We start from the raw sequence: 71,943 nt of genomic DNA on the forward strand, positions 1-71,943 counted from the left end.
ACATTTTTAGGGGTCATCTCCGGTAGGTAAACCGAATCAATGAGGGACTACTACCTATGTTATCCTGCAATTCTCACAAACACATTAGTCTCTCAACCAGGTTTGTTGTCAATACTCCAAAACCAACTAGGGGTGGCACTAGATGCACTTACACTAACTCTCCCCTTGTCTCTCCCATCTCCTTTCCCCTCATTATTCTTATCCGGTACCATAGGCATGACCTCCTTTCCGCCTACGGACAGCTCCCCCTGTGCATCATTTTGCATGTTGGTGTTCTGGAAGGCCTCGTGAGTCTTGGCAACTTTTTTAGCGGCAACCACATCGCCGCTACTCTGTCCATCCAAACTTTTCCGACACGAGAGAGCGTCGCTACCTGAAAATTTTCTTCCCTTCCCAACAACCCAACCCCTATGCTCCAAGCTGCGGCCTCCCGAGTTTGACCTAATATCACCCTAGTTTCCTCTAGTCCCTACACCTCCTCACCGTGGCATGGACGCCCACAGCCATGGGCCAAACTGAGGCCGTTCTCCTCTCTTCAGCTTCACCCCACACACCCTATCAACAGGGCCAATTATTCAAAATCTATAACAGAACTCCGGTAGGTATTCATACTGAAAAGGGCACCAATTCTTCTCCTCCTCTTCCTTTTGTTTCCTCAGATCTGTCTGCGATCAGCTGCAACACCCCACTCTTCATTGTCTCCATCCAGAATAAAACCACTCATAAGCGAAACCTTGATGTTCATCCTGACCTTGACCCTCAGAAATTTTCCAACTGCTCTACCATCCGATCCTGCCTCCACATCTAGTATTTCATCGATCTTAGCACCAATTCTCTCCCCCACCTCCTTACACATCATACCAAGCGGCAGCCGCAAAATCCTCACCTAGATCGGGATTGATTCGAAGGCATAGTCCTCTACTCGCTTCCTTGCATCAAAGTCTTCGTAAACCAGAAGATCATTGCCAAATTCCCACGGTCCTCCCTCCAACGCCATCCTCCTACCAGATTCTTGACCAAAACTGAACAGAAAAATGTTATCACCAACCTCATTGTAGTCCACACCCCTGATGGGGCACCAAATCCTCCCAAGTGTCTCCTCCATTGCCTCCACAAAAACTGGTTTCTCAGACAACAACTTTGCCAGGGCTTTCGGTTCTACAACTCCCATCTTGCCCGAACCTGCCCACCGGGTGCTCCTTCTCAGACAACTTCAAATTTTGCAGCAAACCCTCATTGTAAGGAATTAACCTGCCTCGTTTCTACGTGTAAAATGAGCTTTGAGGGGATGCATAGTTTTCTCAAAAAGCATAGAAATGAATAATATTCCTATGAAATTCATGTATGCATTTCCTACGAACCGAATGCATCTATAGGAAATTTTCCTCTGAAATATTTGTTCCTATGCTTTTCCTAATTTTGAGGAATTTGATCATGGCAAATCAAAAAAAATTGTGGCAATTTATATTTTTTGACCATGGCAAATTTAGTCGGTAAGCATTGCAAATCTGCCCTCAATTAATTATTTTTAGGAAATTATCATGTTTGACAACTATAGGCAGTGGCCGGAGTGTCAAGATACACGGCAGTGGCAGTGCGGCTGTGGATGATCTCCGGGTCAGGGCGGCTAGCTCCGAGGCTTTGATGGTGGTCTTGCAGATGCACAAGTTGTCGGTTGGATGTTCTTGGGATAGATCTGGGTGAAAATCTGGTCTTCGGCCAATGGCTGGAGCCGGTGATGGTGACGCCCTTGGTGTCACTTCCTTCATGAAGGCGTCATCAAGGTGAAGCTCCCAACTCCTCTCGCTTCCTCTGGGGGAAACTCTTGATCAGTCGATCGGATGATGGCAGTGCTCTTGTGTCGTTCCCTCCTTTGGGGGCATCATTCTTGGAGGTGTGCATTGATTCGAGGGATCAGTCTCGGCAGCATGGCGCAGCAGGGTCTCGATAGCGAACATATGATGATGGACACGCAAAGGGAGGAGGAGTTGCCTGGTGCATGGTGGCATTGACAACAGACCTGCCAAGGACGATGTGTTAGTACCTACTTTGAAGATGTATCGATGGAAGACGGCGGCAGCGGCCTCTTAGAGTGCGTCGGGCCGGTGTGTGCCCCAAACCCACCAAGAGGCTTAGCTGGGCCTTCGGCTTTAGATGTTAGGTTTTTGTTGAGGATATAGACCTTAGAGTCACCCGCCAGGAGGGGTCGGGTTACTTTAATGGTCATAACCAGAAGCCCGGAGCCAAGCTTGAAGACGATGGGCCAGAGATGGGCTTAAGACCCGGATATGGCTTAAGGCCCGTAGTTACAAACGTTATTATGGTAGAACTTGTAGTGCAAGGCAAGTATGATTGAGAGTCCGAGCCGGACACTCTTATGAGCCGGCCGGGACTCTAAGGGCTGCTGGGCGTCAGCCTCCTTATATAAAGGGACGACCCGGCAGCGGTTTAGGGACAAGAACAATCTCATCGAGAGCCGGGCATAGCAGTTTAGCTCCCTGGTGATCGTAACCCTAATCAATACCACCTCAAACTAGACGTAGGCTTTTACCTTCACCGTAAGGGGCCGAACCAGTATAAACCCTCGCGTTCCTTGTCCCGCATTAACCCCTTCAAGCTTCCTAGTTGCGATGGCTCCACGACTAAGTCCTAGCTCGAGGACATCTGTCGTGACAATTCCACGACAGTTGGCACCCACCGTGGGGCCAGCGCACGGTGGATTTGAGTTCTTGAAGGGCAGCTTCGAAGGGCTCAAGGGATACGCTGTGGGCCGGATGACCAAGAGTCGTCGCGGCAAGCTCTACATCGACGATGCAAACTGGGGCCCCCACGCCGGCTCAATTGAGTACAGGTACCGGGTCCCCTTCGGCGGAATTCATGTCTTCATTGGCAAGATTGGTGAACCGGGACCTGAGCCGGATCTCTGCGCCAATCTCATCGAAACGGCTCAGCGCGCACGACCCGCCCGGGCCCGGCCTGCCTTAAGGCGCGCTTTTGTGGGATGCATCCATGGAGGGCCCTCTGATCCAGCTGGGTCTGGTGATGAGATGGCCGCCGGCTCTGACGGCGAGTCGGCCACCGATGAGTCAAACTCGTTGTACCAACTTCAGGATGGCAGGCTCATGGGTTGTTCCGATGGCGACAGTATTCCGGACCTATTTGAGCCGCCAAGTCAGGTTGGAGTTTTTATGGCTGGTGCGCAGCCTGTTCAGAACCCCGCTGCTGGAGCGGGAACCCAGGTGCCTTCGCCGGCTCAGGTGCTAATGGATCTCACGGACAAGATGACGGCCCTGTTAACCGCCACGGTTGACCCGGCGGATCAAGCTCGGCATGACGCGGAGGTGGCACAGTTAAAATTGGATCTAGTGAAGGCTAGAGAGGATCTTGCAGCGGAAAGGATCAGGCTGGCTGCGGAGAGGGCGGCTCTCGATGCCCAAACTCAGCTGATCCAGGCGCAGTCCTTCCAACTCACGATGGATCAAAACGCGGCCAATGAGGTCCTGAGAAGGAGGCATCAAAAGGCCCAATCTCGACTCCATTCGGTGTACGATCCACGCAACCTCTTCAACACGCGAGGTGCAGGGTCTAGTAACCCGCCAGGGATCATAGCGCCCGGGTCTGGACCCCTTATTCAGCCACGAGTGATGGGGCCTCCCCAGGTGCCCCCTGCCCCACCTCAGTATGTGCCAATACCCCCGGGTCATTATAATAACCCGCTGGAGAACATGGTTGCTGCGGCAGCACGGCTGGTGGCTCTGCCAGTTGACGGCGACTCTCCGACGGCTATTGAAACCCGCCGGGTCAGGGAACTCCTTCAGATAGCACTGGCGCAGCAAGAGGCGTATTCCTACAGCCGGGACAGGATCCACTCGACCCCTGGTCCAGGCCAGAGCCCGAGTTACAGCCGGCACATGGTCTCAGCAACCGGCTCAAGTAACGTCCGACGCCATGACCCGCCCCCTGGCCATGGCCCGGCTCATAATGGAGCCTTTTACGCAGCAGACCAAGCGCGGCAAGAGGCGGAGCAAGTGCCGCAATTGACGGCTTACCAGACCCCCCCGGCTTATCCGACGACTTCCATTGATGTGGGTATCCCTACCAGGACCGGGGGTGTCCCTTGCTTAGTGCCAGCTATCCGTAATGAACGTCTACCTAAGGACTTCAAGGGCCCTAGGAAGGTGCCTAACTACACAGCTGACTTACAACCCGCAGCTTGGATCGAGAGTTATGAGATGGCTATGGAGCTACTAGAGGTCAGTGAGGCGGCCATGGCCAAGTATTTCACCATGATGTTAGATGGGACTGCCCGCACTTGGTTGAAAGGGCTACCACCGAATTCCATTGGGTCTTGGGCTGAGCTGAAAGCCCGGTTCATCCAAAACTTCAAAGATACCTGTAGGCAGTCTATGTCAATTGTGGATTTGACTAACTGTAAGCAGCAGGAGGGTGAGTCCACGACACATTGGGTTCGCCGGGTCAAGGAGATCATACACTCGTCAGATAAGATGGACGCCGGCTCAGCGGTTTTAATGCTGGAGCAGAATTGTCGTTTTGTCCCCCTGAAGATGAAACTCGGGCGGCTTAAGCGCGACTGCAGTGATATGGGTACACTAATGGCGGCTCTTGTCAAGTACGCCGATTCTGATGGTACCAAGGATCCCCCTTCAGATGATGAAAGGACAGGGAAGGGAAAGAAGAACGGCAATGGCAAGGGTCCTCAGTTTAACCCGGGGAACCAAGGAGGAGGCAAACGCAAGGCAGATGGCAGCCTAGAGTTTGTGGCCAACGCCAGCGCACAAGGCAATAACCAGCAACGCAAGGGGAGCCCCCCCCCCCGAGGCGGCGGGTCAGGACCTTCACTGGAGCAGCTGTTGAATGAGCCTTGTCCGAGGCACGGCTCTAGAGAGAAGCCAGCGACTCATCTATGGAAGGATTGTGCAATCATGAAGGCCTTTAAAAACTACAATGGCCCGGGCGGCGGCTCAGGTGCCAGCGGCTCAGGCGCCGGCGGCTTTCATGGCCCGGGGGACGGCTCAAATTCTGGTCCTCAGAGCGGTCAAGGGGGCTTTAATCAACAGTCTGGCCAGGGTCACCAACAGCAGCAGGGGGGTTATCAGACCAATCCAAAGCAGCTTAGCGGTGGACAGTATCATGTGTTTACCACTAGTTTGTGCAAGCGAGATCAGAAGCTTCACAAGAGGGCGGTGAATGTTGTTGAGCCGGCGGTGCCACGCTACTTGCGGTGGTCTGAGCAGCCTATAGTGTGGAGTAGGGAGGATCACCCTCCCCGGGTGGATAACCCGGGCCACTTGGCCTTAGTGGTGGCTCCTCAAGTGGGAGGATATAAGTTTACAAAGGTGCTCATGGATGGAGGCAGCAGCATCAACATCCTCTATTATGAGACTTTCCGTCGTATGGGGTTGGTTGATAAGAACCTCAGCCAGTCGAACACTATCTTCCATGGCGTGGTACCTGGTAAGTCGGCTTATCCAGTCGGCAAGATCGAATTGGAAGTGGCTTTCGGTGATGAAAACAACTACAGGGTGGAGAAATTGACCTTTGAGGTGGTCAAAATAAGAAGTCCCTACCATGCTATATTTGGACGGCCGGCTTACGCCAAGTTCATGGCACGGCCGTGTTATGTGTATTTACAGCTCAAGATGCCGGGTCACAATGGGACCATCATGGTTCACGACAGCCGGAAGGTGGCTCTGGAGTGTGAGGAAGGCGATGCGGCTTATGCAGAATCTGTGTGTGCTACAGAGGAGTTGAAGTTTTAAAAAGACAATGTTAACCCAACAGATATGACCTCTCTGAAAAAGCCAACTACAGAGCAAGAGCCGGCAATGAAATTTAAATCAGCTGATGAGACTAAACTTGTTGATTTTGTTCCAGGTGACTCATCTCAGCAGTTTAGCATCAGTGCAAATCTGGATCCAAAATAGGAAAGCGCGCTCATCGAGTTCATCCGTGAGAATAGGGACATCTTCGCATGGAAACCTTCTCACATGCCAGGTGTACCTAGAGAACTCGCTGAGCATACTCTCAATGTTGATCCTAAATTTAAGCCGGTCAGACAGTTCCTTCGGCGGTTTAATGAAGAGAGGCGAAAAGCTATTGGTGAAGAGGTGGCCCGGCTCTTGGCGGCCGGGTTTATCGTTGAAGTCTTTCACCCAGAGTGGTTGGCTAACCCGGTGCTCGTACTCAAGAAGAACGGCACCTGGCGGATGTGTGTGGACTACACGGACTTGAACAAGGCGTGTCCGGCTGATCCTTTTGCCCTCCCCCGTATTGATCAAATCATTGATGCTACGGCAGGTTGTGCACGTTTAAGTTTCTTGGATGCTTATTCCGGTTATCATCAGATTAAGATGGCAGTTAAGGACCAGGAGAAGACGGCGTTCATCACTCCCTTTGGAGCCTTCTGCTATGTATCCATGCCCTTTGGACTCAAGTGTGCACAGGCGACTTACCAGCGTTGTGTACAGAACTGTCTTCATAAACAGATTGGGCGGAATGTTCACGCTTATGTGGACGATATTGTGGTTAAGTCCATAAAAGAGGAAACCCTGATAGATGATCTAAGGGAAACCTTTGATAATCTCCGGGTCTATAAGATGATGCTTAACCCGGCCAAGTGTGTCTTTGGTGTTCCTGCAGGCAAACTCTTGGGCTTCTTGGTTTCTGACAGAGGCATTGAGGCTAACCCGGAGAAGATCAAGGCCATCACCTCCCTGGCTAAGCCGGCGTGTATAAATGACGTTCAGCGCTTGGCGGGTCGCATTGCTGCTTTAAGCCGGTTTATAAGCCGCTTGGGTGAGAAGGCCATGCCCTTATATCAGTTGATGAAGAAAACTGATAACTTTGTCTGGAATGATGCAGCTAATACCGCCTTTGAGGATTTGAAGAAGCAGCTGGCAGAGCCCCCAGTCCTTGCTGCTCCGGTTGATAAGGAGCCCTTGCTACTGTATGTGGCGGCAAACGCAGGAGCCGTCAGTGTGGCTATTGTGGTAGAGCGCAAGGAGGCGGGTAAGGAACATCCGGTTCAGCGGCCGGTTTATTATGTCAGCGAAGTGCTCATTGAGTCCAAGCAACGGTACCCGCATTGGCAGAAGCTTGTGTATGGTGTGTTCATGGCGAGCCGGAAACTTAAGCATTATTTTCAGGGTCATCCCATCACTGTGGTCAGCTCTGCCCCCCTTGGTGACATCATCCAAAATAGAGAGGCCACAGGGAGAATTGCTAAGTGGGCTATAGAACTTGGGCCTCATGGTCTCAAATATGTGCCACGCACTGCTGTTAAATCTCAGGCCTTGGTAGATTTCATCAATGATTGGACAGAGTCACAAGTGCCTGAGCAAAAGCCGGATAACACATATTGGACTGTTCACTTCGATGGGTCCAGGCAGTTGGAGGGCTCGGGGGCTGGCGTTGTATTGGCTTCCTCTAAAGGAGACAAGTTCCATTATGTGCTACAATTGATGTTTCCTTGCACTAACAATGTGGCTGAGTACGAGGCCTTGCTCCACGGTCTTCGGATGGCTAAGGAGATGAGCTTGAGCCGGGTAAGGTGCTTCGGTGACTCAGACTTGGTGGCTCAACAAGTATCAGGCAAGTGGGACTCTAAGGACCCTCTAATGGCGGCTTATCGCCGCGAAGTTGATGCCATTGCTGGGCATTTTCAGGGCTACCAAGTAGAGCACATTGATCGCAGGAAGAACGAGGCGGCTGATGCTCTAAGCCGGCTAGGTTCTCAGCGAAAGCCGGTGCCGCCTAACACTTTCCTGGACGTCCTGTATAGCCCTTCGGTTAAATTGCCTACGGAGGAAGACTTGGCTGTCCCTGACCCGGAGGCGCGACTGGTGGCGGCTCTCCATGTCATACCAGACTGGACAATGCCATATCTGGCTTACATGACCCGGGGCGAGTTGCCTGAGGATGAAACTTCGGCCAGGCAAATAACCCGGCGGGCTAAGTCAATGATTGTTATCGATGGTGAGTTGCATCATCGCAGTGTTACAGGAGCATTTCAGTGTTGTGTCTCCCCCGAGGAAGGTCAAGAGATCTTGCGTGAGATCCATGAGGGTGATTGTGGCCATCATGCCGGCTCAAAGTCCCTTGTGGCCAAGGCTTTCCGTCATGGTTTTTATTGGTTGACGGCTCATGCTGATGCAGAGGACTTGGTCAGTAAATGTGATGGTTGCCAGAGGTTCTCACGACGGGCTCACGTGCCGGCTCAGGAGCTGAGGATGATCCCAATCACTTGGCCCTTTGCGGTCTGGGGGCTTGATATGGTTGGGCCTTTCAAAAAGTCCAAGGATAAGAAGACCCACCTCTTGGTGGCAGTTGATAAGTTCACAAAGTGGGTGGAAGCTGAGCCAGTTAGCAAGTGCGATGCAGCCACGGCGGTTCAATTTATGAAAAAGGTGATTTTCCGCTTTGGTTTTCCGCACAGCATTATAACTGACAATGGCACCAATCTCTCCAAAGGCGCCATGGAAGAGTTTTGTCAACGAGAGCATATCCGACTTGATGTTTCCTTAGTGGCTCATCCTCAGTCCAATGGTCAAGCTGAGAGAGCTAATCAGGAGATTCTGAAGGGCATCAAGCCCCGGTTTTTGGTCCCTTTGCAACGGATGCCGGGTTGTTGGGTAGAGGAGTTGCCCTCCGTCTTATGGAGCATCAACACTACTCCTAACAGGTCTACAGGCTTCACGCCTTTCTTCATGGTTTATGGAGCAGAAGCAGTCCTCCCCAGTGACATCCGTCACGACTCACCTCGCGTGGCGGCTTATGTTGAGACGGATAATGAACAGGCGCGCCAAGATGCTCTCGACTTGTTGGACGAACAGCGTCATGTGGCAGCAGCCCGGTCAGCCATTTACCAACAAGACCTGCGCCGTTATCATAGCCGCCGGGTCAAATCCCGGGTCTTCCAGGAAGGCGACCTTGTGCTCCGGCTGATCCAGGATCAAACAGATGCACACAAGCTATCCCCACCTTGGGAAGGGCCCTTTGTGGTCAGCAAGAACTTGCACAACGGGTCATATTATCTCATTGACATTCGGGAGCACAAAGATTCACGTAAGTCGGAGGAGGAGACCCGTCGGCCGTGGAACATAGCTCAGCTTCGGCCTTACTACACCTGAGCCACCGGCTCTCGTGGTGTACATATTTCTCTTAGCCATGTATATATTATGATAAGCAATAAAGCAGGACCTCTGTCCTTTTTTCTCCTCCAAATATGCACGTGTTGTTTTTATTACAAGATTACATGATGACTTAAAGGAGGATCCGGCTTATGATCGTATTCGAATCTAGCCATTAACAGTAACGTCACTTGGGGGCTTCCTGTTCAAACATGGGTCGTATTCGAACCAAAGAGAACATAGCTGTCGATACCCATTTGATTGGCAAAAGTGCCGAGCTCATTGGGAGGTTGCTTTTGGTCATATTTGAATCATAGTTTAATCCCTCTGAGAACCGACGTGGATCGTATTTGAATCAGCGTCGTTAAACAATTCTTGAAATCACTTGGGGGCTTCCTGTTCAAACATGGGTCGTATTCGAATCAAAGAGAACATAGCTGTCGGTACCCTCTTGATTGGCATCGCCACACCTACTGGGGGCTATGTGATCGTATCCGAATCTTAGCTTAACCCCTTTGGGCCGGGTCGTATTCGAACCGGAAGCCCCTAAGTTCCTATGCTCTATCACAAGTTTACTCTGATTATGTCAAGGTGTGTACGGCCGGGTCTTGCTTGCCGGCTTAACTTTGGTTTACAGTGCTAGTTGAACACCATGGGTGTCATTAAGACAGGTAACTCGGAGTTAAGATACCAACCTTGTTACCCGGGTTATCTAAACCGGAAGTATGCTTACAGGCCGCTAAGGGTGTTATTATGACTGTGTTAAGGATATAATTGAGGACCAGTCTTTTTTGATTCATATTCCGGGTTATCATAGCCGCCTCGAGACTTGTGATTTGCCTTTCTATGCAGGATACTTAAAGGCACCTCTTTGAGGTTGAGAAAAGCAAAGGGATGATTATGACCCGGAGAAACATCAAAGAGTCAACTTCAAAAGAACTTGGCATTCAATACGTGCGCGATGGCACGGCAGAGATAGACTGTTGCACCTACTTTATTACAAAACTCGTCAAATCTAACAAGGGTGGAGCATTGTTTGGTAAACCGACAGCCGAGTTACGATGCCCGCTGAGTGGAAGTCTCCGGCTCGTTCCTGTCCTCTCCTCCGGCTGATCCCAAGACCTGGAAGGTTGATGACTTCCAGTCGATTCCGCTGAGAGCCTCGAACTGGGCTTCCTCGTCAATTAACCCGACCGGGTCAATCTCCGGGGCGAAGGTGTGCTGACGAGCCGGCGGGATCAGGTTGAGGGCTTCATAGCGAGGGGTTGGAATCCTCTGATTCTCTGCGTCATAACCCGGCTGGTACTTGGTTAGATCTGTGTCATTCCCGATGAGGGTGGCCACAGGGCGTACAACCTTCACGCACGCCGCGAAGTCCTTCTGATTGAAAGCTGAGCCGTCTTCCTTCAGGCTTGGATAGCCAAGGGCGATGTCCGCCGGGTCTAACTCCGGCAGGAATGCCTTGGCCCGGCTCTCGCAGAAGCCCGTCGCAGCTCTTGGATCCGCTGAGGCAGAACGGCGAGCCGGCGCAGGACTTCTGCCAGGTGAGTCGGCACCTCGTTGGATAGGGCCACCACAGCTAAGGCACGCTGTGACCCGGTGTAGAGCTTCTCCACCAGGGTATACACGGCCTTTAGCTTGGTGACCACGCTCTGGTTGAGGTTGGCACTTCTGGGACCTGTTTAACAGCATCAAGTAAGTCGGCGACAAGGATGAATCATGAGATATAAACATTCTAACATTGATGAAAGCCGGTGAGGCGACTTACCGCAGATGGCGGCCACCATTTGAGAAACCTGGCGCTTTAGGCCGGAGAGCTCGGCGGTCTTCTCAGAGAGAGCCTTCTCCGCCTGTTCCGCCCGGGTCACCAGTGCGGCCTTCTCTTCAGCCCAGGCTTTCCGCTCAGCATCAAATTCTGTTTTCAGCTTCTCTTGAGCGGCGATGCTAGATACAAACTTGGCGTTTGCCTTCCGGGTCTCCATCTCCTGCGTCTTCAGCCGGCTCTTGAGATCCGCAAGGTCCGCCTCTAGTTTCTTGCCAACAGCCTGTATAAATTTTCGGGTTATGACATGAGCAGTTGCTATATAAGTCCCAAGCACTTTCCAAGCAAAGACACTTGGCACTTGGGGGCTAATGCATATTGAACGTATCTATCTACATACTGCCGGCTCAATTGAGTAAGCCGGAACCTAAGTCTACAACATATTCAAATCATAAGTCGTCGACTTGGGGGCTAGCATGGCAAAGGTAACTATGCAGTAAGTAATAAGATGGCAGAAGGATACCTCAGATTTTTGCTGGATCTGGTTTACCATAGCGACCTCGGCGTCCTGGATCTTGTGTACTTGGCTGATGTAGCCAGAGACGAGCTCTCCAATGCTCAGGTTGCTGTAGTTGGAGAGGCCCAGATTTGCCTGGTGGGGCTGCAACAACTCCCCCTTAGCGGAGCACTTGGCCAACACGGTCGGTCTCCCCAGCTCAACATACTCCGTCCGGGTGATTACCACGTCCGGTTCGTCTGCTGGTGGAGCTGAGCCGGAGGCCTCTGGGTTAACCGAAGCTTCGGTCGTTGCCTTGGTAGTTGGGGCGGTGGCTTCAGGTGCTGTGTCCATTGGAGTGGTGGCTTCGGGGGCGGAGGCAGCTGGCGGTTCTTGGACTGTCATCGCCGGCTCAGGCAAATCCGGCACTCCGGCCGACTTGGTTTTCTTCACCCTCTTGGTGAGCTTTGCCTGGGCACTGAAAGAACAACAAAGGTTAGTACAAAGAATATGAGTAAAGATCAGAACAACATGAGATGATTGTTGTTACCCGGGCGCGGTCTTGAAAGCCGGCAGATTTGACTGCATGGAGTCACCCGAAGAGGGGGAGGTCTCCTGGTAATTGGAGTCAGAAGAGTTGAGTGGCTGACGGATAACACCCGCCAACGGGTGAAAAGGGTACAAGTGGGAAATAACCTCAGTTCGGCGCTTCCTTGTTGCGTCGGGTAACCCGGCGGAGAGGTCGGTGTCCTTGTTGGTCCGAGTGTGACGCCGGCTTTCGTGAACCTGTCGCTTCAAAAGAAATTGAGGGTCTTGATGAGCTAAAGGATGTGAAAAGCTTACTTTCCGGGTTACCCTTCGGACTTTCAGCTGTGGCAAGGGCTCCGAGTCGGAGGAAAGTGACATTACCTCTTCAACCACCGGGTTACTTGCGCCGGTGTCATCATGTCAATGAGAAAGTATTGATAAGGCGGACAACAACAAACAGTGAATATAGTAAGGACTTAAATGCTCAGGAGTTACCTCTGACTCGGAGCTGTCGCTTAATTGCATCAGGTCCGAAGCAGTAGGCCTGCTTCCCTTTTTGCGAGGGGCGGCTTTCTTCGCCTTCCTGGCTTTCTTGGCTGCCTCATGGTCATATTTGACCTGCCAGAACTTATCATCAGCCTGAAAAATACAATGATGAATTCTTAAAACGGTTCAAATGAAGGTTATATGCAGACGAAGATAACAAGTTAAAGTCAGCGGCTTACCGCTGGGGCTGGATTGGTCTTGCAGAAGGGGGCTAACCCGGTCCTTCCGCAGTCTGCCAGGCTCTCGTTTAAAAGAGCCTTGGTCTCCTCCTCTGCAACGTCTTCTGGAAGATCATTGCGGCTGTGCCTCTGAGGGTCATCCTTTCGCCCTGTGTACTCACACATTAAGCCGGGGCGGCGGCTCAATGGGATCACCCGCCATGAGATCCAGACCCGGACTAGGTCGATTCCGTTCAGACCGTTGCCCAGGAGGGCTTTGATTTTGTTGATAGTAGGAAGCAGAGGCTGGCGCTCCGCTTGAGTTAGCTTGTCCGACAGTGGGTGAGTCGGCTCCAGACGTGTTGGGCGAAAACCGGGCAGCGGGCTTTCATCAGCCGGGGACGTATCTTGGCAGTAGAACCAAGTCATGTTCCAGTCCTTGGGGTGGCTCGGCGGCTCTGCGTAAGGGAAAAGACAGTCCCTACGCCGCTAGATGGAAATGCCACCTAACTCCAGACTTGGTCCGTTGGCGCACTCATTCTGGCGGTTTAAGTAAAAAAGCTCTCTGAAGAGCAGCAGACTAGGCTCTTCTCCAAGGTAAACCTCGCAGAAGACTTGGAAATTGCAGATGTTGGACACTGAGTTGGGGCCTATATCTTGAGGCCGCAAGTCGAAGAAGTTGAGCACGTCCCTAAAAAACTTTGAGCCGGGCGGTGCGAAGCCCCGGCTCATGTGATCCGCGAAAATCACTACCTCCCCGTCCTTTGGCTGTGGTCTCTCTTCTGACGGGTCAGGGGCACAGTAGGACATGATTTCCTTCTTAGGCAGATATCCGGACTTAACAAAATTGGCTAGGGTCTCGTTGGTGACATTGGACCTCATCCAGTTGCAAGTGATGGGAGCCTTGGGAGGCATGGTGAAAGTTGGCGGTCTATGACAAAAAGGAAAAATGTCCGGGTTAATTATAAGCCGGAGATCTACAGTTCAAAACTAAGGTGGCGGCTTATGAAGGGGACTAATGATATACATTCAGGTACAGTGGGTTATTTAAGCCGCAGGGGCATTCAGAATAAGTTGGTTATCTACGGCCTTAGCACAGTTAAGCCGGAGGATTTTACGGAGCATGGTTCTCTTTAAGCCGGAAGGTTCTACGGCGCGTGTTTTCTTTAAACCGGAATTGTAAGCCGCCAAGATTCAATGGTTGCAGTTTTTACTAAGTGTGGTAAAACAGGTTTCACATGTTGCAGTAACTTTTTTGGATCAAAATGGTCGGGTGAAATGAAAATTTTCTAGACCTAGAAACAGACGAGCGGATGTTCTTGAGCTCGAATGAAGCCTTTATGCAGTAGAAAGAGATTTATGAGCATTTGAAATGAGTCCTAAACAACCGCCGCACCAGTTTTATACAAGGCTAAAGATCAAACAAGGGTAGAACTATGAGAACTGCCGAAGCTTGCGGGCAATGGCGAAGAACACGGACGAACTATTTGAACCCTACCGCAGATCTGTTCTAGCAGGGCAGAAGAGACTCACCGGAGCTGGAGAAGAACGGAGGTTGCCGCCGTTTATCTGGTCCAAGTCAGGGTGATGCAGCGGCCAAGGTTGACGAAGATCAGGGGCGCGACGGCGGCGGCAGTAGCAGAGCTCGGGCAGAGGAGCGATGGCACGAGGAAGAAGATGGAGAGGAAGTGGCTGAGAGCCCGTCGGGCCGGCCTATTTATAAGGCAAGCTCTTAAGTGGGCGCGAGATCCAAGGAGACCACGGCGTGGTTATCTCCCCCCACGACGCCTCGATTTTCGGAATGACAGTAAAAGCAAAGATCCGTTGCGGATCTGGTGGAGTAAAAAACGGGCTTAATGGAAGATGACGTCACGGCGGATTATCCGGAGTCCAGAGGATGACGTCACGCCGGGTTATGGCCTTCACATGAATGGTAAGCCGGAGATTTTTTCTGTCGGCAGGGTTGAAGATTGACATGAGCCGGCTCAAATCAATCTGGGGCCTAATGCTGAGGATATAGACCTTAGAGTCACCCGCCAGGAGGGGCCGGGTTACTTTAATGGTCATTACCAGAAGCCTGGAGCCAAGCTTGAAGACGATGGGCCAGAGATGGGCTTAAGACCCGGATATGGCTTAAGGCCCGTAGTTACAAACGTTATTATGGTAGAACTTGTAGTGCAAGGCAAGTATGATTGAGAGTCCGAGCCGGACACTCTTATGAGCCGGCCGGGACTCTAAGGGTGCTGGGCGTCAGCCTCCTTATATAAAGGGACGACCCGGCAGCGGTTTAGGGACAAGAACAATCTCATTGAGAGCCGGGCATAGCAGTTTAGCTCCCTGGTGATCGTAACCCTAATCAATACCACCTCAAACTGGACGTAGGCTTTTACCTTCACCGTAAGGGGCCGAACCAGTATAAACCCTCGCGTTCCTTGTCCCGCATTAACCCCTTCAAGCTTCCTAGTTGCGATGGCTCCACGACTAAGTCCTAACTCGAGGACATCTGCCGTGACAATTCCACGACAGTTTTGGTGTGAGGTCTGTTTGGTATTCGACTCAGACTTTCGGCACCCCTTTATCAAGTGGTTAGGAGTTGCGACGGATGTTGCCATTATGGTTGGCTTCAGACTTACTGATGTATTTTTATAAGGTCTTTATGAATAATTAATAAAATGGATGCATGCATCGTCCAGATGCAGAGGCCGGGGGTCATCCTCCTTTTCTAAAAAATAATTTGTTCTTGCCTTCTTGTACATGGAAAGGAATCCAGAAGTTTAAGGTTCCTTAAGAGTTTTCCTTCATGCATCATATATATTTACCTATTTTTCTTTCTTTTTTTGGCAATAAACGACTGCCTTATGTATGCGACTCCCTATGGAAATGAAGAGAGAGAGCAGGGTTGCATGTGTGTGAACCAATTAACCCGTGTACAGGCTTCAAGATAAAATGAGAGAGCAACCTTTACATTCTCTCACCACCTCTGCTAGATAAACCAAATACACTCTATTGGTTAGTGATATATGGTAAATTTACCAACAAACTGCCTACTGGAGATGCTCTGATCTTATTTTCCATTTTATCTTGTGTTAATTTAAAGCTGGCATGAGTGTAATTTTATCTTATTTCTCATTCTATTGGTTAGCTAGGCTATTGACACAAAACCTCAGCCGGCTCGATTTGTTCACTGCACGCTCTTCACTGTTGGTACATTTAATGTTTCTTTTCACCAGCGGTGTCATAAAGAAAATAGGGATTAACAAACACATATACACACATGTTCGCATACGAACACCCGTAGCGCACACAATACCGCAGAAGAGGCGCCCATCAACCTTGTTTGATAGTAAAATATAGTCGCCATACTATGTGTCTTACGTGTGTTGCTCCGCGTGTATCATCACATGCCAAACACCCACCAATTGAATCTCCAATCTCTCGATTTTCTGGGGCTGGTGTAGGAGCGAGTCCGCCGCGCCGTGGCTCGAAGTTCCCCGTCCTTGTCGTACCGGAGACTAAACGCCGTCGCGTAAAACAGGCGCGAGTCTCCAGGCCCGCCGTCCTTCCCTGCCCGATACTCGATGAGGCAGTACGTGCCGCGTCCGATACGCGTAAGCGTGGTACCCAGTGTCCTATCCCTGTCCTCGCACACAATCTTCTCCTTGACGATCTTCCACGACGGCGGCGGTTGTCCCTCGCCGCCGGCCGCGGGCACCACGTCGCAGCAGCACACGGTCCCCGGCTCGAGCTCGTCAGAGCCTAGGCGGAGCCCCACCCACGCGTCCAGCTCGCCGTCGTAGCAGGCGTGCCATTGGAAAGGCAGCGTCCAGTCGCCTTGGTGCTTCCACTCGCGGGTCTCGGTGTCGAACGAGTAAGTTATGCCATAGTACGTGGAGAAGAAGATGGTGCGGCCGTCTGGGTGCGCGGCGGTGCAGACAACCTGCCACAAATTGCACGGCCCGCCCAGCCCGGTGTTCCAGGCCCAGCCTCCCTTGTCGACGTCGGCGGCGAGCACCCCTAACCGGAAGTACTCCGGGTCCTCTGACGTCAGAGTGCCCACGACGTACAGACTGTTGCACGACGCCTCCTGTCGCTGTGTCGAACATAAGGACGCGGGTGGTCACCTTGTTCTCGCGGTAGTCCATGGCGATGATTCGGCTGCCCAGGGCGGCGAAACGTGGGTTACGGCAGCGTTTGTGGGAACACTCCATGCGGAACACCGGCGGGCCGGGAAGACGGCGAGCCTGCGAGTCCAAGTCGGCGCTAGGGTAACCGTCCAAGTCGGCCACGTCCACTGTAACGTCTCGGATGTGACTTTCCATATTTGTAACTCCAACTTTTACCATTTTCGGCTATGTGTTATGATATTCCTTCCGTGGTTGGATTTTTGTCTTTCGTTTTGCATTTTGTTCATGTCATGCATTGCATATAATGTCATCATGTGCATCTCATTTGCATACGTGTTCGTCTCTTGCATCCGACCATTTTCCCCGTTGTCCGTTTTATAATCCAACACTCCCACATGCACCAGCGCACCCCTCTTGTCTCTTTTCGTCAGCGCGTGTTAAACGTTCTCGGAATAGACCGAGGTTTGCTATGTGGCCTTAGTACACCACCGGTAGACCACCTGTCAAGTTTCGTTCCATTTGGAGGCCGTTTGATACTCCAACGGTTAACCGGGTAACCGCAAAGGCCTCTTGGGTGTTGCAGCCCAACGCCCCTCCAAAACAGCCCTATAACCCATCTAAACCCCCTCCATGCTCTCCGCCGTCGGATCACGATCGCGTGGTCGAAAACTACACTCCATTTGGAGTCTCCTAGCTCCCTCTACCTATAAATATGTGCTCCCCTCCGAAAATCCCGCAGTCCAAAAACCCTAGCCCCGCTCCCTCTCCGCCGCCGGACACGTCCAGATCGGACCGGACGCGTCCGCGCCGCCGCCCCCAGCCAATCAGAGGCCGCCACGTGGCTCATCGCCGCCCACCACCGCCGAGGCCCGCCGAGCCCATCGCCGGCCCACGCGGGCCCGTACGCCGCCGCCCGCGCCCGCGCGTGCGCCGCCGTCCCGTCCGCCTCCGCCGCCGCCCGTCTCGCGCCTCCTCCGCCGGGCCGCCGCCACGCTCGCCGGCACCGCCGCCCGCCCGCGCGTGGACCAACGCCGAACGCCTCCGCCGACGTCGCCGAGATCCGCTCCGCCTCCTCCCCCACCGGATCCGGCCACCCGCAGCCCCCTCCTCCGGCCTCCTCCTCGTCTCCGACCTCCTCCATCAACTCCGGCGAGCTCCAACTCCGTTCGATCCAGATCTGAAATCCTCAGAGGTTGACCCCGAAATAATCTCAAGTCTTTTAATTTTTGCATTCTGGTGCCCTGTTCATCATGCCATAACTCCATGCTCTTTACTCCGATTGATGCATATGATATACCAAAGTATTCATCATGAGATGCTCTTCATTTTGTTCCATTGTGACCTGCTTGTTTGAGTCCATCTTGACGCCAAAATATCTGATACAAGTGCTATATGATGTTTACTGCTGTTACTTACCAGTTTATGAGCATTTGTCATTTTTGCTACATTTGATGTGTGCATCTTATGAGCATGAGCTCTACATGTATTTTCAACTATGCCATGTCTTCTTTACAGACGTGCTTGCCATGTATTTTTGTGATCTATGTGGTGACTAGCACAAGTATGCAAACTAGGCTTCGTGATGTTTCTGTTTTCAGGGACTTAGGATTTTGCTGTCATTTTCCTGCTGTTATTGTGATGCCATGTATCCATATTGCTACAGTGAGATCCATAATTCTTTTGAGTATGTTCAGTAGGGATGTTTTGGACATATAGATGTGCTCTATCCATCCATGCCCCTGTTTGCAATTATGGAGTGCCCTAGCATATCTCAATCTTGCTCTACTTTTGCTATAAAATGTTCCTGGCAGAATGTTAACATGTTAATCAAATTTGCCATGGTTGTTGCTAGTGATCCATGCATGCTATGGACTTGTTCTTGCCATAGTTAGCTTCATGAACATGTCATCTTGCTGTTGGTATGCTTGTTTTGTCATGAAATGCTTTGTGATGAGTGAATCGAGCTCGCAAAGATCCCTTCATAATTCTGTTTATGCCATGCTCTGTTTTTCTGCTGTCTGAAACTGTTAATAAAACTTGCTATGTTTACATGGGTGCCACCATAGCTTCTGTGCCTTTTTGGCTCATGGTCAGTAAGGGACTTTTGATCTATGCATTTAGTAGGTTCATGCAATGCCTTGATTTGCTATGATATGTTCCTGTAGAACGCTATTTGCTGGCTCTAAACATGGCTTCCTGGTGTTATTTCTAGCATGTTAGTATTTTCACCAAGTCTGTGAAGCTGATATCTTTTGCACTTTTGCTATGCTTGTTTGAACCTTCTCTGGTGTGATTTAGCCGTAACTCAGTGTTCATGTTTTGTCAAGCATCTTGAGTACATCTCTGCCATATGCTTTGTTGCTATGTTGGGGTGCTGTAGCATAGTTTCTTGATGTATTCTAAGTGCTATCATGCTGTTAATTGCAGAATTGTGTCATTCTTGTTTTGCTTGCCATTTGCAAACCGTGCATCCGTTTCCGGTGATCTTTATATCGATTTCGACCGAAATCATCTCATCTTTCCAGCGGCATACTTGGTTTGCCAAGTTGATGCCTTGTTCATCTTTTCCCTTCCGGAGCACGCATATGCATTGCATATCACATCTCGCATATCATGCCATGTATTGCATCATGTTGCTTGTGCATTTCCCGTGATTGATTGTTGGTCCTTTGCTTGTGTTCTTGCTTTGGGTAGAGCCGGGAGACGAGAACGCTTACGAGGAACCTGTTGAGAACGCTTACGAGGATCAAGCTTTCGACAACTCTGAGAACCTTGCAGGCAAGATGACCATACCCTCGAAATCACTTCTATCTTTGCTTGCTAGTTGTTCGCTCTATTGCTATGCTGCGCTACCTACCACTTGCTATTTCATGCCTCCCATGTTGCCATGTCAAGCCTCTAACCATCCTTTCCTAGCAAACCGTTGTTTGGCTAAGTTACCGCTTTTGCTCAGCCCTTCTTATAGCGTTGCTAGTTGCAGGTGAAGTTGAAGTTGGTTCCATATTGGAACATGGATATTTTGGCATATCACAATATCTCTTATTTAATTAATGCATCTATATATTTGGTAAAGGGTGAAAGGCTCGGCCTTATGCCTGGTGTTTTGTTCCACTCTTGCCGCCCTAGTTTCCGTCATACCGGTGTTATGTTCCTTGATTTTGCGTTCCTTACGCGGTTGGGTGATTTATGGGACCCCCTTGACAGTTCGCCTTGAATAAAACTCCTCCAGCAAGGCCCAACCTTGGTTTTACATTTGCCTACCTAAGCCTTTTTCCCTTGGGTTTTCGTGAGCCCGAGGGTCATCTTTATTTAACCCCCCCGGGCCAGTGCTCCTTCGAGTGTTGGTCCGAACCGAGCAGCCTGCGGGGCCACCTCGGGGAAACTCGAGGCCTAGTTTTACTCGTAGCTTGACTTATCTGGTGTGCCCTGAGAACGAGATATGTGCAGCTCCTATCGGGATTTGTCGGCACATTCGGGCGGCTTTGCTGGTCTTTTTTTACCATTGTCGAAATGTCTTGTAAACCGGGATTCCGAGACTGATCGGGTCTTCCCGGGAGAAGGAATATCCTTCGTTGACCGTGAGAGCTTATAATGGGCTAAGTTGGGACACCCCTGCAGGGTATTATCTTTCGAAAGCCGTGCCCGCGGTTATGTGGCAGATGGGAATTTGTTAATGTCCGGTTGTAGAGAACTTGACACTTGACTTAATTAAAATACATCAACCGTGTGTGTAGCCGTGATGGTCTCTTTTCGGCGGAGTCCGGGAAGTGAACACGGTTTGGGTTATGTATGAACGTAAGCAGTTTCAGGATCACTTCTTGATCATTCCTAGTTTCGCGACCGTTGCGTTGCTCCTCTTCTCGCTCTTATTTGCGTATGTTAGCCACCATATATGCTTAGTGCTTGCTGCAGCTCCACCTCATTACCCCATCCTTCCTATAAGCTTAAATAGTCTTGATCTCGCGGGTGTGAGATTGCTGAGTCCTCGTGACTCACAGATTCTACCAAAACAGTTGCAGGTGCCGACGATACCAGTGCAGGTGACGCAACCGAGCTCAAGTGGGAGTTCAACGAGGAACTTGGTCGTTACTATGTTTCGTTTCCTGATGATCAGTAGTGGAGCCCAGTTGGGGCGATCGGGGAACTAGCATTTGGGGTTATCTTCTTTTCTTTTGGATTTGACCGTAGTCGGTCTATGTGTGGATTTTGGATGATGTATGAATTAATTTATGTATTGTGTGAAGTGGCGATTGTAAGCCAACTCTCTTTATCCCATTCTTGTTCATTACATGGGATTGTGTGAAGATGACCCTTCTTGCGACAATACCTACAATGCGGTTATGCCTCTAAGTCGTGCCTCGGCACGTGGGAGATATAGCCGCATCGTGGGTGTTACATCCACCTTGTATATACTGTACCCATCGGTCCAGTCATCCACGACAAAATATAGATAGTGCCGCGGGCGGTGAGATCGCCTGGATCTTGAGCCGCGCTCGTCGTCGGACCTTCGCCGCTTCGACATAGCTTGGCCGCTCGTAGCTGTGTTTGGAATAGAAGCGGTAGACCGTGTTGGATGACAGCGAGATGTGACAACGACGAATGATGAAGCAACGCTGGTCGAACTTGTTCCTGCCCCGAGCTGACTCGATCTCTCCTGGTCGATTATTCGGTACAAGTTACAGGGCAGGGGGTACAGGCATATTTGAAGATAACCTAGTAGGTAACCGACTTGGAGAAGTACTCGTAATCCTACAAGACCACGTACACGTTCCGTTTACTTGTTCGTGTTTAAGTCTAATAACATGTATGGCAGTACTTGCGGGACTACCGGGCCGTGCTCACATTAGACCGAGTTTGAATTGCCGTTTTGCGGCGATTTACAAGCGTAATAAAGACACGTCTCCGCGGGACAGGAGCACCGCACGCCAGGAGGAAAGTTTCTTGGCCAGCTTCTCAACAATCGGCCGGAGCGATGAGGCGGACGGCTTCCGGAGCGAGAGAGGAATGCCCAAGTAGGTGATAGGGAAGTCCATGATAGTGCAAGCCAGCTCGCACGCGATGGAAGCTCGCGTGGGGTCGTCGCAGCGGATCGGGGTTGCCAAACACTTGGCAAAGTTCGTGCAGAGCCTGGAAGCCTCGCCAAAGACACGAAGCAGCTCCCGAATGACCCGGAGATCGCGGGTTGAGGGGTGGCAGAAGATGATCACGTCGTTGGCATAGACAGAAATGCTCGAAGAGGTGTGCCGAGTGGTGAGCCGCTGAAGGAGGCCGCTGCAGTGGGCATGGAGGAGGAGGGAGTTGAGAGCATCAATGGCAATTGTGAACAGCATCGGGGACACGGGATCGCCTTGCCGCATCCCGCAAGCGTGGGCGATGGGAGGGCCGGGGGATCCATTGATGAGGACGCGCGTGCTGGACGTGGAGAGCAAGATGGCAATCCACTCGATCCACCGCCGTCCGAAGCCCAGGTGGCGGAGCACGTCGAGGAGGAAAGCCCAGGATACCGTATCAAACGCGCGTGCAATGTCGAGCTTGAGGAGGACACGAGGCACGCGGAGGTTATGAAGCTGGCGGGCGGTCTGCTAGACCAGCATAAAATTGTCGTGCACGCACCGTCCTGTGATGAATGCACTTTGGTTGGAGGAGACGAGCTGGCCCAAGCGAGGAGCAAGGCGTAGTGAGAGGACTTTGGCGATGAGCTTCGCGATCAGGTGGATTAGGCTGATGGGGCGGTAGTCCGAGAGAGAGGAGGCGTCCGGCTTCTTCGGGATCAGCGTGATTAGGGCTTCATTGAGGCGCTGGAGGCTGCGCCCGTTCATGGTGTAGAACTTGTCGAACACCTAGTAGATGTCGGCTTTGATTGTGTCCCAGCACACCACAAGGAATTCGGCCGTGAATCCATCGAGGCCCGGGGCTTTTTCACGGGGGAGCGCCTTGACCGTAGACCAGATTTCTTCCTCAGAGAAAGGCAGCTCGAGCTCCTTGAGATCAAAGGAGCGGTCGTCAATCTGTTGCAGGTCGAGGGAGAAATCACGGGGTCTTGGAGTGCCAAGAAGCGAGGAGAAGTGGTGGTATGCCGCCTTGGCCATATCCTGCTCATCGGTGATCGTAGCGCCCTCGTGCTGAAGGGAGAGGATGCAGTTCTTCTGGTGCTTGTGGGCCGTGTGGATTTTGAAGAAGGTGGTGTTAGTCTCGCCCTCCTTCAGCCAGCCAAACCGCGCTCGCTCATGAGCGATGGATCTCTCGAGCGAAGCTAATCCAAGGTAGGCGCGCTTGAGGCTGCATCGAAGCCAGACCTCAGAGGGGGAAAGAGCCCGGATGTCTTGGGTAGCGTCGAGGCGGGCAATAAGCTCCCGCGCAATCATAAGCTGCAGGGAGACATGGCCATGAGTGCGCGCGCCCCAACTCTGGAGGCAGTGAGCCGTGATCTTGAGGCGGAGGTAAATGCGCCGGAAAGGGTCCGGGTCGTGGACGGAGCCCCAAGCAGCCGCCACCATGTCCTGAAAACCTTCAAGTTTGATCCAAAACCGCTCAAAGTGGAAACGCCTCGGGCCAGTAGAGCGCGGAGTGCAGTCGAGAAGCAGCGGGCAGTGGTCGGACACCGTCGTGGCAAGCAGCGGAGAATGGCATGTGGCTGTGCGAGATCCCACTCAGAGGTGCATAGAAAGCAGTTGTTACGCACAAGCGTGGGCGAGTCCCTCTCATTAGACCAGGTGTAGCGGCGGCCGTGCATGTAGACGTCGCGCAGCTCCATATCAGCAATGAAGCGACGTAATCGGTTGGAGGTGCGCCTGTTTATCCACCCGTTACTCTTGTCACTGGAGGAGGAGACGAGGTTGAAGTCACCGCCGAGGAGCCAGGGGCCAGCGCAAGAGTCGCGGGTATCTTGCAGGTCCTCGAGGAACAAGATCTTCTCATCGTCGTCCTGCGGGCCATGGACCCCGGTGATCCACCAAGGATGCGTGCTCGAGGTGGTAGAAACGAGGGCCGTGATGTGGTGCTGACCGATGTAGGGGCTGGAGATAGCGATCTCGTTATGGTTCCAAGCAAGAAGGATGCCGCCCCGGGTGCCGGAGGCCGGGAGGAAGAAGTAATCCAAGAAGCATGAGCCGAGCGTCTCCACAACAAGGGGCAACAAGAACGAATTGAGCTTCGTTTCTTGAAGACACACAATGTTCGGTGAAACCGAGGAAATTACATAGCAGACCGCGGTGCGCTTAGCCCTAGAGTGAAGGCCACGGACGTTCCAAAACACAGTCTTGAGGATGCACTCCATGGGGGAAGGATGGAGGCCGAGAGGAGAAGGCATGACGATGCTAGTTGGCGGCAACGCCGCGGGCCGCCGTGATTGAACTGCACTGGACCGGGAGAGAGCCTGAAGGAATGTGCCATCCGTAGTAGTCAGCGAATGCCTGCACGACATCCTCGGCCAGCGGCTGCTCGAAAAGTTTGCTGTAGCGCTCGATAGCCATAGAGGAGATGGGCTCGTTCTCGTGGATGATGCCGAGCCGAAGAAGAAGCACACGTTTGGCTTTAGCTTCCGAGTCGAGGCCCCGATCGGCCTTGTCCATGCAGTGGCTGCGTCTAGGAGTGAAGTTTGGAGGCAATTCCTTCCTTCTTCGCTTGGTCTCGCCCTCGTCCGCCACGTGCTGTGCGCGATCCCCTCCCACATCATGGTTGTCATCGCCCTCTGCCCGACGATTCTCAAGCAAGTGAACCAAACGATCCGTGAATTCCTCTGGCATGGCAATAAGGAGACCCGCGCTGGCCACGGGCCAGTCAACTGGCAGCGCGTCTGCCGGCCCCTCCATCTCGGCGGCCTCGGCATTCCGGACCTCCATCGGCAAGGGATCTCACTCCGTGTGCGCTGGCTGTGGCTGCAGCACACCGACCCGGCCAGGCCGTGGGCACACCTGCACCTGCCCTCCGATGCTGACTCCTCCTCCATCTTCCGCGCGTCCACTACTTGGGTTCTCGGTGTTGGAAGGTCTTGCCATTTCTGGACTGATGCATGGATCGACGGCATGGCCATTGCGAACATCGCCCCTGCCCTCCTCCCCTTGGTTCCCCGTCGGCGACGCAAGCGCACCGTGGCGGATGGGCTCCAGGACCGCTGCTGGATCACGGACTTGCGTGGCGCGCTCACGCCCACTGCGCTGGTGGAGTACGTCCAGCTCTGGACTAGACTCCGTCACCTTCACCTTTCCGCCTCCCCAGACCGCCTTGTCTGGCGCTGGACTGCGGATGGGATGTACTCCGCCAGATCATGCTACGGAGCCCTCTTTGCCGGCTCCACATCCGCCCCATTTTGGCGCCTCACCTGGAAGTGCCGCCCCCCTGCGCGTTAAGATGTTCACCTGGCTGGCCGACCTTGACCGCTGCTGGACTGCCGATAGACTGGCTCGCCACGGTCTCCCCCACAACGACAGATGTGCTCTTTGCGACCAGGACGTCGAGACCATGCAACATATTATCATCGCCTGCCCCTTCTCCAGGCAGATTTGGCATGATGTCCTGTCTTGGGTGCGCGCCACCGTCCCCCCTCCGGCTGGTCCCGAAGAGTTCCTCCCATGGTGCTCCTCGATGATCATGAGCTCCCCCATAGGGCACCGCAAGGGGCTTGCCACCCTCGCAACCCTGACAGCTTGGTCTATATGGAAGCAGCGCAACCGCTATGTCTTCGACGGCGAGTCCCCCTCCACCTCCCGGCTTCTTGAGCTTATCCAGAACGACGCACGTTCTTGGGCTAGGGCTGGAGCTCACGGTTTAAATGCGCTTCTGGCATAGGTTCTTAGCCATGTATCTGGGCTGAGCAGCTCGTCGTCACTGCTCCCTGCTCCTTGTCTTGCCTGTGTGCTGGACACCGAGCACCCCCCCCTGTGTACTCTCTCTTTCTTCCTATCAATGAAATGATACGCTCTCAAGCGTATTCGTGAAAAAATGTAATAAAGACACGTCTAAAAGTTAGTAGGTGCGGCTTGGAGGACACCTTGGTTGGTCGTTCAGATCCGAGAAAACAGGGCAGTTATGTGCCTTCCTTTGCAAAAAATAAACACACCTTCCAACCTCCATTTCTTTTCCACCTGGATTATACGCGTGCCCAGTATGATACACGCGAAAACAGTTACATGCGCGCCGGCGTGCCGGCCAAAGTTTTGGCCGGTCGCGCCCCAGCCGTCTGATTGGCCCCTTCTGAGCCGTTCGATTCTTATCCCCTCAGTTCGTCTTCTTCCCCTCCCCTCACTTCACTCCTTTTCTCATATACCTACGCGCTTGCTCCTCCCACTCGCCGTTGCCACCTCTGTCCCCTGTGCGGCACGCCAAACCCACCTCCCGTCGCTCGCCGCATCCATCTCGCGTGCTCCCTACACCTCGCTGCTGTTGCACCCCTTGTTGACATCTCGTCCATGCCTAGTTGTGTAGTTTCTAGCAAAAACATGATTCCAGCAGCAAAAAAAAACATGGTTCCAGCAAAACATTGGAACGTTTCCAGCAAAACAAGATGTTCATAGTGAAAACATTGGTACGCTTCCAGCAAAAAAATACATGGTTCCAGCAAAAAATGATATGGTTCTGGCTAAAAAAACAGTCAAAACTGTGCCATGACATCTTGCTGCAACACCTCCCCCTCACCACCGACATACCAGCACAAAAAAACACTCACCATTCTATGGTCGCATCGCCGCCGTAGCCTGAAGCGTGACGTTGTTCACCGTTTGCAGCTCCCCCGGACGTCGGTTGCAGCTCCTCCGGATGTTGGTTGCAGCTTCCCGCCATCCATGATGGGAGCTCGCGTTTCGGTCGCAGCTCCCATGGACGCCAGTTGCAACTCCCATGGACGCCGGTTGCAGCTCCTGCTGTCTACGGTTGCAGCTTGCCGTTCCAGGCATCGGGGAAGAAGAGGATGCAGCACCACATCCATCGACAAAGCCCCCGCTCGCATCAGCTCCGGCGTCCCTCGGCTGCAGTCACCGGCGCTGGGATTTGGGGGACTTAGAGAGAGAGAGAGAGAGAGAGAGAGAGAGAGAGACGGCGGGGATGAACCAGAGAGATACTCACAGGAGGTGGGGATAAGGTTTGTGCGGCGAGCGATGGGCAAGCGGTCACGTGGGTCCATGTGCGTGCGTGTTGCGTGACGAGGCGGACAGCTCGCCGATTACAAACATTTTCCCAAAATAAATACATCTGCGAAACGACAATCCAAGACGAAAATATGGCAAAACCGTAACTGACTATATTTCCTTGACGGTTTTGAATTCGGTCATAGCGGGAAATAAGGAAAAGGTTGTGATGCCTTCGATTCAATTGTACGCTAATCATACACGCAAATGTGTACGATTAAGATCAGGGACTCACGGGAAGATATCACAACACAACTCTAGACACAAATTAAAATAATACAAGCTTTATATTACAAGCTATGGGCCTCGAGGGCTCGAGTACATAAGCTCAAATACAAACGAGTCAGCGGAAGCAACAATATCTGAGTATAGACATATGTTAAACAAGTCTGCGTTAAGAAGGCTAACACAAAAGCAACAATGACCAAAAAGGCAAGGCCTCCTGCCTGGGAGCCTCCTAACTACTCCTGGTCGTCGACGGTCTCCACGTAGTAGTAGGCACCGTCGGGGTAGTAGTAGTCGTCGGCAGTGGCATCTGGCTCCTGGGATCCGTCATCTGATCACATCAATTGGACATAGGGGAAAAGAGGTAGCAAAGCAACCCTGAGTACTCATCCAAAGTACTCGCAAAACTTACATCAGATCTAAACTAAGTATGCATCAGTATCAAAGGAATGGGCTGCATCTGTGGACTGAATTGCAGAATGCTATAAGAGAAGGGAAAAAGCCTAGCCTATCAAAGACTAGCATGTTCAAGCATCTTGCAGCATCAGAAGAGATAAAAGTAACATATTATAATACTAAGTATGTTGTAACATCGCCCAGAGATCACTTCCTCGACTCCCTGCGAGAAAGCAACCTTGAGCCATCATATCCATTTCATGCCTCAGTATCCAGTTCTAGTCGTATCGATCGTGATACAACTCCGAGCGTCCATTACCGTGGACATGGCTATTCGAATAGAGATTGAACTTCCCTACAGGGGTGCACAAACTTACGCAACACGCCCGATCAACTCTGGCCGGACACACCATCAGGTCATGACCGGCCTCGGCCGATCAACACATCACAGTCCTACCTAGGCTCAACAGAGAGGCCAGCACTCCGGTCTACATCCTAAGTGCGCAGGGGTCTTGGGCCCACCGCCCTTTGCACTCCTGCATGTTGCGAACGCAGCCGGTGTCAGTCCCGGCAACCTCCTTATACAAGGCAGGTGCTTACGCGGGCCACCCGGGCGCGCGCCGCTCAGTCGCTGACGTCTAAAGAGCTTTCGGCTGATACATACGACACAGAGTGCCCATAGTTATTCTCGCGTGGTGGTCAGTGCGAAAAGGCCAGAGGCCTACTCGGATCACATATCCAAATTGTTAGTGTCTTTGGAGCGCGCGGTTACGATCAATGATCCATGATATGTGGTCTCGTCGCCCTGTCTCACGGACTTACGAGGGCTAAGAATGCCTGGCCATGCCGCGTAGAAAACTCGCGGGTACCCTCCAGGTCAACCCGACTTCACATTACTCATCACATTTCTCTCGCGGGTACCCCTCGGGGCTGACCCGACTTCATCATGGTTCTGTGGTAAAGTCAAAGTAACCGTGTGTCCGAAACATCAAGGGGGTAACCCGAGGAATCACCCTCGATGTATTCCCACTTGATGTAACCATCAAGGTGAACTTGGAGGAATCACCCTCGATGGTCCACACTTGAGGGGTTGTACGACAGAGTCGTTATCGATAGTGGTGAAGGAGGAATCTGATGGAAATATGCCCTAGAGGCAATAATAAAATGGTCATTATTATATTTCCTTAATCATGATAAAGGTTTATTATTCATGCTAGAATTGTATTGACCGAAAACTTAAATACATGTGTGGATACATAAACAAATATCGTGTCCCTGGTGAGCCTCTACTAGACTAGCTCGTTGATCAGAGATGGTTAAGGTTTCCTAACCATAGACATGAGTTGTCATTTGATAACGGGATCACATCATTAGGAGAATGATGTGATGGACAATACCTAACCGTTAGCATAGCATATGATCATTCAGTTTATTGCTACTGCTTTCTTAATGTCAAGTACATGTTCCTTCGACCATGAGATCATGAAACTCCCGGATACGAGAGGAATATCTTGTGTGCTATCAAATGTCACAACGTAACTGGGTGATCATAAAGATGCTCTACATGTATCTCCAAAGGTGTCTGTTGAGTTGGTGTGAATTGAGATTGGGATTTGTCACTCCGTGTAACGGAGAGGTATCTCTGGGCCCTCTTGGTAATACACATCACAAGAAGCTTGCAAGCAAAGTGACTAAGGAGTTAGTTGCAAGATGATGTATTACAGAATGAGTAAAGAGATTTGCCAGTAACGAGATTGAACTAGGTATAGAGATATCGACGATCGAATCTCGAACAAGTAACAAATCGACAGACAAAGGGAATTACGTATTTTGTCATAAAGGTTCAACCGATAAAAGATCTTCGTGGAATATGTAGGAATCAATATGGGCATCCAGGTCCCGCTATTGGTTATTGACCGGAGAGGTGTCTCGGTCATGACTACATAATTCCTGAACCCGTAGGATCGCATGCTTAACGTTCGTTGACGCTAGAGTAGTATTGGGATATTTGATGAGTGGTAACCAAATATTGTTCGGAGTCCCAGATGAGATCCCGAACATCACGAGGAGTCTCGGAATGGACGAGAGGTAAAGATTTATATATGGGAAGTCATAGTTTGGGTTCCGGAAAAAGTTGCAGTTTTTTTTGGTAATGTACCGGGAAGCTTCCAGAAGGTTCCGGAGGTCCACAAGTGGGTTCACCATGACCCAAGTGCTAGCATGGGCTGTGGGGAGGCGCCCTGGCCTTATTGGGCTAGGCGCACCAAGTCCTCAAAAGCCCATGTGGCTGGAGAAGGCAAGAAAGGAAGGAGTACTAGTAGGAATAGGATTGGACTTGGAGTCCAAGTCCTCTCCCCCTTAGCTGCGCCCTAGGGCTTGGAGGGGCGGTTTCCCATGCCCCTCCACCTATATATAGAGGGGAGGGGGCGCCCCAAGAGGATACACCAAGCCCTTGGCACCCCTCTCTCTCCCGTTACTCCGTAGTTCCACAGCCTCGTCCCGATGACGCTTAGCAAAGCACTGTCTGTGCTCCACCACCACCATCACCACCATGTCGTCGTGTTGGTTGTGATCCTATCTACTTCTCCTCTCCCGCTTGCTGCACTGATCCGCCACCCATAAGTCGCCATGAAGACTTTACTTGCTACTGCCTCTACCATTCTTACACCGTGTTTCATTTGCCTTTATTTTTTGGGGGTTTTTCTACAAAACATTTCAGTCATGGATTTTAATGATCATATTAAGCAGGATACAAGAATCAGTCACCTTGCTATTATAAAAAATAATGCCATTTCTCAATTCCCATATAGTTCAGAATGGCAGAAATGCCTACCACAACTAGATTTCTCTCACTTTAATAAATCTCGAGAGACTGATATTGGACAAGTCACCAAAAGTATCGAGAATATCAAGAAGATTAAAAGCACATTTCATAATATTCCATAATAACCTAGTAATGGAGCCATGAAACGAAAGATGATTAGCGGATTCCTCCCTTCCACAAAAAGGACACTTGTTATCTCCAAGCCATCCTCTTCTGAGAAAGTTATCTTTAGTTAATAGTATGTTGTTTCTAAGCACTAACCAAATGAGTACCTTCACTTTAGGTGGCATCTTGACTTTACAAAGGAAAACATGAGAGTATTTAATATCATTTTGAACCAATAATCTATAATAAGACTTAACTAGGTAAATCCCTTTTTAACATGTCCACCTAATAGAATCTTTTTTATTAGTCAGAGTAACTGAAGCACAAACTTCTTTGATATGATCCCACAATTCAAGAGAATTTCCCTACAAAGTCCTTCTAAATTGGACCTTGTCAATTTCTTTACAAAAGATCTCTTTAACAGATTTATTTTTGTCAAAGCATATGTTGTAAAGTCTAGGGGCACTAGCTTCGAGAGATTTGTCCCCAATCCACCAATCTTCCCAGAAGCTTACATTTTCCCCATTCCCAACTATAAACTTGCACAGAGAGAAAAAATGATCTTTATGACTCGGAATTTCATAGCAGAACTGAGAATCTCCCTGTTTTGGTTTTATCCCATGCAAACAAGTATTTTATATATATATTTATTTCAAATAATACCTTGCCACAACCCTTCAATATTATAAAGCTTCCACCACATTTACATCAAGGATAAGTTTTGTATGCCCAAACCACCCATATCTTTTGGTTTGCAGACCTCGGGCCATTTAACTAGATGATTTTTATCTTATTCACATCCTCCTGCCATAGCAACCTGGCTCTAAAAAATCTATCCTCTTATTAACACCAACAGATAGGCCATAAAAGGACATTATAAAGTATAGAATTCCAAACATAGTGATAGAGGAATGCATCAAGGTGATCCTACCGACACTGGAGTAATCTTTGTTGTCAGTTACCACACTTCTTTTCCATCTTGTCCTTAGGTGGCTTCCTATTACTATTCCTAATTTTTTTTCTCATCCACAAGTAAAACTAAATATCTTATAGGGAGAGATGCTATAGGACAAGTGAACATTCTTGTATATTCATCATCTTTATTAATGGCATCACCAAACAGGAAAAGCTCATTTTTATGAAAAATAATTTTTAAACTAGACATTTGTTCAAATAAACATAATACAAATTTCAGATTGTGAGCACTATTGTAATCATCTTGTAAAAGGAAAATAGTGTCGTAAGCATACTGAAGCATATTGATTCCACCAACAACATTCTCCGTCAACACCCTTTTATGAGACCAGTCCCTCTAGCTTTGTCCAAGAGCATTGCCAAGGCATAAACAACTAGACTAAATTATAGAGGGTCACGTGCCCCTCCATGCACCCCCCACCCCCTCTCCGCCTGGAGGTTGTGGCCCCCCATTGGTTGGTCCCGAGCCCTTCGGAAGCTTCCCGATGAATAAGATTTGCTGAAATTTTTCAGTACTTTTGGAGGTCCGTAAATTGGTTTTTCTATAATCCAAAACATGTAGAAACAAGAATTGGCACTGGGTTAATAGGTTAGTCAAAAAAAGATAAAAATTGATGCTAAAACTATGCCCACATGATATAACCAGGCATGACAACAACGACGACAACAACAACAACAACAACAACAACAACAACAACAACAACAACAACAACAACAACAACAACAACAACAACAACAACAACAACAACAACAACAACAACAACAACAACAACAACATCAACAACAACAACAACAACAACAACAACAACAACAACAACAACAACAACAACAACAACAACAACAACATCAACAACAACAACGACAACGACGACGACGACACCACCACCACCAACAACAACAACAACAACAACAACAAAGCCTTTAGTCCCAAACAAGTTGGGGTAGGCTAGAGGTGAAACCCATAAGATCTCGCGACCAACTCATGGTTCTTGCACATGGATAGCATGAAGGAAATATGCCCTAGAGGCAATAATAAAGTTATTATTTATTTCCTTATATCATGATAAATGTTTATTATTCATGCTAGAATTGTATTAACCGGAAACATAATACTTGTGTGAATACATAGACAAACAGAATGTCACTAGTATGCCTCTACTTGACTAGCTCGTTGATCAAAGATGGTTATGTTTCCTAGCCATTGACATGAGTTGTCATTTGATTAACGGGATCACATCATTAGAAGAATGATGTGATTGACTTGACCCATTCCGTTAGCTTAGCACTTGATCGTTTAGTATGTTGCTATTGCTTTCTTCATGACGTATACATGTTCCTATGACTATGAGATTATGCAACTCCCGTTTACCGGAGGAACACTTTGTGTGCTACCAAACGTCACAACGTAACTGGGTGATTATAAAGGTGCTCTACAGGTGTCTCCGAAGGTACTTGTTGGGTTGGCGTATTTCGAGATTAGGATTTCTCACTCCGATTGTCGGAGAGGTATCTCTGGGCCCACTCGGTAATTCACATCACTTAAGCCTTGCAAGCATTGCAACTAATGAGTTAGTTGCGGTATGATGTATTACGGAACGAGTAAAGAGACTTGCCGGTAACGAGATTGAACTAGGTATTGAGATACCGACGATCGAATCTCGGGCAAGTAACATACTGATGACAAAGGGAACAACATATGTTGTTATGCGGTCTGACCGATAAAGATCTTCGTAGAATATGTGGGAGCCAATATGAGCATCCAGGTTCCGCTATTGGTTATTGACCGGAGACGTGTCTCGGTCATGTCTACATAGTTCTCGAACCCGTAGGGTCCGCACGCTTAAAGTTTCGATGACAGTTATATGAGTTTTGATGTACCGAAGGTTGTTCGGAGTCCCGGATGTGATCACGGACATGACGAGGAGTCTCGAAATGGTCGAGACATGAAGATTGATATATTGGAAGCCTATATTTGGATATCGGAAGTGTTCCGGGTGAAATCGGATTTTACCGGAGTACCGGAGGGGTTACCGGAACCCCCCGGGGCTTAATGGGCCATAGTGCGCCTTACTGGAGAAGAGGAGAGGCAGCTAGGGCAGGGCCGCGCGCCCCTCCCCCTCTAGTCCGAATAGGACAAGGAGAGGGGGGCGGCGCCCCCCTTTCCTTCCTCTCTCCCTCCTCTTTCCCCCCTTCTCCTAATCCAACAAGGAAGGGAGGGAGTCCTACTCCCGGTGGGAGTAGGAATCCTCCTGGCGCGCCTCCTCCTGGCCGGCCGCACCTCCCCCTTGCTCCTTTATATACGGGGGCAGGGGGCACCCTAGAGACACAACAATTGATTTGATCTTTTAGCCGTGTGCGGTGCCCCCCTCCACCATAGTCCACCTCGATAATACTGTAGCGGTGCTTAGGTGAAGCCCTGCGTCGGTAGAACATCATCATCGTCACCACGTCGTCGTGCTGACGAAACTCTCCCTCAACACTCGGCTGGATCGGAGTTGGAGGGACGTCATCGGGTTGAACGTGTGCTGAACTCGGAGGTGTCGTGCGTTCGGTACTTGATCGGTCGGATCGTGAAGACGTACGACTACATCAACCACGTTGTGCTAACGCTTCCGCTTTCGATCTACGAGGGTACATGGACAACACTCTCCCCTCTCGTTGCTATGCATCACCATGATCTTGCGTGTGCGTAGGAATTTTTTGAAATTACTACGTTCCCCAACATAGCAAGCTTCCACGCACCCCTGTCCATAGCTAGTTCTTTGGTGATACTCCAATCCTTCAGATCTCTCTTTACGGACTCCTTCCATGTCAAATTCGGTCTATCCCGACCTCTCTTGACATTCTCCGCACGCTTTAGCCGTCCTCTGTGCACTGGAGCTTCTGGAGGCCTGCGCTGAATATGCCCAAACCATCTTAGACGATGTTGAATAAGCTTCTCTTCAATTGGTGCTACCCCAACTCGATCTCGTATATCATCATTCCGGACTCGATCCTTCCTCGTGTGGCCACACATCCATCTCAATATACGCATCTCCGCCACACCAAACTATTGAACATGTCGCCTTAGTCGGCCAACACTTAGCGCCATACAAAATCGCAGGTCGAACCGCCGTCCAGTAGAACTTGCCTTTTAGCTTTTGTGGCACTCTCTTGTCACAGAGAATGCCTGAAGCTTGGCGCCACTTCATCCATCCGGCTTTGATTCGACCCGGCGCTAGTGTTCTCCTGCCGCTATTGCCATTCTGGACACGTCGTTGCAACTATTTCGTTCGTCGCTGCCGATCGTGTCTTGCCTTGCCCGAACTGCGATAACCCCCTGGTCTCACCCGACCCTCGACGAAGCCTACCAGAGTCCCCATGATCGGCACTGAGCACTGCTTCCACCTTGTCCGAAGCACCGCGCCGACAAGGACCAAAGTGCGAGCTTACAATGTGAGTTTTTAAATAACCCCCCTAAAAATCCTATCGAACAAGTATTCAACCAACTGTGTGTCACTTATGCAACTTCATGTACTAAACTGTGAGATTTCTAACTAGATGTATGAAAGTTAACTTTCGCGACAACTTCATGTACAAACTGTGCAACTTACTCTTAAATAAAGAATCAGGCTTAATATAAGTAATAATGGTGAATTGGCATAACACAAGACAACATATAGTAACCACCTAAAGAGCACCAATTTATTGGAATATGGTTAACAATTGTCGTGTCCTTATCTATGTTTTTCGGATGGACCATACGAGTTATGGTGCGGGTAATTGCAAAGCAAGTCTAGGAGATCACCTTGCCATTGAAATGAGCATTAGATAATCTTTCAACGTTGAATACTATGATCACTACCGGCTTAAGATCGGGTACCAGAGCAACTTCACCGGGCTCAACCAACTTGTATAACGTGTTGATAGTTTCATAAAGCACCAATATTTGAGGCAAGTGTGAACTGAGCTACATATTTTCTTGGATTTATTTCAGTATTCTCGACAATGTTCGTTCAGTGGAAGGAGACGTTCCCGCCGACTAGGAGACGACTGTGGTGACTTCGTCAATCTCAAAATATTGTGTCGGGTCAGTATCTCAGAGAAGATGCTCTCCTTGCACACCAAGAAGCGGTCGGTGAAGAGTGCCAGCAAACGGAGCAGAATATTTGCATGAACATGAACATCACTCTCAGCACTCTTGGGATTCTACCCACGTTTCACAATATGAGCTTTTAGGCTCTCCACACAATTTGGGTATCTTCGAAATGAAGCGCACAATTCAACTACTCTAATCTTCAATCTTTGATGTAAATATGACAATTCAGCTACTAGCTGAAACATATATCACTCTGCTCTGATTTTATTGGCACTGCTCAGAACTATGTACATGCAGTATGGTTCGTGGAATAAAAAATGGAGAGTAGTGTCAGTTTTCATACTGCATTCCCTTAGGACTAAGCTCCCACATGGCGAAGCGCTTCAGGGCCACGCTCTGACGGGCAAGGCGTCTCAAGTACTGTGTGAGGGGCAGCTCCCCATACTGAAGAGTCCGGTCCACGGATTGAAGTGAATAAAGTGGATCGGCCAATCGCTTTGGCAGCAATGCTTTTACAAGACTGAAAAAAAAACACTCTTCAGATTGAAGGGGAAATACCAGAAAAATACCAAGTATCCATTTTGTTTGAAATACAATTGTCCAAGTACCTCCGTGCCAATGCTATGACAGGTGCTATATTGGTGCAGATGGTATCAACTATTTTACACTCATCCTTGTCGGTAACTGGCAAACTCTTGGCGCCCAAAAGGGAAAAATCTCTACAAACAGAAAATTGACATTCAGAAAGTGTACGCTATTAATTTAGAGGGTTATTCAGAAAAGGGTAATTGTATTTCAAATGGTCTACTCTGATACGTACTGTTCAAGTGCCGAGACATGGCATCGGATGCTAGTTGTGCATACATCATCGGTGTAAGAGGTAATACCATCTGCCATCTACATTAGACATAACTTTGAAATTCAGGGATGGACTTATATCAATTATTAATGTGTAAATTTGCACTAACCCGGTTAAGCATTGCAATAGAGACGGAGCAAATCCTCAGCTCTCCTTCATCCGGTCTTTCAAGCATTTTCAACTTTGCATCTGCGAACAAATGATAGAATAAATAATGTGAACTTTGCAGGTATATATATACTGGCATTTCTAGTGTTGACAAAGACAGCTGTGATAATAATAGTATCGCCAAAATTAGGCTTGGCAAATACCTAATGACGTGAGCGTCTGAATGGCAGCAAGAATATCCCGGAGTTAATTTAACCAAACCAATCCACCTGCAATTATAAACATAACAGCAAAACAATGACCGTGCATTTCTATGAGTCCATGTTACGTGCAGAAATAAGTTCCTTCCACTGAATCGTTCTCCAACCTAGCAATAAGAATTACCTGAGATTTTCCCCAGTAGTATTCTTCCCTGCAACTTTTTGGACACGGAAAAACGAAATCAAACAAAGGATATGTGCCACTGCCCACAGGTGATAAAAAACAGACAACGTCATTACCAGAGGTATTGTTGAAGTAGCGCGACACGACACATGGACAGTAGTTTGGATCAATATACGACATCCTTTCCGTGGAAAAGGACACGAGCCTCATGTCCATATTTCTCATGTCAAGAGCAGCAAACAGACCCAATGGCTTGTCATTGCTTCCAAGCGGCCGGGTCATCATGTAAAAAATGTCATCATCCATGCCAAGGGTAGGAGAAAAACACTCGAATTTCCTCAACGAGAGCCGTTGCTCATCGTCATCCCACACCCTATGCGAAACCAAATCCCAACTTTGACCGGCTAAAACAATGTCGCCGGTGTCCACACTAGAGCATGTGTTCCAATCCGAAGCGATGGTCCTCTCCATGCTCGTCGCCCTCCAACCATAGTCCGTAACGTCATCGTCGTCCGATTCCGCATCTTGGTGGTACTCCACCTCGATAAACCTGAACTTGTCGCCGACGCATATCACGTCCCTGAACGGCCTAGAAGACGATGTACCGACATGGCGCGAGTTCCCCGGCATCGGGCGAGGAAAGCTCAGGTAGCGGACCACCGGACTCTCATCGAGCACATTGCAGAGGAGTATGCCGCGCCAGAGGTCGACCCACCCAAGTGAATCCACTCCGACGGTGATCACCTTTGTGGTCCGGTGGTTAAGGACGTGCCTCAGGTCATCGCCCCGATAGCACCGTCCAGTGGGATCACCTTGCTGCTCCATGCCTTGGTCGTGGACGAGCAGAGGAAGAGCTCGTAAGCAAGACGGCCGACTTTGAGATTCCGTGCCAATGCCGCCACGACGTATCCGTCGCCATGGCTGAGGATGCCGACCTCGTTGGTCGAATGGAATCTGATGGGTCGGTGCGGGAGCACCTCGAGCGACGGACTCCCGTGGCCGGCCTTGTACACGAGGTAACGCAGCCCGTTGAACATTGCCACGGTGATGTGTAGCAGAACGGCGTCGAACGTGCTTGTCGAACGATCCGTTCGGCCTGGGAGTGTCCCAGACCGAACTGTCGGGAGTTATCGACGTCCTATAGGAAACCAATGAGTCTCAGACGATGACGTAGCGGAAAACTATACGGACAGCTCGATGATGAAGCTAAGTCGGCTGCATGGAGACCGTCTGCCTGCCGCGGAGGGGAGAGCCTGTCTCAGACTCGTAGCGGACAAGTAAACGCCTCTGTCGTACGTCCGAGACCCAATAGCCAGCCGATCGAATCGAATAAACCACAACCCTAACCCGCAAACCAAGCCCGTGCTCTGCTCTGCTCCCGTCCATCCATGCCATGCTTCGTCCGCTCTTCGCCCGGCGGCCGCCGGCGCCGGGCCACGCCCCCAGCTTTCCCGACTGGGCCCTCCCCGACTCATTGGTTTCCTATAGGACGTCGATAACTCCCGACAGTTCGGTCTGGGACACTCCCAGGCCGAACGGATCGTTCGACAAGCACGTTCCGCTCCAGGTCCAGAAAATCCAAATGTTCGGCAGTTATCGTTTCCGTTCCTATATGGAGACTTGGAGTGGCTTCAATTTCCTTGTTTTGTGGAGATGATCTGACCACGATTTCCTTGGTTCATACGTACCTGCTATCAAGTACAAGCTTCCAGTAAACAGTCACATAAAACACTAGTAAAATTGCATAGTAAAATGCATTTAGACAAAGTACAAGACTTTTTTCTTTGGAATGCACATGAACTCTAAAAATCCTGGAAGAGGCAAAAAATAATAATGCGCATCCAGGGAATCGAACCCTGGTCAGTACCGTGGGAGGGTACTATGATACCACTACACCAGATGCGCTTTCATGTTGAGCTACTTCCTATTATCTGACATAAAAGATGTTTGTCGCGCTACCACAAGGATCTCAACTTATATAGTGTAATCTACGCAGCAAGAAGCTGTAGAGTAAATTGTTTATGTATGAGAACAAATACTGTTCTTATATTGAAAATGCTCGCAATGTATATAAAATTGTTCGTATCCGTGAACAAATCCGGTTCTTATGTTGACAATGCTCACAGTGTAAGGAATTGTTCATGTCCGGGAGCAAAAACGGGTGTGCGTGTGCATGGTTCTCGCCATAGCTTCCCGTCTATGTACCCTGCACGTAGATAAGACGCAACGCGTACTAGAAAACCGCTTAATAAATGTCAATGGAACATTACATTTTCGCTGGAAGTTCACAGAATGTACAGAACAGGTTGACATTTACAAAACACAACAGCATATACACCGAGCGAGTGAACTTCAGTTGTTGGCTATTCTACTGTGAGGACAAGGAGAGTAGGGTAGCGCAAAAATCCCTGTCCTGTGCCCGAAAAAACAACAAAAGAATCCTGTATAGTCAACGACAGTTAATGTCTTTCGAGCATTGCCATACGAGTATACGACACTCTGAGCACAACTCCTGCTTTCACTGCCAATGGCGCGCACCTCACGCATCACCATGCCTCCATACTTTGATCACCCGGAAGCTGAAGGAAAGGCAACTGAGTCAGTAGGAGAACAATCGTCAAGCCCTACAGCAAAATGATTCCTTCCAACTGATCTTTGTAAAATTAGTCACCATCGAACTGAACCTAGCTCCTACTAGAACAAAATAACATTCATATCAACCAAGCAGATCTTCGAAAACAAGGTTACAAATATGTGAAGTCCGGTTTGACTAAGAGATGCAGCATGAAGTACTAACTCTGAATTCTGAAAGGGCAGCAACCTAATACCGATGCAACAGAATCATGTTAAAGTTCTATCACACATCTAAATATTTGAATACCTAGTTAGACATCTAAATGCTCCCCGGGTTTTTTTTTCTGCATGCATCCTCTTTTGTCCTTGTTGGTGAAGAATATCAAATTGCATGATTATATTTTGATGACATTAGTGACTGCTAAAGTGCACAGCTGCATTTCGTTTGGCTTAGCAAATACGAAGTAACTTTCAGTAAATAGAACATAATGGATCTTTTACGGACCCTTGCGAACCTAATGTTGCTGCCCAATGTGCTCCTAGACCACCACCTATGCTTCAGTTATGGCATCAGCTGAAATAAGAAAATGAGTCAGATTTGTATAGAATCACTGAGATAGCAACAGAACACCATAACAACATAGCAAACGGACGGAGGGAAATCCATTTCCCAGACATTTAAGGAAGGAGATAGCATGGTATAAACTTTGCAAGATCCTACTAATCTTAACTCCACTTGTGCACATGAAGTGCATAGTGTGTTACTGGACATACAAAATTGGCAGCTACATAGAATACAGTCTGCATGTTTTGCAGAAAAAGAACAGAAACATTTGGCGTACATCAAACTAGGGAATACCATGTTGAGGGTTATTGTAGTTATGCTGTGCTTCCATCTGACAGTCCTGCCCTGATTGGGGAAATTCATCATAATCTTGAATAGTTAAAGTAGGTTCCCCGTCTTCGCTAAACCACAGATGCATGTCTTCAAAGTCTGGTAGAGCAGGCATGTCAGCAAAAATGTCCCCAGATGAACCTTGTGTGTTGAGGTTGCCCAAGGTCGTTTGAGTGTCGATGTCCATGGGCATGTTAAGTGCAGCACTAGAGATTGGTTGTGCGGTGGCCGACAAAAATGCTTCATCTGCTATTACTTGGCTAGAAGTTTCAGGGACAGGAGGCCGATACTGAATAATTTCGGCCCCTGAGCCAGAAGTCTCATGATCAGTTACTGGACCCTGCTCTAGAGCAGGGAACCTCCTTTTCTTGTTTCCATCCTCATAAACGCAGTTATTCCTGCGCTGCTGCTGCTGCTGCTGCACAAGCTGGTTGAGAAGACTAGGGTTCTGGACAACGATTGCTAGAAGTGCCATCATCTGCTTCTGGTTCTGTTCCATTACTTGAAGGCGCTGAATCAAACTCTGGACTTCAAGGTTAGAGCTTTGCTGGTAGAGCCTGAGATCCACGAGCTGCTTCATGAGAAGAGCTTTATCCCTCTTAAGGGTTTCCACCTCCTTTACAAGCCCGCCATATCTTCCTATTTCAATATTTTCAGTACCAGGTGCAGCTTTGACAGGTGCCTTCTCCAACTCACGACCTGCTTCCTGAGGTCTCTTCTTTCTCTTAATGATTTTCAGAAGATGCTTTTGGTCCCTAAGAAACCCCTCATTGGCCCACTCCCATCTATCAGGGTCAACTTTACGAAATCCCTAGATAAAAGAAGAAGCATGGATAAGTTCACCAAATAAGATATCTTAGAATGCTTAAAACTGAAGATAGAGAACATAGAGAGCATCCAAAAAAAAAACAGCGCAATTTATGCAAGGTTTTCTCTAGAGTAAATAACAGATCATGATGCTACCACTGATTTCATTGCAGTGTTGAAAGTTACATGCTTCATGAGGAAGTTTTACCAAAAGTATATGGAGCCAAGAGCAGCAATTCATGTGGTCACAACAAAATCTTTAAGAGCATGTATACAATCCAGCGAGAAAAAATCAGTCTGCTCTTGTATTCAGCAAATGGACATGAAAGAAACAGTATAAAAATTGGAAGGAGAAGCTGACAAGTATTGAATCCCTGACTGCAAGAATCTGGCTTGAGACACTGGATACTGATAGACACTCATCAAAAGCACAGCATCATTCATCAAATACCTTTGGGTAGGTAAAACAAAGTTCCAACCAGCATAAAAGAAATGCTCACACAGAAGATTAACTGTCAGTCATGATATTATGTCAATGCAGACGAAACATTTATTTGATTTCATTCAGAAACACAACAGTCAGGATACTATTAAGTTAAGCATGAAGCGAAGACACCACATTAAGTAGCTTCATTCTCTTATACTCATACCATAAGTAAAGTTTGGTATATGCCAAATATGCAGAATCCAAAATATAGGAAAGAGTTTCGATAGCATGCATTCCGTGCCAATAGAACTCGAGGCAGATTCAGCAGAACTGCTACGAGCGATAGTTATTTTGATCAGATCCACAAAATTCCATTGGCCACACGCACAATTATATTTCATATATATAAAGAAGACTGCTAAAAGCATTTTTATTACTGGATACCAAAGCATGGACAGATTTGGAACAAATGCTTTAATCCGGAATGGTAAGTCCGCATATTACCCGAATTGAAAATGTATTGCCACAAGTTGTCAGCGCAACAAGCACAAATTGAACAAAGCAACAGCCTGTAACAAACTGGATTCAAGCGAAAATGATAACGCATTAAAACACAGGTTTGTCTAAGCTGCACCGAGAGCTACTCCAGACAGTTAACTTGGACTAAATTCTCAATTACCCGCAATAGCACATTACGAAATTATAATAAAGGAAAGATGCTCCGCGATTGCAATTGCATCCAATTCAACTCAAAATCACCCGCAAAAAAAAAAACACGGCTCGCACCGGAAACAAGCGAGGAGGGCGAGGGAGTCTCACATAGGTGTTGAGCTGGCGTATGAAGCTGCTGAAGTTGCGGTGCTTGAAGTGGCGGCTGAGCAGGTCGCGCTCGAAGGCGTGCGCGTCCCAGATCACGAAGCTGTTGCCTGCGTCGGTCCACGACATGACCTTGTCGGTCGCCGCGTCCGAGACCATGTCGTAGACCTTGGTGAGGAACGGCGCCACCTCCGGCGGCCTCGGCACCGGCCCCACCGGCGCGGGGGCATTCCCGGCCGACGAGGGGCCCGCGGCGGAGGGCGGGGGCGAGCCTTTGCTGGAGCCCATGGCGGTGCGGCGGGCGGAAACCCTAGCCTCGTTCGGGATTGATGAGGGCGGCGAGACGGGAGGAGGAAGGCGTATCGGTGTGGGGATTTCAGTTTGGGTTCGGATGATTTTGGGGGATTTTTGGGTTGGGGGGGTCTTCGACTTGTTCGTGTTTGGGCTGCCTGCCTTCAGGATTAAGAAAGAAATCTATGGAAGTTCAAAACGGAAAAAAAAAATGTGGTAGGGTCGGCGATATTTGTGCGTGCGTCAGATCACGCAAGGCGCGTGCCCGGAAATTGCTTTGGAATACTGTACTGTATTCGTTTTACAGCTGCGCTCCCGTGTTTTTATTCGACGATGACTTGTGGGCCTGAAGGCGTCGGGGCCCACGTGTCGGTGTGTGAGGGTTATGCACGGCGATTTCCTGTACGGCGAGCGTTTTTCACATTTTGCGCTTTTTTCTGTGGGGCGCAAGAGCCAGCGTGGTTGCGTCGCGTCCCGCTCGATGGCATGGGCAGGGCCGGTGGGAGCTGGGAAGCAGCGCTGCATTCGAAGAACCTCGCAAAGAAAAAGACGAAGGAAGAATCCACATGGAGAGACTGATATGTGGCCCTGGAACGATGGGCCAGATGGCGAGTACGAGTGTCGCGGTCATGCAGGGGCCAGGCATCGACGTCATTGCTGTCGTTGGACTTGGACTGGATTTTTTTTAGGGGACTTGACTGGACTTGAATTACACTTAATTTCCACACGCACGGACCAGCTTGCTCCTCTCTCCTCTCGTCACGAGAATCCAGTCCAGTCCAGTCCAACGTTAGCGGGGCCTGTTGGACATAGAGACTTGGACCGGGAGAATAAATTTTTGCTGGTTTGAACAAGCTGTACGGCATTATATTTCTTTCTCAAGTTAAGAAATTTACAACAAGTCTCTTGAAATAACTGGACTATCCTATCCCTTTCTACAATCTCTCTGGATCCTTCTTGCATAAGGTTCACAATCAATAACACCCTCACCATAGAGAGTGATAATCAGTCGAAGAACACCATGCATTGTTGAGTGTTGAGGTCCCATATTGACTAGCTAACTGCGAGAAAACAATTATAAGCCCCATAACGACGGCCAACCCATGCACCCACCTCAAGGCAGCCACTAGTGGGCTAGCCAGTAGGTGTCGGTCGCATGCTTTATTCGACGATTTACATTTTTTACTTTTCTTTGTTTTCTCTAATTTTGTTAATATTTTCGGAATACTCATAATACATATCTTTCACAGTGTTATTTACTTAAAGATTTGTAAACCATTCATCACATATTAAAAAAATGTCCATGCAGTGCAAAAAGAATGTTCACATGACTTTAAAAAAATTGCTTGCATTAATAATTTGTGGCATTTAAAAAATATTCACTTGTTTCAATAAAGTGTTTACAAAATGTACAGTGTAATTTTAAAAAAGTGTTTATAGCATTTAAAAATAGTATCATGAATCCAAAATTAGGTCCATCACATTTTTCTAAAACATTTAAACAAGGTACAAAAAGTTTGTACAATTTTTTAAAATGTTTAAATCATTAAAAATGTGGCATTTAAAAAGGTGACACTCGTGAAGTCGTATGAAGCCAGGGCTCTCGTGAAGTCGAAACTATACTGCCGCAGAGCACACTCTGGCCGGCCCAATTAGGACGTTCGGCTCGAGACCTCCTATGTGAGGTATTAAGCGCCAAATGGCAGCTCCAATTTGAGGCGTAGGTCTCCAGGAAGCGACTGCGCGCTTACCCCCCCCCCCCCCCCCCCCCCCCCCCCCACACACACACACACACACTCCACCGCTACGTATAAGTGGGCTGGCCAAAGTAGCTCATGCTCAGCTTTTGGAAGGTTCTAGATCCTTCCCAAGCCGGGTTTCCGTTTTATTGGTATTTTCTCCTTTTCCTTTTTTCTTTTATTTTTGTCTCTTTTCTATTTCGATTTTCCTTTTCTTTTCTCTTCTTTGTTTTTTCTTCTTTTCTCGTTTTCGTGAACATTTTTCCAAATTGCAAACATTTTTTTTCATTGAATTCAAAAAACTTCATCTAATTCAAAAATGTTCATAAAATTCAAATTTTGATTATAATTTTCGAAATGTTCATTCAAATTCAAAAAATATTCATCCAGTTTTCAAAAAGTTCATTCGATTTGCAAAAAATGTTGTTGAATTTGTTCGTCAAGTTAAAAAAATGGTCATCAAATACAAAATTAGCTCATTTGATAAAAAAAATCCATCAAAGTTCAAAAATTGTTCATCAAAAAAATCATTTTTTGTTAAATACAAAAAATAGTCATCAAAATTTAAAATTTGTTTATATTTTGAAATTTTCAAGTTGATGAACTTTTTTTGTAATTGCGCTCAATTTTTAGAACACGCAAACCGGCCAACATTTTTGAACTTTTGGAACAATAATAAATTCAGGAATATTTTGAAATTTTGCCAAACCTTTTTAAAATTCATGAATACTTTTTGAATGTTGGTCGCGAGATCTTATGGGTTTCGCCTCTAGCCTACTGCAGCTTATTTGGGACTAAACGCTTCATTGTTGTTGTTGTTTTTGACCAAGAATTGTTGTTGTTGTTGGTGGTGGTGTTGTTGTTTATGAATAGTTTTTGAATCAGCAATTTTTTTATTTTTGTGTTTTTTTAAATCACAAACATTTTTTCAAATTCATGAATATTATTCAAATAATTTTTTGCTCAACGGATGTTTTCCAAAATTCGCAATTTTTGTATTTTTGGAACTTTTTAGAAACTAGGAGAATGCCCATGCGTTGCTACGGGCAAAAGCCGGATGATCGTGCATTGCCATGAAATAATGGAAATATATACATTTATCAAATTATTATTTTAATTCAGAAATACATGTTAAGCATGGTGGCATCTGGTTTCATCAAATAGCGACAAATTCAAACTCTGTTCGGCTTCTTTCTTTCTCGGCAGTCTTGGTCTCTCCTAAACCAGAAAATCGCCTGTCACCAAAGAACATATACCATCCATTATTAAATAGGATCAATATCACTCAACATCACACGTCCATGCGTGTCACTATTACAAGGTACACAAAACATGACAATTCCTTGTAATGAGCCTCTTGATTTGAGCAATAATAGCACAAGAGGAGAGATCCAACTTCCGAGAGTGTTCTTTATCAATAGCATGACCCTTCCATTCTTCATAGCAACCATGAGCCTGAAAAACCACTGCAAATTGTTTAAGTTCATGTCAAATATTATGCTCAAATAGTTAACTGCGGCCATTGGTAAGTCTATAGTGCAACAGGTTTGTAGTGCACCCGACATCGGTTCGTACTTAAAAACATCTCAAACAAACCGAGAAAAGGCCTATAGATAGGCAGAAAACAAACCGATTGTCACAAAAATCAAGTACCTTTTGAAACCCAACTCGGAAAACAAAAATAGTATCGACTATGGTAATTGACCAAATTTAAAGCCCAACTAATGTTGTGTACTATCAATTCGTCTTTTTCTTGAACTATGTTATGAATTTGACTTTAAGTTTGTGATACGGGTGTTCCATCTTGCAAATATGGCCTATCTCATCTAAGTCGTATATATTTTAGATTTTCTTTTCAAAAAATATTTAAGAATATCAACCATATTTATTAGATGTTCTCTCAAAACATTCAAGGATGCCAACAAAAAGACCGTGTGCACAACATATTCACCCTTTGGCTGGCCCCCCTCTCTAGCATTTTTTCCTTGTTGGACTTCATCACACTACTTCATGTTCTATGTTGGATCTTGTCGGTCACCCATGCTTCATCTCTGTTCTAAAAAAAAAGTAGCTAAAGCTTTTGCTAAGTACCTGGCCCACTCCAACTACCATCTAAATTCGAAAGCTCTTCCACCCTAAAAATTAATAAAGTTAATTAGAAACACAGAAGAACCAATAAACCATCAAATGTAACCATCAATAAAAAGTTGATTGTATATAGGAAAGGTTTCATTTATCTTGAATCAATATATTTTTACAATGTCATGAACTTGGTGCCAACGGCATACTCGCAGCCGCCGATGAGCCTTTCGCCACTGCCTACACCGCGCTCCCGCACACCACTCCGCTACTACTGCAAGCAACAGCCACACTCCCTGCCGCGAGCAGCCGAAACGATGGAACACCATGCCATCATAAGCCAATCGAGATGTTGAATTAAGGCTAGTACGACAGCCCATATTTGAGGATTGCACCCGGAAGATTGCACTCAACACGCTAGTTGAAACCAAGATCACTAATACAAAATACAATGAAAACAAAGATAAGCAGGAATAGGATGTTGATGGCCCGCTCAGCTTGGTCCCTCTATATAGGCAATAATTTATAGTTCAGTTAGACCCAAAAAGTCTGTTACCTTTGTAGAAAAAGAATTTTTGGTTCCCCTGGTATTTAGCGACAGCGACAACTTCCTATAGTTGCCAAAATACTGTTCTCCCAGGACACCCCGACATGGCCCTACTTAAGCTCCTTCTCATTCTCGTTCTGGTTCCGGTCTGGCAAACCATACCATCTTCCAAATACTGTTAATCTCTGGAAACAAAATAGGCACCAGAAAATCATCACCACATCATGCATGTGGGAGCAAACCGTACCAAATGTACAGCTGGAAGAGCCACACACAAAATTTTTCTCAGTCACAACATTATTCAATGCAAAATTTGACAAATGGAAGAAGTTTGTGTCGTGGGCTGGACGAAATAACATAGACATCTATAGCCTATCCTACAATATAGCATGGAGATGACTTTGTATATTTGTGTGGAAATTGGAAATGCCCTCACATGATTCGACATATTGAAAAATAGTTCAGAAAAATACATAACATGCACCACGACTACGAATCCATGGCCTCCCTTATCATTAAAAAATCAATTAAACTAAGCCATGGACGTGAAGAGCCACTAGTAGAAAAAGAGGCTTTCATACGCCCCCATTAGTCCCCAAAACAATCGAACCGCGACAAAAGGGGCCTTTAGTCGCGGTTCGGGAGGAGACCCGCAACCAACTATCTGGGCCCAGCGCGTTCGGTCGACAGCTGGCGGACGGGAGGGGCTTTAGTCCCGGTTGGCCTGGCCAACCGCGACTAAAGGTCCCCGAAGGCCTTTAGTCGCGGTTGGCCAGGCCAACCGGGACTAAAGGCCCATCCCTATATATAGGACTCAGCTCACTTCACTTCACTCAGCTCACTTCACAATTTTCAGAAGGGGGTGGTGGGTTTGCTTTTGGTTCCTCCTATGCACACAAGGTGTTCGATGAAATGCCCGAGAGCCTGAAACAAACATGATATGAAGTGTCCGAGCCACACTTGAGCTTTCTCATTTATTTTTCCTCCGCGATCGCGGTTAGCAACTTGAACCTTTCATGTGTCATTGATAAAATATGCATGTGTGTAGTTCATTGTTTAATTTGTATTATTTCTAGCTAGTTAGTTTAACAAATGCATGATGGTTAATTATATACTTTATATAATAATAATGCAGATGAATCGGCAATGGATGTACGGTCCCCGACTCTCCGGCGAGTTCACTACGGGTTTGAAAGATTTCCTCGTAGTGGAAAATGCGAACAAGCAGCAAGGTTTTATTATCTGTCCATGTGCTGTCTGTAAGAATCAGAAGGGTTACTCCTCCTCAAGAGACGTTCACATGCACCTGCTTCGGCACGGTTTCATGCCAAGCTATAATTGTTGGACCAAGCATGGAGAAAGAGGGGTTAGAATGGAAGAAGATGAAGAAGGGGATGATATCGATGTCAACTATCATGATCATTTCGGTGATACTTTCATGGAGGATGATGCTGAAGGTGGGGAAGGGTTAGGTGAAGGTGAAGAAGAGGCACATGATGAGCCCGCTGATGATCTTGGTCGGACCATTGCTGATGCACGGAGACGCTGCGAAACTGAGAAGGATAGGGAGAATTTGGATCGCATGTTAGAGGATCACAAAAAGTCGTTGTATCCAGGATGCGATAATAGTCTGAAAAAGCTGGGCTGCACACTAGATTTGCTAAAATGGAAGGCACAGGAAGGTGTAGGTGACTCATCATTTGAAAATTTGCTGAAAATGTTGAAGAATATGTTTCCGAAGAATAACGAGTTGCCCGCCAGTACGTATGAAGCAAAGAAGGTTGTCTGCCCTCTAGGTTTAGAGGTTCTGAAGATACATGCATGCATTAACGACTGCATCCTCTACCGCGGTGAATACGAGAATTTGAATGAATGCCCTGTATGCACTGCATTGCGTTATAAGATCAGAGGCGATGACCCTGGTGACGATGTTGAGGGCGAGAAACCCAGGAAGAGGGTTCCCGCCAAGGTGATGTGGTATGCTCCTATAATACCACGGTTGAAACGTCTGTTCATGAACAAAAAGCATGCCAAGTCGTTGCGATGGCACAAAGAGGACCGTAAGTCCGACGGGGAGTTGAGACACCCCGCTGATGGAACGCAATGGAGAAAGATCGACAGAGTGTTCAAAGATTTTGCAGCTGACGCAAGGAACATAAGATTTGGTCTAAGTACTGATGGCATGAATCCTTTTGGCGAGCAGAGCTCCAGCCATAGCACCTGGCCCGTGACTCTATGCATCTACAACCTTCCTCCTTGGTTGTGCATGAAGCGGAAGTTCATTATGATGCCAGTGCTCATCCAAGGTCCAAAGCAACCCGGGAATGACATCGATGTGTACCTAAGGCCATTAGTTGATGAACTTTTACAGTTGTGGGCCAGACCTGGTGTACGTGTCTGGGATGAGCACAAAGCAGAGGAATTTGACCTACGAGCGTTGCTTTTTGTAACCATCAACGATTGGCCTGCTCTCAGTAACCTTTCGGGACAGACAAATAAGGGATACAATGCATGCACGCACTGCTTACATGAGACTGAAAGTGTACGTTTGGTTAATTGTAAGAAGAACGTGTACCTGGGTCATCGTCGATTTCTTCCCCGAAATCATAACGTAAGAAAGAAAGGCAAGCATTTCAACGGCAAGGTAGATCACCGGCCGAAGCCTGCGGAACGTACTGGTGCTGAGATATTTGATATGGTCAAGGATTTGAAAGTCATCTTTGGAAAGGGTCCTGGCGGACAATCAGTTCCGCGGGGAGTTGACGGGCACGCACCCATGTGGAAGAAGAAATCTATATTTTGGGAGCTAGAATATTGGAAAGTCCTAGATGTCCGCTCTGCAATTGACGTGATGCATGTTACGAAGAATATTTGCGTGAACCTGCTAAGCTTCTTGGGCGTGTATGGGAAGACAAATGATACAAAGGAAGCACGGCAGGACCAGCAACTTTTGAAAGACCCAGATGACCGGCATCCGGAATGGTTTCAAGGTCGTGCCAGCTACGCTCTTACCAAAGAAGAGAAGGTCATTTTTTTTAATGCCTGAGCAGTATGAAGGTCCCGTCTGGCTTCTCGTCGAATATAAAGGGAATAATAAACATGGCGGAGAAAATTTTCCAAAACCTGAAGTCTCACGACTGCCACGTGATTATGACGCAATTTCTTCTGATTGCTTTGAGGGGGCTCCTACCGGAAAATGTTCGAGTAGCCATTGTGAAGCTATGTGCATTCCTCAATGCAATCTCTCAGAAGGTAATCAATCCAGAAGATCTACCACGGTTACAGAACGATGTGGTCCAATGCCTTGTCAGTTTCGAGTTGGTGTTCCCACCATCCTTCTTCGATATTATGACGCACCTCCTGCTCCACCTAGTCGAAGAGATTTCCATTCTCGGTCCTGTATTTCTACACAATATGTTCCCCTTTGAGAGGTTCATGGGAGTATTAAAGAAATATGTTCGTAACCGTGCTAGGCCAGAAGGAAGCATCGTCAAGGGCTATGGAAATGAGGAGGTAATTGAGTTCTGTATTGACTATCTTCCTAACCTTAAGCCGATTGGTATTCCTCAATCGCGGCACGAGGGGAGACTAAGTGGAAAAGGCAAGATCGGAAGGAAATCCACGATATGTATGGACGGTCATTCTATGACTGAAGCACACCACACAGTTCTGCAAAATTCCAGCTTTGTGGCTCCGTACTTCGAGCAACACAAGAATATTTTACGCTCGGACAACCCGGGGAAGCCTGATGTCATGACCGGATTTTTGGGATATAAATTCCCAGAAAAACGGCCTGTGTGCTCACCAGCCCCAGGATTACTGTTAGCTGATGAGGTACCAACTTGATACAAGAATTCCAAGCAAGGAACAAAATTATGTAGTACAAGACCATTTAGGCCCGGGAGTACAACACTTGGTTTCTAATGGTTGAGGGCGGAAGCGGTTGGAAACATCTGCGTCTATGGGACTCCATTTCCCACAAGAACAACTGACCAGGATAACTCCTATCTTCGCGAGGCTGCACACGTCAACAACGTAGGTTCCGAGGGTGTCACCGCGATGCATACCTCCACGCAAGGCAATCTGGCCAAGACAATAGCCAGGGACAAGCCAGTGAGTATGTTTGAATGTACTCGCAAACATTAAGAACACGGGTATAATATATCAAACATACTCCAGGTTTAATAGATGATCATACATCCGTCACGAAATATACAAAAAAAATCATGATGCACACATATGGATAAAAATATACCAAAATAAAATACTGGGTGCCAAACGAGTGTCTGAATGACTCCTCGAGCGGAAAATGCAGAAATAATAATACTGGTGCCAAACGAGTGTCTGAATGACTCCTCGAGCGGAAAATGCAGAAATAATAATACTGGTGCCAAACGAGTGTCTGAATGACTCCTCGAGCGGAAAATGCAGAAATAATAATACTGGTGCCAAACGAGTGTCTGAAGGACTCCTCGAGCGGAAAATGCAGAAATAATAATACTGGTGCCAAACGAGTGTCTGAATGACTCCTCGAGCGGAAAATGCAGAAATAATAATACGGGTGCCAAACGAGTGTCTGAATGACTCCTCGAGCGGAAAATGCAGAAATAATAATGCCGCAGTCGGGCGTCGGGGCGACACCACATAAAGGGCTTATAAGAGAATAATCACAGTGAATATCCAGGAGGTAGAACCGTCCCAGGGATACTCAATAATATACATAAAATAAATGGTTAGTCCATAATAATAAAGATCATAATCCAAAGGTGCCATAATCATAAACAATATTTAGTACAGTCGTTTCTCCATCCGAATACCGTTACTGAGCTCTAGTTAAACCGTTCTCCATCCGAATACCGTTACAGAGTTCTAGTTAAATCGTTCTCCATCCGAATACCGTTATCAAGATTTAACCCAGACTGTGGTCCTATACTCAAGAACATGACTATCCAACAGGATGTATCCTCTGCAGAGGGAGTACCATTTTCCACGAGTAACGGGATTACTCAGTCCCTCGGGACTAATTCCGTCTACGGTCTTTTGATTGAAAACACGCCTGACCTGCACACACCAGCTTAACTCACCAGTGTCTGGAATCACCCACGACACCTGCCAAGCAAAACTCTAAGTGGGGAGGCTACAACCTCGACGTAGCATGGGATCACAAAATTTATACCGCGCGCAAACTGGGGAAGCTATCCCCTTCGGCTACAACCGAAAACACCCATGCCCCCGGACCGAATGACAGGCTTTAATCCGTGGCCACGGGACCTTCATCACGGCCTCTCTGTACGGTGTGTGCTTTGGAAAGGGGTTGACAACCTACTGAACCATACCCTGTCCCCTGCAGGGACAAGTGGTGGTACCGACAAAAGGAAGCTACTGAACAAGACTCGGTCTACAACCGACTCAGGTGATCCAAGTATCCACCAACAATAATTACCACTAGTGAAATAAATCACCACTCCTCGAGCCTCACCATGCTATGCCGGGCATACTCGTCACAACGAGGGATTAGGGACAAGCTCGTGTCTACCCAAGACCACGACTTTCCCGCTTCCTACCGGTGTGCAAGAGAAGCTCACGAGGGCGATCCAAATCCTCAGGGTATCCATTGCTGGCCACAAACAACTCCAAAGTGCACTCATGCACGAGACTACATCGATACATAAACTGTCACTTATACTCCAAGACAAAAGGTGCTGTGATCGTATCCAAACACCACAACAAATATTATGCCAGAGTTCAGAAATGCTTGCCTTCAAAAGTATGCAAAGGATGCACTTAGTGGAAGCTTTCCTCTTCCTCCAAAAATTCCTATTTTGCAAAATACACAAATACAAATATTTCAAACACAGTACCAAAACTTATCTCAAATATTTTTGAAATAAATCTTAAAATAAACTAGATGAAATTTGAGAGAGGTAGGAAAAAGAATCAACTCATTTGGAGTTTTATTTTAAAAGTTATAGCCAGTCAAAGTTTGGTCAACTCTGTTTTTAAATAAAACCAGAAAAAGGAAAACGTTTCAGCAGAAATACGCTTTCGCAGCAGAGAGACGTACGCGGGGGTTTGCGCCTCCACTTAAACAGAGAGAGGGCGCCGCGCGGGTCGCTGACAGTGGGTCCAGAGGGCCCACTAGTCAGGTTTGACTGGTCTCCCTCTCCCTCCCTTTTCTGTGCCCGAACGGTGGCGAGGCTCCGGCGATCGCCGGCGACAGACGGCGGCTCCTCGAGGGCACCCAAGGGCGGGAATGGGACGGCAAGACCGAGGCGGTCCCCGGGGTGGTTGCTGGGTCGGAGGAGGTGGCAGGAATCGCCGGCGGCGAGCTTCGCGACGGAGGGAGGCTACGGTGGTGAAGTGACTTAGGTGCTCCGGTGGTCTTCGACCGCAGTTGGGTAGCTGGGCAGCTCCGCAAGACTTCGGGGAAGTTTCTGGTGGCGCTGGATTGGCAAAAGGGTGGCCGGCGGCGACGAATCGCGCTGGGGCTTAGCGGCGGCCGAGCTGGCCGGAGTTGGGGAAAACGGTCCTCTCCGGTCGATCTACTGCGCGGGGAGCTCTACGGGGAAAGTCTGATGTCGCCTGAACGTTCGGAGGGGCTCGGGGTTCCTTTATATGGCGTGACGAGGCTGGACCGTGGCGGCAGAAGATAAGCTCGTCGGCGACAGCCGTTGCTGTAGTTGCAGGGCATCGCAGCGGTGATGAAAGCGTGCCAACGAGCGGGAGGATAAGCACGACCTGTGCTCCGGGGCAGCTGGCGCGCTGGCGTGGTTTGGGCGGTGCCGAACATGGCAGAGGCCACTGCCGACGCCGGCGTGCCGCCAAGGGCGCGGCCAGCGGCGCAGCAGGGTGCCAGAGCCATCGTGGAGCAGGGGGTGACTAGTGCGTGGCTCAGCGGTGCAGAAGGGACCAGGGTCGGGTCACGTCGAGCGCGGCAGTGCGGCGTGTCGGCGTAGTGCGCGCGCGTGCAAAACGTGCGCTCTGGGCGCGCCCAGAGCACGCACGGCAGGTGCTCGACGGAATGCCAGCGTGGTCTAGAGCGCGAGGGTGGAGCTGGCAAAGCACAGATCGAGGGTAGGGGTGGCTAGGCACTCTGTGGACAAGGTAGATAGGCCAGGGGTTCAAGTCCACAATGCAAACCAGAGAGCTTGCCAAAACTGACTGTGCCCCCCAGGTGTTCGACAGAATGCCAAGTGCACTTAGGCAACTCTTGGAGTGGCCAAAGTCTCCAGATCAGTGTCTCTTTAGATACAAGAGATGGTGGTGAGATTAGTTTGGCAAAAACAGAAAGTTGATAGTGCAAGTTTTGCAAAACTCCAGTTTTGGGCAGAAAGAAAAGGGGTTTAGAACATGCACTTCAAAACCTCCAATGAGCCCAATCTCCTGGACTTAAGAGTTTGGTAGGGAGGGCTACAAGTAGGAAAAAGCTCAGGGTCATTAGAGCAAGGAAAAATATGGTTGCAGTACAAATCACCAATTTGGACCAGAATGCAAAAGAGGTTGATCCACTCAAATTTTCCAAAGAACATCATTGGGTTTTTGCTTGAAGATGAGTTGTATGCATCCACTGTCATCTCCAAATACTTGGAAGAATTTTTGAAGAAATATTTAAATGGGTTGCAGTGCAAAAGTGCCTACTGGACCAGATTGGAAAAATTGGTGTAGAGCTCAAAATCTCCAATGGCCTGAAGGTATCTTTGCATAAAAGTGATGTGGAAACATCACATGACATCCCCAAATTTTGGTGGAATTTTTAAAAGCATTTGTCAAGAGGTTGTAGTGCAAATAGGCCCCAAATGCAAAAGGAATCATTTTAAAGAAAGAAAGCTTTTTGAATAAATAAATCTTGCAACATTTGAATCCACTGAATAAATAATTGTTTTATTATAGAGAGAGATCAAGTCCAACAATACCTTTGAGGGTTTCTCCCACTAGAGGCAAAAATCCAATATCACAAAAGGCAAAACTTGACAATTGGGAAAAGTTTTATTTCCTGGCAATATTTTAATAAATAAAATGAGGCCAAAATTTTGGGGTGTCACACCTGAATCCTGGATTAGAAAGGCCCACATGGAGACTTTCGGCAGTTGGTTGCGAAAACATTTAATGAATGACAATGATGTTGGAGATCAGCTGTACATGTTGGCCAAGAAACCATCTTCGACTATAACGATTTTCCAAGGGTACGAGATAAATGGGAATACATTTTACAGCATCGCCCAAGATAAAAAGAGCACCAACCAAAACAGTGGTGTCCGCTTTGATGCAGCAACCGAGAATGGGCGAAAGGTCACATATTATGGTTACATAGAGGAGATATGGGAACTTGACTATGGACCCTCCTTTAAGGTCCCTTTGTTCCGGTGCAAATGGTTCAAGCTAACAGGAGGTGGGGTAAAGGTGGACGAGCAATACGGAATGACAATGGTGGATTTCAACAATCTTGGTTACCTTGACGAACCATTCGTCCTTCCCAAAGATGTCGCTCAGGTTTTTTATTTGAAGGACATGAGTAGCAAACCGAGGAAACGGAAAGATAAGAAAACGATCAGTACATCATGCGATGATCCAAAGCGCCACATTGTTCTTTCAGGGAAAAGAAACATCGTGGGAGTGGAGGACAAGACAGACATGTCAAAAGATTATAATATGTTTGGTGAAATTCCGCCCTTCAAAGTGAACACTGACCCAAGCATTAACTTAAATGATGAGGATGCTCCATGGATACGGCACAATCGTAAGCAAGCAGGGACACAAGGGAAGAATTGATGTGTAATAATTTATTGTACCAAACTTTGTATTTTGTCGATGAACTGAATGATGTATCAAACCTTTTGTCAAACCTTCAAGGGATCGATGAACTGAATTTTTTGATATATTATTTGTATTTTTAAGATTTTAAAATGAATTAGTTTTATTTTTCTGATTTTTTTGATATATAATTGTATTTTTAAGATTTTAAAATGAATTAGTTTTATTTTTCTGATTTTTTTGATATATTATTTGTATTTTTAAGATTTTAAAATGAATTAGTTTTATTTTTCTGATTTTTTTGATATATAATTGTATTTTTAAGATTTTAAAATGAATTAGTTTTATTTTTCTGATTTTTTTGATATATTATTTGTATTTTTAAGATTTTAAAATGAATTAGTTTTATTTTTCTGATTTTTTTGATATATAATTGTATTTTTAAGATTTTAAAATGGATTAGTTTTATTTTTCTGATTTTTTTATATATTATTTGTATTTTTAAGATTTTAAAATGAATTAGTTTTATTTTTCTGATTTTTTTGCTATATTATTTGTATTTTCAAGATTTTAAAATGAATTAATTTTATTTTTCTGATTTTTTTGATATATAATTGTATTTTTAAGATTTTAAAATGAATTAGTTTTATTTTATATGAAAAAGGACCTTTAGTCGCGGTTCGGAAGGCGGACCCTTTAGTCGCGGTTGTTGTCCCCAACCGCGACTAAAGGGTCTTTCTGCGCAGGAACGAAAGCGGCGCCAAAACCCTTTAGTCCCGGTTGGGGAGGCGAACCGCGACTAAAGGTACCCTTTAGTCGCGGTTGGTGTGGCCAACCGCGACTAAAGGGTACCTTTAGTCGCGGTCCGCCTCCCCAACCGGGACTAAAGGTACGTCTATATATACTGCACTTAGCAGTTTCCGCCACTTCCCATTCTCCTCTCTCGACGCCGAAGCCCTGCCCCGACGCCGACGCCGACGCCGAAGCCCTGCGCGCCGCCGCCCCCGTCCCCAGTGAGCGCCGCCGCCGCCCGTGCCCTGCCCTTAGCGCTCCGCCGCCGCCGCAGCGTGCCCCTGCCCTTGCCCGCCGCAGCCCCTGCCCTTGCCCGCCGCCCGAAAAAGGAAGAAGAAAAAAATGAAAACCAAATGAAAACCAAATGAAAACCAAAAGAAAGAAGAAAGAAAAAGGAAGAAGAAAAAAAGAAGAAGAAAGGAAGAAGAAAGGAAGAAGAAGAAAGAAAGAAGAAAGAAAAAGGAAGAAGAAGAAAGAAAGAAGAAAGAGGAAGAAGAAAGGAAGAAGAAGAAAAAAAGAAGAAAAAAGGAAGAAGAAAAAAAGGAAGAAGAAAAAAAGAAAGAAGAAAGAAAGAAGAAAGAAAAAGGAAGAAGAAAAAAAGAAGAAAGAAAAAGGAAGAAGAAAAAAATGAAAACCAAATGAAAACCAAAAGAAAGAAAAGAAGAAGAAAGGAAGAAGAAAGGAAGAAGAAGAAAGAAAGAAGAAAGAAAAAGGAAGAAGAAGAAAGAAAGAAGAAAGAGGAAGAAGAAAGGAAGAAGAAGAAAAAAAGAAGAAAAAAGGAAGAAGAAAGAAACCAAATGAAAACGAAAAAGAAAAACAAAGAAAACAAAACAAAATACTTGGCAGTGCTCAATAATCTTATTTTTTAATTCCTCCTCCTCTATGTCCCCTTAATCTTATTTTTTAATTCCTTTATACTTAAAGAATTTTTACTACATGCAGGAGTGACATATGGCGGACGATAGAGCCGAGCCGCTTAGGGATCCGGAGGCTGAACGTTATTTAATGGGCATCATCAACAACGAGATTCCTTATGTGCCGGGCTCAGAATATGAGCAAGAAGAGGATGTAGTCTCTTCTTTTCTGAACCTTGACGGTGGAACAGAGATTGTCGATGATCAAGAAGGTGAAGGAACGGACATTGTCGACGGAGGTCAACCGTCAACAAACGACGATCTCGAATTGCAAGTAGCAACCATCTCCGGCGAGGTATATATATACATCGAGCCTCTCGTGATACAAACTTACTGAAATGTGAATACATATGTATTAACGCGCGCGACTCTCTTTATTTTTTTAGCCCTCCGGATCGAGTACGACAAAGCGTGTCAAATCCAAGGCGATGAAAACAGGAGAAACATATGCCATTGAGTTTGTCAGTGAAACCGGCAAGCCCCTACAGCACACCTCAAAGTTTATCAACCAATGCGGAGTCGTTGTTAGAGACAACGTCCCGATCACCGTCCAGGAATGGAAGGAGCCAAAGAAGGCACGTCTTGGTTTCAGTTTTGTCGACAAGAGAACGAAAAAGGATTGCTGGAGAAAGCTTATGGAACATTTCATTCTACCTCCGGAATACAACAAAGTCGATGAATTCGGTAACGAGGTTCCGGGTGGACGTCAGAGGAGGAGGCTAGTTAAAGAGTTCGCTTTTCAGAAGATGGGCGAAGCATTCCGGAACTTCAAAAAAATTTAACCCGTGACTATGTCAACAAGGGCAAGACTCCGGATTTCAATGGACAACATGAGAAACTGAAAGATGATTGGCCAGAATTTGTGAGGCAAAAGCAATCGGAGCATTTCAAGGAAATATCGAAAAAAATAAGGATAATGCGAGTAAGAAAAAGTTCCATCATATTATGGGGCCAGGAGGATACCGCCTTTCGGAGCCTAGGTGGCAGAAGATGGAGGAGGACCTGAGGGTGCGAGGAATCCCTCTAGGTACAGAGGGATGGGACCCAAGGGCCAAAAGCTGGTGGTACGGGCATGGTGGATCGCTAGACCCGGAGACAGGGGTGTGTGTTCACCGACAGAGACAGTTTGCTCCCACCCAAGCCCTTATTGACGCAATGACCCAAGCTCAAGAGGGCTTGATCAAGTTCAACAGAGAGAAAGACGCACTGACAACAGCCCTCGGGAATGATGAACACGGAGGACGTGTACGAGGCAAAGGCAAAGTTCCGTGGAAAGTAGGGTTTTCCCAGGACAATGACCCGTACTGTTACAGAAGCCGTAAGAGAAAGACGGACTGGGATGCAGATCTTATGACGAAGTTTGCATCGGAACTCCATGAGTTGAAGCAGACCGTGCATGAACTAGTAAAAGAAAAATCGGCTGCAGGGCCGCATGAAGATCATGAAGCGGATCGCGGAAGCCAGCAGCGGAGAAGCAGCGTGGCTTCCACGGATGCCCCGCCTGGTGCTAGTGCACCGATGATCGAGATTCGTGCACCGGAGCCTCACTACCCCGTGGATGATGTAAAGGAGATGAAAGAATGTGATCTGCATTATCCCGTGGGGAACGTTTCCACGAAGGTAGCTAGCGGCAGTGCTTTACCCTGTACACCTGGAGCACTCCACCACAACAACCCCATTGCATATGGCTATGCTCGTGTCACGGTGGAAGACATAGTCCAAGGGTTTGAGGACCTGGAGATTGACAAACCTACACCCGAAGGGGAGAGAAGACTTGGAGATGTCAAGCGCCAGTTCATTCTATGGAAAAAGAAGTACATAGTGTTTCCAGGCGAGGCGCCAAGGCTAGCAAGTCCACCCCCTCCGATGGTGGTGGTGGTGGTGGTGGCGGTGGTGGTGGTCGTGGTGGTTCACCTACACCTCCTTCACGCCATTCGACGCCGTCCCCCGATCCACAACCTCCGGCGGGTACGACGCCCCCCAATCCTCCTCCGGCGGGTACGACGCCCCCCAATCCACCTCCGGCGAAGAAGCAGAAGCAGGCGGACAGCAAGGAAACCCGCTCCTGGACTATTAACCCGGACCCTTATGTACCTAAGACCACAAGGGTACCGGAGCCATCACTGAAGCCTCTCCTCCCAAGGCCTTGGGAACTTAGTGAAGCTGAAACCAAATTGGCCGCGTCTGCTGATTATGAGAAATGGAAGGCGGATATGAAGGCGATAAAAGAGCCTGAGCCCAAGCAAGTATTCACTGAGAAGCAAAAGAAGTGGGCTAAGGATTTTTTGACGACACCGTCCCAAGCCGAGCTGAATATGCCTGAAGAGTATGGACATGAACTTCGTAGGCAAGCAAAAATATTGAAGGAGGAGAAAGAAGAAAGTAAAAAAAGCGGGAAACAAGTTGACCAGCTCGGGATGCAGAAGAAACAATCGATCCCCCCGCTCATAGTGAAAGCCGGTCCGGAAGAGGACCCCGAGATCATAGCAACTGCGGCAGCACTTGGATTGACTGTAGCGAGTGCCAGGAAACCAGCGTCCGAGATGGGTTTGACTCTTCGTGCCTTCTTAGGCCTTGAGGATGCGCCAGTATGTGAGATAGCATTACAATATGTGCGGAATGGGCCTCTCGTCGAGCCTGCGCGGGAAAAGAGTCTACCACCACAAATGCGAAATCTGCTACGTTGGTACAAGCAATTCATAACATGGGCCGACAAAGAATATGTTTATGCGGATGTTACAGATGAGCATCACACCAAACGGTACTCTGTACAAGTTCATATGAGTGAATTGTTCCAGCTGTTCAATCTGCGCAACCTCGACAAATCTATGCTGAGTTGCTACGTTCTGTAAGTGATTTATTTCTACCTCATCTCGTTCTTCATTGCCTGCACTATATATATATATATGGTCCTAACTATATTGTTGCGTATGCTATTATGCAGATTGAAGATTTGGGAATGCAAAATAAGAAACATCCATGATGTTGGGTTCATTGACCCACATATCGTTAATGGACATGTGTTACAACATCACCCCGAAGACGTGGAGAAAGACTTGTACAAGTTTCTTAGAAAGCATCAACTCAAAAGTCATATTCTATTTCCTTACCATTTTGGGTGAGTGTTTCTCTCTTGTGCCCATTCTCTTTTGTTTACTCCATGCATGGTATGTCTAATCGATGAGTTATGCATGACTGTGCATGTAATGTGTCCGCAGGTTCCACTGGATTCTGCTAAATATTGAACTTCACACCTCCAGAGTTCTAATCATGGACTCTATGGATTCGGATCCAAAGCGTTGGGCCGACATGAGAAAAATGCTGCAAAAGTAATTATTTTCAATCATTTGAGCTCTATATCGATCGGTCTCTTTCGTTCATTTCCTAATATCAAGTAACTAATAACTCCCTTGTTCATTTAATTTTCTTTGCCCTGTAGGGTTTGGAGACGGTTCTCAGAAGAAATTGTCGGTGAATTCAAACATGAGCTAGATTTCAGAAGGTTAGTTAATGTGGATAAGCAGCCACCGGGGACCAATCTATGTGGATACTATATTTGTGAGAACATCCGGAGACACACCTCTGAGCGGAAGGCATCGGATAGCGTGCGGAACGCGACAGATAACTTGCGGAGGAGGCTTAGTCCAGAAGCTTGCTTCCGACCAATTCAAGAAGAATTAGCAGGATTTTTCATGAGGGAAGTCATCAATCCTAAAGGAGAACACTATACCGAGGACGAAGAAATTTATATGCATACCCGAGATTGAAACTTGTTCGAAGTTGTATATGGTCATCCATCCTAATTGTGTATGGAAACTTGTTCGAAGTTGTATATGGTCACCCGAGATTGAATATATATTATATATTCCTCTTGAATTCTTCTTGTTTGAAATTTCATATGCATGTATATAGTAGCGTAGAATATGTGTACTGAAACTTCATCAAAATTAAAATAAAACACAAAATAAAATATAAAAGAAATAAAACACTACAAATTAAAAAGAAACCAGGTTTAGGGGGGCTAAAACCCTAAACCTGCGGAGGAGGCCTTTAGTCCCGGTTAGCCACAAGAACCGGGACTAAAGGTCCTCCGCCCCGACGGACCACTGGCGCCCACGTGGACGGGCCTTTAGTCCCGGTCAGCCACGCGAACCGGGACTAAAGCCTTTAGTCGCGGTCCGTAAGAGGCGCGACTAAAGGGGGGGGTCTTTAGTCACGCATATTTAGTCCCGGTTGCACAGCCGGGACTAAAGGCTGTTGCGAACCGGGACTAAAGGGCTTTTTTCTACCAGTGAGCATTACCCGCCCCAGAAACTTCATGTTGCTTTCTCCTCCTTCCGCAACAAAAAATATCAATAGAATGAAAACGAATGTAATGCACGTGCACATGAAGATACAAATTTATTATTTTATTGTCTTGCTCTTTACAATCAGATAGCCATATTTTTCTTTGGAATCATACTGAGACATAGCATGCTACCATTTTTGCAAGCTTATTCGACCATTTTTATATAACATCCTAGAAGAAAAAGGAGCTCATTCGATCATTTTTATACTGTAGCATCCTAAGAGTTCTCATGTCTTCCAATACATTATCTTTTGTACAATCATCATATAGCTCTTAGTCTACATCCTCCCAACATAATGCAGAATGAACAAAATCAGATATCTATACATCCGTACGCGGCTTAGCATATACTTCCTCCGTCCCATAATATAAGAACGTTTTGAAGGAAATATGCCCTAGAGGCAATAATAAAGTTGTTATTTATATTTCCTTATATCATGATAAATGTTTATTATTCATGTTAGAATTGTATTAACCGGAAACTTAGTACATGTGTGAATACATAAACAAACAGAGTGTCCCTAGTATGCCTCTACTAGACTAGCTCGTTAATCAAAGATGGTTAAGTTTCCTGACCATAGACATGTGTTCTCATTTGATGAACGAGATCACATCATTGGAGAATGATGTGATGGACAAGACCTATCCGTTAGCTTAGCAATATGATCATTTAGTTTATTGCTATTGCTTTCTTCATGACTTATACATGTTTCTATGACTATGAGATTATGCAACTCCTGAATACCGGAGGAACACTTAGTGTGCTATCAAACGTCACAACGTAACTAGGTGATTATAAAGATGCTCTACAGGTGTCTCCAATAGTGTTTGTTGAGTTGGCATAGATCAAGATTAGGATTTGTCACTCCGATTGTCGGAGAGGTATCTCTGGGCCCTCTCGGTAATGCTCATCACTATAAAGCCTTGCAAGCAATGTGACTAATGAGTTAGTTGCGAGATGATGCATTACGGAACGAGTAAAGAGACTTGCCGGTAACGATATTGAACTAGGTATGATGATACCGATGATCGAATCTCGGGCAAGTAACATACCGGTGACAAAGGGAACAATGTATGTTGTTATGCGGTTTGACCGATAAAGATCTTCATAGAATATGTAGGAGCCAATATGAGCATCCAAGTTCCGCTATTGGTTATTGACCGGAGATGTGTCTCGGTCATGTCTACATAGTTCTCGAACCCGTAGGGTCCGCACGCTTAACGTTCGATGACGATTTGTATTATGAGTTTATGTGATTTGATGACCGAAGGTTGTTCGGAGTCCCGGATGAGATCACGGACATGACAAGGAGTCTCGAAATGGTCGAGACATAAAGATTCATATATTGGAAGGCTACATTCGGACACCGGAATGGTTCGGGTCGTTTCAGATAAGTTTCAGAGTATCGGGGGTTACCGGAACCCCCCCGGGAAGTTATTGGGCCTCACGGGCCTAGTTGTGTAAGAGAGGAGGCAGGCTAAGTAGTGGCGCGCGCCCCCCCTAGCCCAAACCGAATTGGACCAGGGTTGGGGGCGCGACCCCCTTTCCTTCTCTCCTCCTCCTCCTTCCCCCCTTCTCCTTGTGGGAATAGGAAAAGGGGGGCGAATCCTACTTGGAGTAAGACTCCCCCCTTGGGCGCGCCACCCTTGGCCAGCCTCCTCCTCCCTCCCTCCTTTATATACGTGGGGAGGGGGACACCCTAGAACACACAAGTTGATCTTTTAGCCGTGTGCGGTGCCCCCCTCCACAGTTACACACCTCGGTCATATCGTCGTAGTGCTTAGGCGAAGCCCTACGCCTGTAACTTCATCATCACCGTCGCCACGCCGTCGTGCTGATGGAACTCTCCCTCGGCCTCAACTGGATCAAGAGTTCGAGGGACATCACCGAGCTGAACGTGTGCTGATCGCGGAGGTGCCGTACGTTCGGTACTTGGGTCGGTTGGATCACGAAGACGTTCGACTACATCAACTGCGTTACTAAACACATCTGCTTTCGGTCTACGAGGGTACGTAGACACACTCTCCCCGCTCGTTGATATGCTTCTCCTAGATAGACCTTGCGTGATCGTAGGCAATTTTTTTGAAATACTATGTTCCCCAACAGTGGTATCCGAGCCAGGTCTATGCGTAGATGTTATATGCACGAGTAGAACACAAAGAGTTGTGGGCGATAATAGTCATACTGCTTACCAGCATGTCATACTTTGATTCGGCAGTATTGTTGGTTGAAGCGGCCCAGACCGACATTACATGACCGCGTTCATGAGACTGATTCTACCGCCGTGCTTTGCACACAGGTGGCTAGTGGGTGTCTGTTTCTCCAACTTTAGTTGAATCGAGTTTGACTACGCCCGGTCCTTGTTGAAGGTTAAAACAACACACTTGACGAAAAATCGTTGTGGTTTTGATGCGTAGGTAAGAACGGTTCTTGCTAGAAGCCCGTACCAGCCACGTAAAACTTGCAACAACAAAGTAGAGGACGTCTAACTTGTTTTTGCAGGGCTTGCTGTGATGTGATATGGTCAAGACGTGATGACATATAAATTATTGTATGAGATGATCAAGTTTTGTAACAGTTATCGGCGTGAAAAAAATATGACTCTATATCAATGCCTTCGGCGGTGTACCGGGATGTGCAATGAATCAAGAGTGACATGTATGAAAGAATTATGAAGGTGGCTTTGCCACAAATATGATGTCAACTACATGATCATGCAAAGCAATATGACAATGATGAAGCGTGTCATAATAAACGGAACGGTGGAAAGTTGCATGGCAATATATCTCGGAATGGCTATGGAAATGCCATAATAGGTAGGTATGGTGGCTGTTTTGAGGAAGGTATATGGTGGGTGTATGGTACCGGCGAATGTTGCACGACACAAGAGAGGCTAGCAATGGTGGAAGGCTGAGAGTGCGTATAATCCATGGACTCAAATTAGTCATAAAGAACTCACATACTTATTGCAAAAATCTGTTAGTTATCGAAACGAAGTACTACGCGCATGCTTCTAGGGGGATAGATTGGTAGGAAAAGACCATCGCTCATCCCCGACCGCCACTCATAAGGAAGACAATCAAAAAATAAATCATGCTCCGACTTCATCACATAACGGTTCACCATACATGCATGCTACGGGAATAAAAAACTTTAACACAAGTATCTCTCAAATTCACAACTACTCAACTAGCATGACTCTAATATCACCATCTTCATATCTCAAAACAATCATAAGGAATCAAACTTCTCATAGTATTCGATGCACTTTATATGAAAGTTTTTATTATATCCCTCTTGGATACCCATCATATTAGGACTAGTTTTATAACCCAAGCAAATTATCATGCTTTTTAAGACTCTCAAAATAATATAATTGAAGCTTGAGAGTTCATCTATTTCTTCAAAATAAAACCACTGTCGTGTTCTAAAAAGATATAAGTGAAGCACTAGAGCAAATGACAAACTACTCCAAAATATATAAGTGAAGATCAATGAGTAGTCGAATAATTATGTAACTATGTGAAGACTCTCTTGTAGGGGAACGTAGTAATTTCAAAAAAATTCCTACGCACACGCAAGATCATGGTGATGCATAGCAATGAGAGGGGAGAGTGTGTCCACGTACCCTCGTAGACCGAAAGCGGAAGCGTTAGCACAACGCGGTTGATGTAGTCGTACGTCTTCACGATCCGACCGATCCAAGTACCGAACGTATGGCACCTCCGAGTTCAGCACACGTTCAGCTCGATGACGTCCCGCGAACTCCGATCCAGCAGAGCTTCACGGGAGAGTTCCGTCAGCACGACGGCATGGTGACGGTGATGATGTTGCTACCGACGCAGGGCTTCGCCTAAGCACCGCTACGATATGACCGAGGTGGAATATGGTGGAGGTGGGCACCGCACATGGCTGGAATAGATCAACTTGTGTGTCTTGGGGTGCCCCCTGCCGCCGTATATAAAGAAGCAAGGGAGGAGGAGGCCGGCCCTAGGAGGGGCGCGCCAAGGGAGTAGGATTCCTACTCCTAGTAGGAGTAGGTTTCCTCCTTTCCTAGTCCAACTAGGAGAAGGGGGGAAAGGAGGGGAGGGGAGAAGGAAGGGAGAGGGGGCCGCGCCCCAAACCCCTTGTCCAATTCGGACTGGGCTTGGGAGGGGCGCGCGCCACCTCCTGGCTGCTGCCTCTCCTTCCCACTACGGCTCATTAAGGCCCGATACTTCCCCGCATTTCCGTAACTTCCCGATACTCCGAAAAATACCCGAATCACTCGGAACCTTTCCGATGACCGAATATAGTCGTCCAATATATCGATCTTTACGTCTTGACCATTTCGAGACTCCTCGTCATGTCCCCGATCTCATCTGGGACTCCAAACTACCTTCGGTACATCAAATCACATAAACTCATAATACCAATCGTCATCTAACTTTAAGCGTGCGGACCCTACGGGTTCGAGAACTATGTAGACATGACCGAGACACGTCTCCGGTCAATAACCAATAGCGGAACCTGGATGCTCATATTGGCTCCTACATATTCTACGAAGATCTTTATCGGTCAAACCGCATAACAACATACGTTGTTCCCTTTGTCATCGGTATGTTACTTACCCGAGATTCGATCGTCGGTATCTCAATACCTAGTTCAATCTCGTTACCGGCAAGTCTCTTTACTCGTTCCGTAATACATCATCCCGCAACTAACTCATTAGTTACAATGCTTGCAAGGCTTATAGTGATGTGCATTACCGAGAGGGCCCAGAGATACCTCTCCGACAATCGGAGTGACAAATCCTAATATTGAAATACGCCAACCCAACAAGTACCTTCGGAGACACCTGTAGAGCACCTTTATAATCACCCAGTTACGTTGTGACGTTTGGTAGCACACAAAGTGTTCCTCCGGTAAACGGGAGTTGCATAATCTCATAGTCATAGGAACATGTGTAAGTCATGAAGAAAGCAATAGCAACATACTAAACGATCAAGTGCTAAGCTAACGGAATGGGTCAAGTCAATCACATCATTATCCTAATGAAAACTCATCTCTATGGCTAGGAAACATAACCATCTTTGATCAACGAGCTAGTCAAGTAGAGGCATACTAGTGACACTCTGTTTGTCTATGTATTCACACAAGTATTATGTTTCCGGTTAATACAATTCTAGCATGAATAATAAACATTTATCATGATATAAGGAAATAAATAATAACTTTATTATTGCCTCTAGGGCATATTTCCTTCATCTCTAACATTTAAGAATTTCAGATCTTGGGATATTATTCAAACAGCAAGCAAAACTAAATAAAATAAAATCACGCTCCAAGCAAAACGCATATCATGTGGTGAATAAAAATATAGCTCCAAGTAAAGTTACCGATGAACGAAGACGCAAGAGGGGATGCCATCCAGGGCATACCCAAGCTTAGGCTCTTGGTTGTCCTTGAATATTACCTTGGGATGCCTTGGGAATCCCTAATCTCAGGCTCTTTCCACTCCTTATTCCATAGTCCATCGAATCTTTACCCAAAACTTGAAAACTTCACAACACAAAACTCAACAGAAAACTCGTAAGCTCCGTTAGTATAAGAAAATAAATCACCATTTTTGGTACTTTTGTGAACTCATTCCTTTTTTATATTGGTGTAATATCTAATGTATTCCAACTTCTCTACGGTTCATACCCTCCGATACTGCTCATAGATTCATCAAAATAAGCAAACAACACATAGAAAATAGAATCTGTTAAAAACAGAACAGTTTGTAGTAATCTGTAACTCCGAAACTTCTGAAATAAATTGGTGTACGTGAGGAATTTGTCTATTAATCATCTGAAAAAATAATGAACCTAAAAGCACTCTCCAGTAAAAAATTACAGCTAATCTCGTGAGCGCAAAAGTTTCTGTTTTTTACAGCAAGATCGCAAAGACTTCACCCAAGTCTTACCAAAGCTTCTACTTGGCACAAACACTAATTAAAACATAGAACCACATCTAAACACAAGCTAAATGAATTAATTATTACTAAACAGGAGCAAAAGTCAAAGAACAAAAATAAAATTGGGTTGCCTCCCAACAAGCGCTAATGTTTAACGCCCCTAGCTAGGCATGATGATTTCAATTATGCTCACATAAAAGATAAGAATTGAAACATAAAGAGAGCATTATGAAGAATATGACTAACACATTTAAGTCTAACCCACTTCCTATGCATAGGGATTTTGTGAGCAAACAATTTATGGGAACAAGAATCAACTAGCATAGGAAAGAAAAACAAGCATAGCTTCAAGATTTTCAACACATAGAGAGGAAACTTGATATTATTGCAATTCCTACAAGCATATATTCCTCCCTCATAATAATTTTCAGTAGCATCATGAATGAATTCAAAAATATAACTATCACATAAAGCACTATTTTCATGATGCACAAGCATAGAATTTTTATTACTCTCCACATAAGCAAACTTCTTCTCATGAATAGTAGTGGGAGCAAACTCAATAAAATAACTATCATGTGAGGCATAATCCAATTGAAAATTAAAATCATGATGGCAAGTTTCATGGTTATCATTATTCTTAATAGCATACAAGTCATCACAATAATCATCATAGATAGCAACTTTGTTCTCATAATCAATTGGAACCTCTTCCGAAATAGTGGATTCATCACTAAATAAAGTCATGACCTCTCCAAATCCACTTTCATAATTATCATAATAAGATTCAACACCCTCCAAAATAGTGGGATCATTACTTCCTAAAGTTGACACTCTTCCAAACCCACTTTCATCAATATAATCATCATAAATAGGAGGCATGCTATCATCAAAATAAATATTCTCATCAAAACTTGGGGGACTAAAAATATCATCTTCATCAAACATAGCATCTCCAAGCTTGTGGCTTTGCATATCATTAGCATCGTGGATATTCAAGGAATTCATACTAACAACATTGCAATCATGCTCATCATACAAAGATTTAGTGCCAAACATTCTAATGCATTCTTCTTCTAACATTTTGGCACAATTATCGGAATCCTTATTTTCACGAAAGATATTAAAAAGATGAAGCATATGAGGCACCCTCAATTCCATTTTTTTGTAGTTTTCTTTTATAAACTAAACTAGTGATAAAACAAGAAACTAAAAGACTCGATTGCAAGATCTAAAGATATACCTTCAAGCACTAACCTCCCCGGCAACGGCGCCAGAAAAGAGCTTAGTTGACGGGGTGTTGGTGCCGCTTACCTAGCCTTCCCGGCAACGGCGCCAGAAAGAGCTTGATGTCTACTACACAACCTTCTTCTTGTAGACGTTGTTGGGCCTCCAAGTGCAGAGGTTTGTAGGATAGTAGCAAATTTCCCTCAAGTGGATGACCTAAGGTTTATCAATCCGTGGGAGGTGTAGGATGAAGATGGTCTCTCTCAAACAACCCTGCAACCAAAAAACAAAGAGTCTCTTGTGTCTCCAACACACCCAATACAATGGTAAATTGTATAGGTGCACTAGTTCGGCGAAGAGATGGTGATACAAGTGCAATATGGATAGTAGATATGAGTATTTGTAATATGAAAATATAAAAACAGCAAGGTAGCAAGCGATAAAAGTGAGCAGAAACGGTATTGCAATGCTTCGAAACAAGGCCTAGGGTTCATACTTTCACTAGTGCAAGTTCTCTCAACAATGATAACATAATTAGATCATATAACAATCCCTCATCATGCAACAAAGAGTCACTCCAAAGTCACTAATAGCGGAGAACAATCGAAGAGATTATTGTAGGGTACGAAACCACCTCAAAGTTATTCTTTCTGATCGATCTATTCAAGAGTCCGTAGTAAAATAACACGAAGCTATTATTTCTGTTCGATCTATCCTAGAGTTCGTACTAGAATAACACCTTAAGATACAAATCAACCAAAACCCTAATGTCACCTAGATACACCAATGTCACCACAAGTATCCGCGGGTATGATTATACGATATGCATCACACAATCTCAGATTCATCTATTCAACCAACACAAAGAACTTCAAAGAGCGCCCCAAAGTTTCTACCGGAGAGTCAAGACAAAAACGTATGCCAACCCCTATGCATAAGTTCACAAGGTCACGGAACCCGCAAGTTGTTCACCAAAACATACATCAAGTAGATCACGTGAATATCCCATTGTCACCACAGATAAGCACATGCAAGACATACATCAAGTGTTCTCAAATCCTTAAAGGCTCAATCCGGTAAGATAACTTCAAAGGGAAAACTCAATCCATTACAAGAGAGTAGAGGGGGAGAAACATCATAAGATCCAACTATAATAGCAAGGCTCGTGATACATCAAGATCGTGCCGAATCAAGAACACGAGAGAGAGAGAGAGATCAAGCACATAGCTACTGGTACATACCCTCAGCCCCGAGGGTGAACTACTCCCTCCTCGTCATGGAGAGCGCCGGGATGATGAAGATGGCCACCGGTGATGATTCCCCCCTCCGGCAGGGTGCCGGAACAGGGTCCTGATTGGTTTTTGGTGGCTACAGAGGCTTGCGGCGGCGGAACTCCCGATCAAGGTTTCTTTCTGGGGGTTTCTGTATTTATAGGAATTTTTAGCGTCGGTCCCACGTCAAGGGGGTCTCCGAGTCATCCACGAGATAAGGGGCGCGCCCAGGGGGGTAGGGCGCACCCTCCACCCTCGTGGATGGCTCGGGACTCTTCTGGCCCAACTCTTTTACTCCGGGGGCTTCTTTTGGTCCATAAAAAATCATCAAAAATTGGCACGTCAATTGGACTCCGTTTGGTATTCCTTTTCTGTAAAACTCAAAAACAAGGAAAAAATAGAAACTGGCACTGGGCTCTAGGTTAATAGGTTAGTCCCAAAAATCATATGAAACAGCATATAAATGCATATAAAACATCCAAGATGGATAATATAATAGCATGGAACAATAAAAAATTATAGATACGTTGGAGACGTATCAAGCATCCCCAAGCTTAATTCCTGCTCATCCTCGAGTAGGAAAATGATAAAAACCGAATATTTGATGTGGAATGCTACCTAACATATTTATCAATGTAATCTTCTTTATTGTGGCAAGAATATTCAGATCCATAAGATTCAAAACAAAAGTTTAATATTGACATAAAAACAATAATACTTCAAGCATACTAATAAAGCAACCATGTCTTCTCAAAATATCATGGCCAAAGCAAGCTATCCCTACAAAATCATATAGTCTGGCTATGCTCTATCTTCATCACACAAAAATATTTAAATCATGCACAACCACGATGACAAGCCAAGCAATTGTTTCGTACTTTTGATGTTCTCAAACTTTTTCAATCTTCATGCAATACATGATCATGAGCCATGGACATAACACTATAGGTGGAATAGAATGGTGGTTGTGGAGAAGACAAAGAGGGAGAAGATAGTCTCACATCAACTAGGCATATCAATGGGCTATGAAGTTTCCCATCAATAGATATCAATGTGAGTGAGTAGGGATTGCCATGCAACAGATGCACTAGAGCCATAAGTTTATGAAAGCTCAAAAAGAAACTAAGTGGGTGTGCATCCAACTCGCTTGCTCACGAAGACCTAGGGCATTTTGAGGAAGCCCATCATTGGAATATACAAGCCAAGTTCTATAATGAAAGATTCCCACTAGTATATGAAAGTGACAACATAGGAGACTCTCTATCATAAAGATCATGGTACTACTTTGAAGCACAAGTGTGGTAAAAGGATAGTAGCATTGCCCCTTCTCTCTTTTTCTCTCATTTTTTTGTTTTTTTTGGGCCTTCTTTTTTTATGGCCTCTTTTTTCTCTTTTTTTTTATTTTTCGTCCGGAGTCTCATCCCGACTTGTGGGGGAATCATAGTCTCCATCATCCTTTCCTCACATGGGACAATTCTCTAATAATGATGACCATCACACTTTTATTTACTTGCAACTCAAGAATTACAACTCGATACTTAGAACAAAATATGACTCTATATGAATGCCTCCGGCGGTGTACCAGGATGTGCAATGAATGAAGAGTGACATGTATGAAAGAATTATGAAGGTGGCTTTGCCACAAATACGATGTCAACTACATGATCATGCAAAGCAATATGACAATG

At 47.0% G+C, this 71,943-nt stretch overlaps 2 protein-coding genes and 1 non-coding gene across 4 annotated transcripts; all 3 read right to left on the reverse strand.

Moving 5' to 3' along the window:
• Positions 1–35,817: 35,817 nt before the first annotated feature.
• Positions 35,818–37,468, reverse strand: LOC141021922 (uncharacterized). Its single transcript, XM_073497778.1, has 7 exons — positions 36,955–37,468; positions 36,839–36,866; positions 36,716–36,723; positions 36,456–36,535; positions 36,308–36,384; positions 36,096–36,206; positions 35,818–36,007 (listed from the first exon to the last, which is right to left on the reverse strand). The coding sequence occupies exons 1-7, from the start codon at positions 37,466–37,468 to the stop codon at positions 35,818–35,820; spliced, it is 1,008 nt and encodes a 335-aa protein (XP_073353879.1).
• Positions 37,469–38,672: 1,204 nt separating this feature from the next.
• TRNAG-CCC (transfer RNA glycine (anticodon CCC)) lies at positions 38,673–38,743 on the reverse strand. The gene has a single exon. It is a non-coding gene; the product is annotated as a tRNA-Gly (tRNA).
• Positions 38,744–39,069: 326 nt separating this feature from the next.
• Positions 39,070–42,848, reverse strand: LOC109733288 (heat stress transcription factor A-9). 2 transcript variants are annotated; one of them, XM_020292481.4, is made up of 4 exons: positions 42,361–42,848; positions 40,272–41,118; positions 39,928–39,986; positions 39,070–39,417 (listed from the first exon to the last, which is right to left on the reverse strand). In XM_020292481.4, the coding sequence occupies exons 1-3, from the start codon at positions 42,643–42,645 to the stop codon at positions 39,964–39,966; spliced, it is 1,155 nt and encodes a 384-aa protein (XP_020148070.1). In that variant the 5' UTR covers positions 42,646–42,848; the 3' UTR covers positions 39,070–39,417; positions 39,928–39,963. The 2 variants fall into 2 exon arrangements, with proteins under 2 accessions (XP_020148070.1, XP_020148069.1); XM_020292480.4 differs by having other exon boundaries at positions 39,918–39,986.
• Positions 42,849–71,943: the final 29,095 nt, after the last annotated feature.

This window comes from Aegilops tauschii, chromosome 4 (assembly GCF_002575655.3).
Source record: "Aegilops tauschii subsp. strangulata cultivar AL8/78 chromosome 4, Aet v6.0, whole genome shotgun sequence".
NCBI classification, from domain to species: Eukaryota; Viridiplantae; Streptophyta; class Magnoliopsida; order Poales; family Poaceae; genus Aegilops; species Aegilops tauschii.

Excerpts from the sequence above, each read along its gene's own strand:
- LOC141021922 (XM_073497778.1), bottom strand. The coding sequence starts at position 37,468 with ATGCCGGGGAACTCGCGCCATGTCGGTACATCGTCTTCTAGGCCGTTC. Across the intron at positions 36,867-36,954 it reads CTACTTCAACAATACCTCTG|GGAAGAATACTACTGGGGAA; the intron begins GTAATGACGTTG and ends AAAAAGTTGCAG. Across the intron at positions 36,385-36,455 it reads CTATTGCAATGCTTAACCGG|ATGGCAGATGGTATTACCTC; the intron begins GTTAGTGCAAAT and ends TGTCTAATGTAG.
- LOC109733288 (XM_020292481.4), bottom strand. The coding sequence starts at position 42,645 with ATGGGCTCCAGCAAAGGCTCGCCCCCGCCCTCCGCCGCGGGCCCCTCG. Across the intron at positions 41,119-42,360 it reads TACGCCAGCTCAACACCTAT|GGATTTCGTAAAGTTGACCC; the intron begins GTGAGACTCCCT and ends TCTTTTATCTAG. Across the intron at positions 39,987-40,271 it reads CTACAATAACCCTCAACATG|CTGATGCCATAACTGAAGCA; the intron begins GTATTCCCTAGT and ends TTCTTATTTCAG.